Here is a 60,948-nt window from a genome sequence, read left to right as displayed (position 1 = left end):
GAACTTGCTGACCACCAACTTTTTTTCTTTCTTACCTTCCTACTACCTGTTTGTGGCAGACACAATTGGCTGCCAGTCCATCAGCCATCCCTCCCACTTTCTTCAGCCCTACGGGACCATAGTGTATTCCTTCTCTTCTGATGGGAGGCTGGGCTCTTGCACACACTAGGGTTTTAAGCCAATCACAATGGTCTCATTTTCCTCCTGAGTGAATGACACTGCTGAATGATCACAACCTGAAGAAAAGTCGTTTGGAGGTCAGCAACGTAGGTCAGAAGATGACACCTATTTAAGGCTTATGGGTAAGATGATGTAGCCCAGAAAAACAGATCTGATTGGCCAAGAAGTATAGATTTTGTTCAGTGACCGTGAAAAAACATTATTTGAGAGGTTATTTCAGAGGGCTCAAGGGAAGAAGTAGGGTAAGTAGATGAGGAAGGGAGAGAAACCAATGAGATATGTATTAAGTGAGTGGTTTACTGCTGAGGGCAATAGGAGCTCCATCCTGCAGGACCCTCAAGAAACTGAGGAACAGGCTTTAGAACACATCAGTTTGGGATAAGGACACTGAGACATTCACTCCTTGGAGGTGTTCATTTTTCTCAACTTTGGGTCTGCATTGTTTTTAGAACAAGATCCCTTGAAGCTCGAGAAAACTTTCAGGAAGAAAAGAAGGGAGACACAGGATCTTGAAGTGGGAAATTGTCCTGGGAGCCATCCCCATGACTGCAGGTGAACCCAGGGGCCAAGACAATGTGGATCCAGCATCAGTAGCTTCTGCTACGTGCACTAACCCATGGAACATAAGGAACATGTTTGAATAGGTAAGGGACATGCTTGCAAGCTGCTCTGGAAAATATTTTTCTGGAGACAGTGTTTCTATGATGGCTGGGGGTTCACATTTTCATTCAGAAGACAACTCTGCATCCTGTGAAAATATTCCAGGAGGGTAGTAAGGAATAAGTCTCCTGTTCTCAAGAAGGTCATTGTCTGGGAACTGGGGTTGTTTTGTCTAAAAATGAGGAAGCTACGTTAATGGTCAAGTGTAAGATAATAAGGCAGTTAATTAAAGCTGTATCAGGGGAGGGTAGCAAGGAAAAAATGGATGTGAAAGACGCTGCAGGGATAAAATGAAGAGGTCCCAGAAGCTTGTCAGACAAGGGGTTGAGAGTTAAGAGGATTCACAGATGAACAAAGTCGTGGAAATGGCTGTTTGAGAGCATCACGCTGCCAACAAAAAAATCCTGGAGGCAGAGGGAAGAGCCACACTGAAGGATGGCACCAAGGTTGAGAAATGATTGCTATCAAAAAGAGCCAACAGGAGCTGGCACTGTAGCGCACAGGGTTAATCCACCTGCTATGACACTGGCATCTCATATAAGGCTGATTCAAGTCCCAGCTGCTCCACTTCCAATCTAGCTCCCTGCTAATGCAAGTGAGAAAGTGAAAGACGGTAGTTCAAATGCTTGGGGCCCTGCCACCCACACGGGAGATCCAGATGGAGTTCCAGGCTCCTGGCTTCAGCCTGGCCCAGCCCTAGCCATTGCAGTCATTTGGGGAGTGAACCTATGAATTACAGATTCTCTCTTTCTTTCTCTCTCCCTCTCCCTCTTCCTCTCCTTCTCCCTCTCCATCTCCATCCCCATGACTCTGCCTTTTAAATAATAAATAAATACATAAATAAATCTTTTCTAAAGAAAGAAAAGAGGCAACATGTAGCCACATCTGGTTTCCAGTGGCCTCTGACACCAAACATTGTCGGGGAATCTACATGTCCCAGGAACCATGCCAGTTGCTAGTGTACTAAAGTCAGGTACAAAAACTAATGAAAAGTAGTTTGCAACCTCAAGGGGCTTACAGACTCTCTGTGGTGCAGGTTAGGGCCTCATGTAGAATGAGCTACAGAGAGGGATGAGTGTTAGGGAAGGTTTTTTTTTTTTTTTTTTGAAAGATACAACATTTGAGTGGGTTATTTTTGGGGGGTGGTGGTAGACAGCATGTTTTTATTCTAGAAGGCAGCCTATGTATACACAAATACAACCACAGTTTGAATACCTATGGAGGATTTCCTCTTAAAGGGTATTAATGGCTTATAGAGCCTTAAAGTATGTAATGAACTCTTCACATCAAATTTCGAAATTTTCTGGCCCCTAACATAAAGTCTTAAAATCAAAGCCATGTTTTTTATCCTCAAAATATCTGCACATAAAACAATGTAGTATAATTTTAATTTATTCTATTTGATCTAAGGCCAAAATACATATGAAAATTGTGACAATTTCTTAGTTCTCTGAGCTGAGATTTAGTGGATGGATAGGAGTCTTCCAGGCAAAGGAAGGTACATTCCAGATTACGGTTATTGTTATTGGCCAGGCTTAGGTTAATGATTTATCCTACAGATGATAAGGAGCCTTAGATAGGGCTCCGTGTGTGCTTTGCGATGGTCAGTGAGGCAGTAAATGAGGGATGCGAGCGATGTGGTCAGAAAGACGCTCCAGAGTAGCAGTTCTCAAAACGTCTGGGACCCTGGGGGTCCCTGACACCTGACACCTTCCTGCAGGTCTGTGAGGTCGCAGCATTCTCAGAACAATACTAAGATGGTATCTGCTTTTTCATTTTCATTCTCTCAGTGGTGTACAGTGGAGTTTTCCAGAGACGAAATGACATGTGATGACATCATTTCTTTGGTGGCTAGTAAAATGTACCTGCTGGTTCTTGTAGGTTAAACATTCTTTTCTCATTTCTAGTAGATTTCTAAAGTGGTCTATATCCAATGCGGTAATTATTGGCTGGCATCACCCTCATCAACGAAAGCTGTTTGAGATTCTCAAAAATTACCAAAACCGATAGACTTGAGAACTATACACAGCTTTATAGAAATTTACCGATTTCATTTAAAAAAAAAACAAAACACTGTTGAAAGAAGGCAGGCAGAACTGCCCTAATGATTTGAGCGAGGAAACTCCAGCAGAAAATCAGAGAAGGTTTGATAGGTTGGTTAGCTGGTTGGCTGAGCAAACCCAAGGACAGACGGACAAATCAGGAATCCATTTGAAGAAAGCCAGTTTTGCAGGCTGTGGCTGGCAGAACTGGAGACTCATCCAGTAGAACGCGGAAAGCTGGAGAGGAAAGAGGAAGGGGAGATTTCATTTGCTGGGCCCCTGCCCATTCTCTGCCTGGCCACAGACTCCCACTGCTCCTTTGGCATGTTCACAGATTCCAGCTCCGTGAGCTCAACTGAATGCCTTCTTCACCTCCTTCTGCCTTGTGCTTTATCTCATTTCTGTGGGGATCCTTCTGGGCAAGGACTAATGCTGACTCGACTCTGCAGGACTGAGTTGATTTCATCTCAGCAGCCACATAACGTCAGGGTGGTGTTCTCCCCCACTCCGCAAACCCATAAGCCTTCCATCTGCATCCTCACAGAGGCTAAGAACACATATATTAGTGTAGTAAATGTTAAAGCTTGTTTTATGGGGGAAATCCTTAGCTACAATCTGATCCCTGCATGATAATGTGTTGTTAATTACTGGTAAATGTTCTTTTCAGTAATCTTCCTACTGATGGTTGCTCTCAACAAGTGAGTCATTGGTAGAACAGAAAATGACCCTTCATGCTGGGGAATGCTGGGAAAGTCGGAATTTAAATACAAAGGTCCTTGATGAAGTACATTGTGGGGACCTAGTTTGCTAATCCCCACAGAGCAGTCTTCTGTGGGGTCCCTAGGGCTGAGGCTGACAAAGTTGTTCCGTACACCCTCGGCACCCAACCAAGCTGTGCTATCCGGGTGGCCCAGAGCTGCTCTGGGCCCCCACTGTGGCTGCTCATGTGAATCTGCCTCCTGGAAGATCCGACCCTCCTTGCCCTTCTGCTCACTGTTCTTCAAAATATACCAGGTCTTAGACTTCGCAGGGAGGCACTGTTTACTACCAACAGAGAGACACTCAGAGTTGATGCATTAGCAGCTTAATGGACAGACTTCAAATTGTGTTGCATAGAGCTCCCTAGTTCTGGGAGGCTGGGGGTAAATGTGTCACCACAAAATCATTTTTTCAAAGCCTTCCTTGGAGAGTCAGAATAATATTAGTATTTCAAAAACCCTGAAGAGTCCTTCAATAAAGATGCCTTTTAAACTTAAACAAATTTATCAGGTGGCATCTTCTATTTTCTTAAAAATTTACATGTCCTAGGCCTCCCTTGGAGGCCAGATGCAGGCCCAGAGACCTGGCAGCCCTGGGAGAGGACGTCCACACACCAGGAGGGATCTTCTGAATGGTGAGCAGGGTCTTCGGATGCCTGCCTGGTGTCTCCAGGTGGCAGTGGTGCAGTCCTGAGGGTACAACTCTCAAGTGCCATTGTCATAGGAAGGCAGTAGCAGCAGACATGTCACAATGTAGCTGTGCCTGGGCACTGTTTTCTGTCTGTCCTTGTGTCTGGCTGTGCAACACGCAAGTCTGAACTCCCAGGAAATAAGAATTCCCTTGTAACCTCATGGATTAACTTAATCTGCAATCACTTGGTGATGTTTGCAACAGATTGCAACTAAACATTGATTGTCACACCTGCAGAAACTATTTGATACTTAAGACTATCCCACAAAATTAGTAGCATGCTATATATAAGTTGGAATTGTTGTGCTTCAAGTATCGGACTTGGGGAGTGTCCTCCTCTTAGTCCAAGGAAATGCAAGCTCTGAGGGTGGGAATTTCAGACACTGTGCCAGGCTGCGACTGTCATGAGGATGGGAGGCAGTGTCTGCCCATAGGCCATGTCTTTTGCCTTCTCTGGGACACAGTTCTCAGGTGTTTTCTAGACCTACTACTCCATGAGACCATTAGCTGCACTAAACCTCTGTTATTTATCTCACAGCCTCCCAGGTCTTCAGGAGGAAATACAAAAGAGTAAATGTTTTGATTGCCCACTGGGACTCATAAGAGGCTAGAGATTTATACATGAAATGTTAGGAAATGCAAAAGGAGGTGAAATTAAGTGCTACATTTTGAGATTTAATAGATCTAACTTATTAAACGCATAAATCAAAAGCAAGTCTTCCCATTATCTAAGATTTCTTTTTCTAAATTAGTGATTCAGAGGCCAAAGTTGATGGATGGGCACATGTTTGTTTCAAGTGAATTAGTTGAAAGCAATTGCAAAACCAAGAGACTGTACTGTAAAAGTTAAAAGAGCTGACACTTGGGCAGAGATAATTTTGGTATTCTCTGATGTAAAGATTTTTTGGCATTTTATTTTTAATCACCAGAATTACTCCCCACAAGGCATGATGGCTCTCTGGTTAGTTTTTCTAGTTTTTTTACATTTCAAAATTTTGCAATTTTGTCTTTAAAAGAAGTGCATTAGATTAATTGAAGAGGACCAACCTGATGGCTCATAGCTATGGGATGGAAAGAACGAAGAAGGAACAGCAGATGGGGGAAGCCGGAGATGGAGACTGAGAGTTTTCACGTGCTCTTTCTGGGAGTGATGTATCAGTTGGCAAAAGGCAGGTCTGGAAAGAGATATGCAGGTTTTCTGATGCCGTCGGCTTGGCAGTGGTCTGTGACTTTGTCATGCCCCTCTAATGACAGCAGTGAGATACTGCCTAATACACGGAGGGGAGGGGTTATAAGGGTGACAACAGGTCTATGGAAGGGTGAGGCTGCAAGTCCTGAAGCTTTCTCCTTAGCTGGGACTCTGATATGTTGCTGCGTCATAGGGACTCCTTCAATCACATGCCTTATTCTGCTGGCTAACAAGTGGAAGATACCACTTTAAAGAATGGATTGGGGCCAATGCTGTGGCGTAGCAGGTGAAGCCGCTGCCTTTAGTGTCGGCATCCCATATGCGTGCTGGTTCGAGTTCCGGCTGCTCCACTTCTGATCCAGCTCTCTGCTATGGCCTGGGAAAGCAACAGAGGATGGCCCTTGGGCCCCGGCACCCGCATGGGAGACTCAGAAGAAGCTCCTGGCTCCTGGCTTCGGATCAGTGCAGCTCTGGCCATTGTGGCTAATTGGGGAGTAAACCGGCGGATGGAAAACCTCTCTCTCTCTCTCTTTCTCTCTCTCTGTCTCTCCCTCTTTCTCTGTGTAACTCTCTTTCAAGTAAATAAATAAATCTTGAAAAAAATAAAAAAATGGATTATGGAGTGTGAAGGAGGTGTTTGACTTAGTACTTAAGACACTTACATTGCATATTGGAGTGCTTGAGTTTGATACCTGGCTCTGGTTCCTGACTCCAGCTTCCTGTTAGTACAGACGCTGGGGAGGCAGCAGTGAGGCTCAAGTGCTTGAGTCCCTGCCATTCACCTGGGCGACCTGGATCGAGTTCCAGGCTCCCAGTTTCAGCCTGGCTCAGCCCTCACTCTCACAGGCATTTGGTGAGTGGAATATAAGATGGGAGCTGTCTCAAATTCTCTTTCTCTCTCTCTCTCTTTCTCTCTTTCTCTCTCATTTTCTCTCTGCCTCTCAAATATTTTTTAAAGAATGGATTATGTGAATGAATAAACAAACCTCTCTAATGAAGAAATTATTTGCTTAATTGCCACACACAAAAAGTTGGTAGGGTTCTATTACCCTAGTGGTTACAAATTTTGCTGCTTTTAACACCCAAGAATATAAAATAGGTCAAGTCTTTAGGGTGCTCTCACGACTGTGGCAAGCTCTGAAGTATTTATCCCATCTGAAAGGGGGAAGCCAGTTCCCAGCTTCAATTAACAATTGCCAATATATTGGCTCAATGTTGCCCAAGATTCACAATTTTCAAGAGGATGTGGAAATCTCAATTGTTATGTGAATGTCCAGGTTATAAAACAAACAAAATATGTAAGTCATCAATTTTAAAACCCTTACTCAATGAGACTACTTATGAACAAATGGAGAAACAGGGTTTCTGTGTCCCACAATATGGCAAAAAATTACAGCAGACTTCATATCCTAAGAAAAATCTAGTATTTGTAGATAAAATGTTAAAAAAGGCTTAAAGTATACTTAATATCTTCAAAGCACGAGATAAATCCCTAGGGTAGTGAACATATGGAGCTGTGCCTGTCCCGGGTTTGGCGATAAAGGTATTTTCCTGTCTTAGTAACCCAAGAAGCTTGGGTATTAACGACCATGTGGAATAGGAATTGTGATCCTGGACTCACAAGAGGCTCAAATACCTCATAAACAGCCAGGACTCATAATTTGTTGATCCCTTATTAAAAGGCAAACTATCAATAAATCTACCCATCCACCTAAAGATAAGTCAAAGAAACTGGCTATTTAAGTCTAGACTCTGGTTGGAAAAAGTCCACTAAGATCTAAGAGCTCTGAAACCATGACATTGGTTAAAATATAACATTTCCAGTGAGAGCACTGGGAAATCTGTCAATTCAGTGGAAAATCTCTTAGAAGGGCTATATCTATCACCAAGGGGACCACACATCTTTTTCAAAGATAAATCTCAGCTGCAAATAAACTCAAACTCCAACTTCGAGTAAAAAATTCAGACACCAAATGGAACAACCCGCCATGATTAGAAATCAACGGACCAAATGAGTACCTTGATTTGATCCTCCAGGATACGCAGATAAACAACTCCCAGGCAGAAGCTATAAAGTAAGTATTAACTATTGTCTGAGTAACACTATGAAGTCAAAAGAAATTAAACACATAAGAAAAGAGCAAAATGCTTAGGAATTAAAAGATTGAGGTGAAAAGATAGAATTGCTAGAAATGAAAAACATAATCCCTGAAATCAAAAGCTCAATTGACAGCTCAAATAATCACTGAAATAACTTGTGGGTTGAAATGTCACACTGTACCCCATAAATATGTACAATTACTATGTGTCAATCAAATACACACATATATATAAGTACAATTTTTTAAAAGTGGGTTTCTTATTGAAAAAATTAAAAATAACTGAACTGCCACTGCAACAAAGCTAGAGATATTCACTGTATGGAAAGACACGTGATGACGTCACCTAAAATGAAACAGAGAGCAAACAATAGTAACAAAAGCTACTGCCAATAATTATCGTAAACTTTGTGAATAAACAGATAAACACACCAACAACTAGGAGATAACAAAATCTGGAAAAACCTGGTGGAAATTTGACCCTCACTGAGAGCTTCCTGGGGGTCTTAGAGGGAAAACGGGAAACTCAGCATCTATTCAGTGGTACTTTGGTCTGTTTTCTCAGTTCACTTGCTACTTTTCAGTCTGCCAATAGATAGTGCACGTGTTAAGTTGCACTGAATCAGAGACAGGGCGAGTGTGTGTCTTCATTTTATCCAGAACTATACCCATGAGTCAGGTTTTCATCATGTTATGCCTGGCCTGAGGGATATCAAGGTACAAAGACATGTCTGAAACAGTGAGGCAAGCCCAGGGTTAGCAAGGAACATTTCAGGGGCAGGTGTCTGGTGCAGTGGTTGACTGGGATACTCACACCGTATCTCAGAGTGCCTGGTTTGAGTCCTGGCTCAGTCACTTCCGATCCAGCTTCCTTCTGAAGCAACCCTGGGAGGCAGCAAGTCATGGCTCAAGTACCTGGGCTCCTGCCACCCACACAGGAGACCCAGATTGTGTTCCAGGCTTCTGACTTTGGCCTGGCCCAATCCTAGCTATTGTGAGCATTTGGTCAGTGAACCATCGGATGCAAGATTTCTGCCTGTTTCTCTCTCTCTCTCTCTCTCTGTGTGTGAGAATCCTAAGTGGTGGGGCCTATCTGCCTGAGGGTTTTTTAAACAAATCTTTTAATTTGTTATCTGAGAGGGAAGCAGAGGGTGAAAGAGTGAGAATTTCCATACATTGCTTTACTTCCCAGATGCCTGCAATGGCTGGACCGGGCTGGGTCCAAAGTTTGGAGCCAGGAACTCAATCCAGGTCTCTGCTGTGGGTGCCAGGGACCCAACCACCCAAGCCATCCGAGCCAACATCTATGCCTCCCAAGGTCTGCATTTGCAGGAAACTGGAGTGAGGAGCTGGAGCCAGAGAAGGCATGGAACCCAGGCACTCTAATGTAGGATGCTGGCAGTTCAACTACTAAGCTAAACACCTGCTCCTGCCTGAGTTTTGAAGTAGTTTCCCGGAGATTTCTTATCAACACTTTGGAGGATCACTGCCCCAGGTAGGTCTAAGGAGGACAGAAACCCCTGAGCCTGCCCCAGCACAAAGAGAAGTTGCTGAACAAGGGCACTGGTAAGAGAAAATGGAGAGATTCCCAAAGCTTAGAAATGGTGTGGAAGGGCGGGGAGGGGAAGGGTGGAAGGAGGAGAGGAGGAAGGGGGACAGGGAGGAGGAGGAGAAGGAACAGGGGTAGGAGGAGGACCAATCCGTTGTTCTCACTAATTCATACCAGCAGAGGCAGACACACCTGGAGCAGCTGAGCTGGGCTCACCTAGCAGGAGCCCGCAGGCTGCAGGCTGGCGGAGGGGCTAGAGCAGAGGGTAAGCGCTACCGCTGCAGCTGTGCTGAACCGGATGCTGAACACCGTGTAGAATGAGCAGCTGGGGCTGGCACGCCTCTTCTTGACGCAACATCCAGAAGAGAGTCCTGTTGCTTTCGTGTGACTCCATCGCCGTCGGTTAATTGGTACATCCTATGCCAGCACAGGAGTCCTGTTTTAGGCTGCGCTGTTCCTGCCAGCCCACGGCTGATTGAATGGGGAATGAACTTGCTGAGATGCAAGGCTACACACAGCCTCTTCTCTCCCCATGCCCTCCTACGAAGCAGTAAATTTCAGAAGTTCTTTGAAAAACTCCAAAAACTCATGTCAAGTAAAAACCACACTGGATGAAATGGGAGTTCCTAGAGAAAAAGCACTTCGATGCCTTTGGAACCTCCTAATAATCAATGCAGTGCAACTTCCTTGGCTGCTGCATCATTTCTTCCCAGCCTTGATTTTGTCCTGTGAATCCCTCGGCACTCACCATTTGCAGTGCCTCCTGCGTATCCATAACCCCAGACCCTAGCAATGGCGAGGGGTTCAATATTTTCATTAAACTACACTTTATTTTTTTAGATTTATTTATTTATTTGAAAGTCCAAGTTACACACAGAGAGGAGAGGCAGAGAGAGAGGAGTCTTCCATCTGCTGGTTCACTCCTCAAATGGCCACAATGGCTGGAGCTGTGCTGACCCGAAGCCAGGAGCCAGGAGCTTCTTCCAGGTCTCCCACGTGGGTGCAGGGGCCCAAGGACTTGGGCCATCTTCTAAAGCTTTCCCAGGCCATAGCAGAGAGCTGGATTCGAAGTGGAGCAGCCGGGACTTGAACCAGCACCTATATGGGATGCTGGCACTGCAGGCGGCAGCTTTACCTGCTAAACTACAGCGCTGGCCCCAACTATACTTAATTTTGATTCTAGCATCAACTTGACAGATATTTCTTAGTGCCATCTGCGTTTTTTTTAAAGATTTATTTATTTATTTGAAAGAGTTACACAGAGAGAGGAGAGAGAGAGAGAGAGGTCTTCCATCCGATGGTTCACTCCCGAACTGGTTGCAATGGCAGGAGTGGCACCAATCCAAAGCCAGGAGCCAGGAGCTTCTTCTGGGTCTCCCACGAAGGTGCAGGGGCCCAAGGACTTGGGCCATCTTCTACTGCTTTCCCAGGCCACAGCAGAAAGCTGAATTGGAAGTGGAGCAGCCAGGACACCAACTGGCTCCCATACAGGATGCCGGTGCTTCAGGCCAGGGCGTTAACCCGCTGCATCACAGCGCTGGCCCCTGCATTTCTTTTTTTAGAGATTATTTATTCAAAAGGCAGAGTGACAGAAGGAGAGGGAGAGACAGACAGATGTGAGGGAAGAGAGACAGAGAGATGGATCTTTCATCCACTGGTTCACTCATCCAATGCCTGCAACAGTTGGGGCTAGTCTGCGTCTGTGTTAGGCACCAGGAACTCCATCCAGGTCTCTCACATGGGTGCAGGGACCCAACCACTTGGGCAGTCATCTACTGCTTCCCAGGGACATCACAGGAAGCTGGATCAGAAGCAGAGGTGGGACTGCACCCCAGACACTCTGAAATGGGGAAGCGTAACTCACGGTGCCACAACACCCACCCCCACTTTTTTCCCCTCCTTCAGATTTCTCCCAATCAACTTTTTAGTCTCTGCTTGTTTCATCTTATTTGCTGTTTCTGCATTTTCTCTTTTCTTCCCCAGTGCCTAATTATTTCCCAAAGAAGACAAAATTGGGAACTCTAGTGTGAAGAAACAAATTCCTCCAGTCTCTTCTAACCCCCTGCTCTCCCTCTGTTCTCTCTCCCTGCCCCTGCCGTCTGTTCTCGTCTTCTCCCAAATCTCCTCTTTCCATTTTCCTTCCCTTCCTGCCCTCTTCAGGATTCCCAGCCAAAGTTCTCCAAGTGGAAGCGCCTTACGAAAGTGGAGGATGTGGTGCTATTCAAATCGCTGGGATAAAAGCTATTTCTTATTTCCTAGTAATTACCACCTTTAATGATTCTTAGTTTTGGATGAAATGCTCTTCAACAGCATAAAACACAACTTCATTATAAAGTGCAGCATGATCCACCTGTTATACTAATTTCTTCAGTATTCTTAGTGAGTACTCCAACTTTACAAAGAACTCTGTCTCCATTGGCATTTGATTTACTATCTAATGTATTGAGCAAAAAAAAAAAAAAAAAAAAAAAAAAAGGATTTGACCAAAGTTCCCTCAACAGCTACATGAGAGTAACACATTGTACCCATTTCATTTCCAAGACAATCCATTGTGTTAATTTGCCAGACCTTCCATGAACAAAGAGCTAATGCTTACGAATAGCACCTGTACCAGAAATTACTGAGATTATGGGATTAAGGACACATGTTTCACTCACACTTAAAGTATTTGATTTATTTGAGTCCGTTATTCCTTTGACTCACTGCACTCCAGCTGGAGATTGCACTGCTTGACAGCACTCCTGGCACGAGAAGGGACAGAATGAAACATCAGGACACCATGTTCTTTTATGAAAGCAGCTCTCAGAAAAACTGAACTTCTGCGGCAAGGTTGTTACTGGTAGCTTTGGGATCCGCAAGGAGGGAAGGCCTACACTTCCGGGAATGGAGAGGACTACTTCCGGGGAAGAAAGTCCTTGTCAAGGTCCCTGCGGGTGCCTAAAGGTCAACTAATGAGGATCAGACCCGCTTCAACCTTTAACCCCCACGCCCTGAATCTATAAAAGGAGCTCTCCCAATCTCTGACGCGCGACTTCCCCGGCCCCCGCTCTGTTGCTCTGTTGGGATCGGGGAACCTCGCCCGGGAGCGGAACCCCAATAAAAGCCTGTGAATTAATTGATTCGTCTGCCTGGGAAGATCTGTTACACGCTGGACACCTTATCTTTCAGGAAGAAAGAACACAGGAGAGGAAGAAATACCAACGTCGTTGAACTCTGACTTCTGAGTGTTCACTCAATTCTCAGAAAACACTGTAAGAGGGGGGCCATTATCTTCACATCACAGATGAAGGAAGGGGGCTCAGACAGGTGAGGTGACTTGCTCAGGTTCACAGAAATAGAAGGTGGTAAAACCAAGATTCGAACTCTGGCTTGGCCAAGTCCGAAGCCCATGTGTTTCCTAGCACACTGTGGGCTCAGACCGTGGCCGCCTCCTCTGTCTTCCTCTTTACTATCTTCCCCTATTTGGCTTCATCAGAAACATCTCACATTTACCTGGTGTGCTACAGACATTTATCAGGCATTTTCACAGAGCGGGTCTCGCCTAACCCTCCCAGCAACCCTGCAAAGCAGTATTATTATTGTTTACAATTCATGGATGTAAAACTTGGGATCTGGTTTGGCTCATTGTCAAACAGGAAGTCGGTGACTGCATTGATTCCAGAAGGGAGAAGAGCTATGGACCAGGTCCCTGGGAAACCTGTGCGGCAGGTCCAGGATCCATGATTGGTGAAACGCAGGTCAGAAGGGGCAAGAGTCGGCACCGAAGCTCAATAGGCTAATCCTCTGCCTGCAGAGCCGGCACACCTGGTTCTAGTTCCTGTCGGGGTGCCGGATTCTGTCCCGGTTGTCCCTCTTCCAGGCCAGCTCTCTGCTATGGCCAGGGAGTGCAGTGGAGGACAGCCCAAGTCCTTGGGCCCTGCACCCCATGGGAGACCAGGAGAAGCACCTGGCTCCTGGCTTCGGATCAGCGCGATGCGCTGGCTGCAGCGTGCCGGCCACGGTGGCCATTAGAGGGTGAACCAACGGCAAAGGAAGACCTTTCTCTCTGTCTCTCTCTCTCACTGTCTACTTGCCTGTCGAAAAAAAAAAAAAAAAAAAGAAAGAAGGGGCAAGAAAGAGGGGCAACCCAGTTGGCTGGTTCAATCTGTTTTCAGAGACAGAGTTGTTTGCTGGGAACTGCAGAATTTTCTGATAGCTCCATTTCCTATTTTGCTAATTAGGGCACACAAATGATCCTCTAGTTCCTGACTCTGAAAATTCTGACTTATTCCAGAGAATCACTTTCTATGTTTGTCTCCTAAAAACATGATTCACTTTATTCTCCCATTTTCTTTCATTTGCATACGCGTAATTTCTGGTGCAGGTCCTCGCTGTGTGTCATTCGAATAGCTGCAGCAGCCTTCTGATACAGCTTCCTGTTTGCAGCCAGCTCCCCCTACCCAGCTCTTCACACCAGACTGATTTTCCTAAAATGCAAATTCTATCTTTTTTTTTTTAATGTAACATTTGCTAGTGGCTTCCAATCCCTTTGGTAACTAAATCCAGCTCTCCTTATTACAGCTGGCTCTCTATCAGCAAGGATTCCATAGTCTAAGATTCAGCCAGTCATGGGTCCTGTGGTGCATCCAGAATCCCTGCATGGCACGCAAAACTCACGCATGCAGGGAGGGCAGGCAGTATAAATAATCCAGAGATGATTTAAAGTATACGGGAGGATGTGCAGAGATTATATGCAAATATTTCAACATCTTATGTAAGGGATTTTGGTTTTCAGTGAGGGTCCTGGAACTCATTTCCCACTGATACTGCAAGACGATTGTACGATATAATGTATGGTGTCCTTCATCCCTCCCCCCACCCTGCACCTGCTGCAGCCACGGGGACCAGCTGCCTGACCACACCATACTCCCCTGTATCTTTACCCATCATCGCCCTTTTTCCTGTCATTGGTGCTCTCTCCCACTCTTCTTCTCAAAATAATGGCCAGGTAGATGGCTTCTTGGCTCATCTCTCCTGTGCTGTCTTCTTTCCTAAAGACTCAGGCAGATTTATGGTCCCCATCCCCATGCTCCCACTACATGTGTCCCTGCTGGTTTGCAGACGTCTCTCTCCCTGCCCGAGACACACTTGTGGGAGCAACTCAACCTTTTCCTCTCTGATCTTTCCCAGGGGAAGGATACTTTTTGTAACGCTGAGGAGCAACTGATGCATTTCTTCTTCCCTTTTTGGAAAGCACAATAAGGAACAGGAGATTAAGTCCACAATGTAATTTTTTTGGTTGTTGTTGCTGTAGGTATTTATCTATTCTGTGGGATGCCCAAGGGCCTGGGAGGTTTCCATTCTTCTTTTCCCTTTAACCTCCACCTTCAAGATACATAAACCTGCTTTTTCCTCTATTCATAAAAGCTACAAAAAAATGCAAGTATCCATCAAGCTCAATGATATATGATTCAGATGAAAAAGGTGTTTACCTATCTTAAGTGTCAAAGAGTTAAAAAGTCCAAACCCGTGAGATGGATTGTGCCCCATTCTGTGAGCACAAAAGGGATATGAACTATCTAGGTTTTGAGGGTAATGAGTCTGTTGGTTTTTGTTTGTTTGTTTGTTTGTTTTTAAAAGCTCCAGGTATAGTCATGAATTAATTCTGTAAACATCCTACATAAAATCTTGGCTTGTGATATCTCAGGTAGTGATTCTCAAATACTTGGTATTGCAATGTCAGAAACTGTGGGAAGACACAGAACTAGATGTTTTCCTGTTAACCATCTCTATTTGATACATTTGCTTTTGTCATGTTTATGAGACATTGCCTGTTAGAATAACAGGTCAGCTTTAAAATGCCCACTTCAGCGGTGTAATTGAATAACTGATTTAGACTTGTGGTTTTGGTTAAAAGCATAATGTACTGAAGAAGGTCTGGGTTCATCAGCTATTCCACATGCTCCCCTGTATTCCAGCAACTCCCTTGAAGTTACATTGGTGTCAGTGACTTGTTTTGGGGCAATGGAAAATGAGGGGAAATATCTTGTACTACTTCCAGCTGGAAGCAGTCAGGAGTAGGGATATCTCCTCCCTTCTACCTTTCCTTGGAAAGGTGACCTTGGGAGTATGTGGCCTGGCTGGTTTAGGAACTAGACTGAGGAGGCTTTGTGAACCACACTGCACCCATCTGCACTATAAATAGACCTGTGTAATGTCAGAGATCATGAAAGACTGGCCATGAATTTTGTACTGTTGCTCTCACGTGTCTGTGCCCCAGTAGCTATGTCCCCCTTCACTCCCCTTCTACTTCTTGCACAAGACTTTAGTCCTTAACTGCTCCTCTTCACCCTTCTTGATAATATCCAAATTGTCCAAACCAGAACCATTAACTGCTAAAAGCAATTCCTCTTCTGAGAACTCTCCTTGATCAAGTATTGCTGGCCCTGTCTCGAAGTCTTGCTAAAGCCCCATGAAACATTCTGTCCTCTCTACTCATGTTAGAACCCCCCTTTGCAGCCTTCTCATGCCTGGATTTTATTTTTAAATTAATTTCACCTATTTCTTTTGACACTTTATTTTCTATTTTCTTTCTCTCTTTCTCTTTCTCTCTTTTTCTCTCTCTCTCTCTTTCTCTCTCTCTCTTTTCCTTCCTTCCTTCCTTTCCCTTCCTTCCTTCCTTCCTTCCTTCCTTCCTTCCTTCCTTCCTTCCTTCCTTCCTTCCTTCCTTCCTTTCTCTCTCTCTCTCTCTCTCTCTCTCTCTCTTTCTTTCTTTCTTTCTTTCATCAAGAGAAAGAAAAATAGAGAGCTCCCACCCATTGGCTCACTCCCCAAATGTCCAAAATGCCTGCAACTGGGTCGCTCCGAAGCTGGGAGTCAGGAATTCAACCTAGGTCTACTACATGGGTATCAAGGACCCAATTACTTGAGCCATTACCTGCTGCCCACCAGGGTGTGCATTAGCAAGAAGCTGGAAATGGGAACAGATTTGGAAGTGAACTTGTGTCTTGACTACCAAGCCAAACACTCACCCCATGCTGAACAGGTTTTAAATAAATGCAAATACCAATTGTGCTCCAGTTGATTTTCTTTAGCTTGCTAAGACATCAAGACTTCCCACTTGTTATTACCCCACTGCCTTCACTATACTAACATATTTACTAAATTTGTAAACAACATTGCAATATTTTCTTGAATCTAAGATTCATCCCCTCCATATGCAGAAATATGAAGACGCCTACACCTTACATAAAAATCCACTAAAAATGGATCAAAGACCTAAATCTAAGACCCAATACCAACAAATTATTAGAGAACATTGGAGAAATCCTGCAAGACATTGGCATAGTCCAAGAGTTATTGTAAAAGACCAAGAAGCCAGGCAATCTAAGGCAAAATTGACAAATGGGATTACATCAAATTGAGAAGCATCTATACTGCAAAAGAAACACTCAGCAAAGTGAAGAGGCATCTCACAGAATGGTAAAAAATATTTGCAAACTATGAAATGATAAAGGATTAATGTCCAGAATACATAAAGAGCTCAAGAAACTCAACAACAAAATAAACAATCCAATTAAGAAATGGGAAAAAGACTTTTTTAAAAGAGGAAATCCAAATGGTCAACAGACACATGAAAAATTGCTCAGGATCACTAGCAGTCAGGGAAATGCAAATCAAAATCACAATGAGGTTTTACCTCACCCCAGTTAGAATGGCTCTCATTTAGAAATCAACAAACAATTGCCAAGGATGTGAGGGAAAGGATGGCGGGGGGGGGGGGGGTACCCTAATCCACTGTTGGTATGAATGTAAACTGGTGCAGCCACTGTGGAAGACAGTATGGAGATACCTCAGAAATCTGAATATAGACCTAGTATATGACCCAGCCATCCCACTCCTGGGAATTTACCCAAAGGGAATGAAATCAGCATATGAAAGAGTTATCTGTACCCCCATGTTTATTGCAGCTCAGTTCACAATAGCTGAGATATGGAATCAACCCAAATGTCCTACAACTGAAGACTGCATAAAAATATTATGGGATATGTACACCATGGAATACTACACAGTGGTAAAAAAAAAGAAATCCTGTCATTTGCAACAAAATGGATGCAACTTGGAAACATTATATTTAGTGAAATAAGCCATTCCCAAAAGACAAATAACATATGTTCTTCCTGATCTGTGGTAACTAATAGCATACTTAAAAGGTAATCTATAGAACTGAAATCGACACTTTGAGATGCAATAACTTTGAACAGCCCTTGTCTCAGCTGTTGAGGAACAGTTTTGCTTTTCATGCCATTTGTTGAACTCTTTACTTAGTGTAGGTTTAATCTTATGTGTATAAAGTTAATTGAAAATATATCTTAGTTAAAAAATAAGAATGGAATAGGAGAAGGAGGAAGAAGAGGGGTGGGAGTGTGGATGAGAGGGAGTAAGGTGGGAAGAATCACTATGTTCCCAAATTTGTATATATAAAATTCATGAAGTTTGTATACATTAAATAAAAGGTTTGTAGGTAAAAAATAAAATAACATTAGGTACAAGTAGAAAAAAAAAGATTCATCACATTTAGAAATTTACTTAAGTTCACAGGAAATATTTGAATGCATGGGAAGCATTGTCATTTAGACAATTAAAATACTTACAAATACTGACATTCATAAATGTAATTCAAAATATTCAAAGGGGTTTAATTAATTGGCTTCTGAAATGAGACCAAATATTATTACACAGAACCTTAATTGGGATTGTTAAAATTTACTAGCAACTCCTATCACAAATAAAATGATATGCTATATAAGATAAAGCCCAAAGCTTAAGGATGAATTGTAGTTTTAATATTTGACCTTAATCAATCTAACATTACTTTTTAAAAACCAGATAAAATCCCTGAAAAATCTTTTCTGTACATAAAGTACATACACAAGGGTATTCAAAAAGCTTACTGCTTGGTAATTGGCTGCGGAGCCAGGTGGAGCTGATGCTGACGGACAGCCCACACTGCCCAAGAACACCGGGCTCTCAGAGAGGGGTCTAGGAAGTAAGCCTCCGCTGTGTGAAAGCAGCCAGGGGAACAGGAATGGAGCCCAGGGCGAGTCACCTAGGCTGGAAGCCCCGAGTCCCCAGCACAGGGCGAATTCATTTGAGTTACACTAATATGTCCCTCACCCTCAAGCAAGTGTCTTCACTGTGAGGGGTGGAGGCAGGTCCCTTTCGCCCACCTCTCAGTCCCTGACTGAGGCTGGTGTTTCTTGCTGTGAAAATAGGAACCTAAGAGAGGGACACCTGAGACCAGCGAGCTCTCTGAATAGTTAGCCTTTGCTCACAACTGTTCATGCAACCCTGGCCCCTTCAAGATAGGTGCCAAATAAGAGTAAGCCCTTCCATATACACAGCACTTTATAGTGTACAAAATGCTTCATAAAATCCCCAAGCTCATCCATTTAAATTTCATTTTAGTCCCCTCAAGTCCTTATTGCTGTCACACAAGTCATTCTGTCACACTTACACGCACATGGAATCAGCCCCACGTGGGCTTGTAAAGCTGTAAGAGACCTGAGAGATCACCAGATTCAAACCATTATTTCAGCAGATGAAGGAGCTGAGCCCCCTCGAGCCACACAGCTGGGTGGGATCAAATCAGTCAGATTGTTCATTTCATTTTTACTTCCTGATCTCTCTATACGCAGCCAACTGCTGGGTTTTAAGCAGAAGGTACATGAATGGGGGTCAGTGGGAGAGAGGCGAAGGGGTCGGGGAACAAATTGGCCCTTGTATAGGAGCAGGTGCTTACACACTGATCAAGCTCTGCTCAAACATTTCCTTTGCAAGTTTGTTCAGGACTGCTTACAGCTTCCTGTTACTGCGTGATTCTCAGCAGACAAGCTGAAGACCTTCTCCCTCATGGATTATGCATCAGAATATTCAGAAACCGGAAGGGGAGTGCGTGCCACACAGACAACAGTGGGGAGACTTGGGACGTCCAGGGCTCTGAGTCCACACATCGGTGCTGGAAGGGGAGCGGACCTGCGTGGAGAGCATGGGAGCCCACAGTTCAGGACACCAGCGGCAGACTCAACACACCAGCGCTGGAACGCGAGGTGAGCCAAACTTCAATAGCCCGAGACACCGGCAGGCAAGTGGAGAGAGGAGACTAGAGGGAACGACCCCCGGGGCGGGGGGGGGGGGGGAACTTCACCAGGCTAACTGGGAGAGAGGGAGGAAAAAAAAAAAAAGGTGACTGGTGCGGACACGGGTTTCTCTCTCTCTGCTCACCTCTCAAGGGCGAGCAAGACAAAGAGCAGGCGCCATCTTGGACATACGTCATAAGCAGAGCGACCTCAGGTCTGCACCGGCCCTGAGCCTAGCAGAAAAACCTGACTCTGGGCGGGGCGAATTAACAGGACATTAGGACCTTGTAAATTTGTGGTGCTACTGAACTGAGACTGTGAAAAAAGAGACGGTGGGGGAGAGAACTCACGGAATTCACGTGAGCACTCTCCAGAGACGCTACAATTCCGTAACTTTGGCAACCCAGTGGGAGACTGAAGGAGAATTTGAGCCCACTCTGAGGGCCGAACAGATTCCCTGTGTGGTCCTTGGGAAAGAGCTTCTGATCTCTGGCTCCTGTGGGTATATCATTTGCCTGCTAACTACCTCCAACTTCATTCAGCTGTGCAGAATAACTTCCCTTTTGAATCAAAAAAAAAGAAAGAGAGAGAGAGAGAGAGGTTTACCACACCTAACCTGGGAGTGTCACCTTTGGCACACCAAACAGAGTTCTCAGGCCACACCCATCTCAAGCCCTAAGGCTCCATCAAAAACAGATAGTCCACTTAATCTAGAGTCATAGTATAACAAGAAAAAGCACCACAGTGAAGAAACCAAATATCTCCAATATGCCAAATAACAAATGCAAAAACCAAGGTAATAAAAACAAGGAAGTCACCATGAAGCCCTCAAATGAAAAAGACACCCCAATTCAAGATTATGAAGATGATGAAATAGAAGAAATGCAAGAAGCAGATCTCAAAAAATTGATAAGAACATTAAGAAGTTCTCAAAAACAAATTCTTGAACTACAGAAATCCTTAATGGACAAGATAGAAAATCTCTCTCGTGAAAATGAAATATTAAGGAGGAATCAAAATGAAACGAAACAACTAGTACAACAGGAAACTGGGATAGTGACTGAAGTGAAGAATTCAATAGATCAAATGAAAAACGCAATAGAGAGCCTTACAAACAAAATGGGTGAAGCAGAAGAGAGAATATCGGACTTAGAAGACAGAGAACAGGAAAGGATACAGTCAGACCAAAGAAAAGAAGAGGAAATTAGGAATCTAAAACATATTGTCGGGAATCTTCAGGATACTATTAAAAAACCCAACATTCGGGTTCTAGGAGTTCCTGAAGGCATGGAGAGGGAGAAAGGATTAGAAGGCCTTTTTAGTGAGATATTAGCAGAAAATTTCCCAGGTTTGGAGAAGGACAGAGACATCCTAGTTCAGGAAGCCCACAGAACCCCTAATAAACACGACCAAAAGAGATCCTCACCACGACACGTTGTAATTAAACTCTCCACAGTGAAACATAAAGAAAAGATCCTAAAATGTGCAAGAGAGAAACGTCAGATTACTCTCAGAGGATCTCCAATCAGACTCACAGCTGACTTCTCATCAGAAACTCTACAAGCTAGGAGGGAATGGCGAGATATAGCCCAGGTACTAAGAGAGAAAAACTGCCAGCCCAGAATATTATATCCTATAAGCTATCATTTGTGAATGAAGGTGAAATAAAGACTTTTCATAGCAAACAGAAATTGAAAGAATTTGTTGCCACTCGTCCAGCCCTGCAAAAGATGCTTAAAGATGTGTTACACACAGAAACAAAGAAACATCAATATGAAAGAAGGTAAAGGAAGGAAACCAAGGAAGGAAAGCTAACAGCAAAAGATCACAGGGAATTCAAAGCATATATTAGAACTTATCTTTGGCAAATGGCAGGGCAAAGTTACCACTTATCATTAGTCACATTGAACGTGAATGGCCTGAACTGTCCAATTAAAAGACACCGATTGGCTGATTGGGTTAAGGAACAAAACCCATCTATTTGCTGCTTACAAGAAACACATCTTTCCAACAAAGATCCATACAGACTGAAAGTGAAAGGCTGGAAAAAGATATACCATGCCAACAGAAATGAAAAAAGAGCGGGCGTAGCCATCTTAATTTCAGACAACATAAACTTTACCACAAAAACCGTTAAGAGAGACAAAGAGGGACACTACATAATGATTAAGGGATCAATTCAACAGGAAGATATAACAATTATCAATGTATATGCACCTAACTACAGGGCACCGGTTTATCTAAAAGATTTGTTAACGGACTTAAAGGGAGACTTAGACCCCAATACAATAGTACTGGGGGACTTCAATACTCCACTCTCAGAAATAGACAGATCAATAGGACAGAAGATCAACAAGGATACAGTAGATTTAAACGACACTATAGCCCAAATGGATCTAACAGATATATACAGAACTTTCAATCCTACAGCTAAAGATTTTACATTCTTCTCAGCAGTACATGGAACCTTCTCTAGGATTGACCACATACTAGGCCATAAAGCAAGTCTCAGCAAATTCAAAAGAATTAGAATCATACCATGCAGCTTCTCAGACCATAAAGGAATGAAGTTGGAAATTAGCAACTCAGGAATCCCTAGAGCATACGCAAACACATGGAGATTGAACAACATGCTCCTGAATGAACAATGGGTCATAGAAGAAATCAAAAGAGAAATCAAAAACTTTCTGGAAGTAAATGAGGATAACAGCACAACATACCAAAACTTATGGGACGCAGCAAAACAGTGTTAAGAGGAAAGTTTATATCAATAGGTGCCTACATCAAGAAATTGGAAAGGCACCAAATAGATGAGCTTTCAATTCACCTCAAGGATCTAGAAAACCTACAGCAAACCAGACCCAAATCTAGTAGGAGAAGAGAAATAATTAAAATCAGAGAAGAAATCAACAGGATTGAATCAAGAAAAACATTACAAAAAATCAGCCAAACGAGGAGCTGGTTTTTTGAAAAAATAAACAAAATTGACACCCCATTGGCCCAACTAACTAAAAAAAGAAGAGAAAAGACCCAAATCAATAAAATCAGAGATGAAAAAGGAAACGTAACAACAGACACCACAGAAATAAAAAGAATCATCAGAAATTACTACAAGGACTTGTATGCCAGCAAACAGGGAAACCTATCAGAAATGGATAGATTCCTGGACACATGCAACCTGCCTAAATTGAACCAGGAAGACATCGAAAACCTAAACAGACCCATAACTGAGACAGAAATTGAAACAGTAATAAAGGCCCTCCCAACAAAGAAAAGCCCAGGACCAGATGGATTCACTGCTGAATTCTACCAGACATTTAAAGAAGAACTAACTCCAATTCTTCTCAAACTATTCAGAACAATCGAAGAAGAGGGAATCCTCCCAAATTCTTTCTATGAAGCCAGCATCACCTTAATTCCTAAGCCGGAAAAAGATGCAGCACTGAAAGAGAATTACAGACCAATATCCCTGATGAACATAGATGCAAAAATCCTCAATAAAATTCTCGCCAATAGAATGCAACAACACATCAGAAAGATCATCCACCCAGACCAAGTGGGATTTATCCCTGGTATGCAGGGATGGTTTAATGTGCACAAGACAATCAATGTGATACACCACATTAACAGACTGCAGAAGAAAAACCATATGATTATCTCAATAGATGCCGAGAAAGCATTTGATAAAATACAACACCCGTTCATGATGAAAACTCTAAGCAAATTGGGTATAGAAGGAACATTCCTCAATATAATCAAAGCAATCTATGAAAAACCCACAGCCAACATCCTACTGAATGGGGAAAAGTTGGAAGCATTTCCACTGAGATCTGGGACCAGACAGGGATGTCCACTCTCACCACTGCTATTCAATATACTTCTGGAGGTTCTAGCCAGAGCTATTAGGCAAGAAAAAGAAATTAAAGGGATACAAATTGGGAAGGAAGAACTCAAACTATCCCTCTTTGCAGATGACATGACTATTTAGGGGACCCAAAGAACTCTACTAAGAGACTATTGGAACTCATAGAAGATTTTGGCAAAGTAGCAGGGTATAAAATCAATGCACAAAAATCAACAGCCTTTGTATACACAGACAATGCCATGGCTGAGGAAGAACTTCTAAGATCAATCCCATTCACAATAGCTACAAAAACAAATACCTTGGAATAAACTTAACCAAGGACGTTAAAGATCTCTACGATGAAAATTACAAAACCTTAAAGAAAGAAATAGAAGAGGATACCAAGAAATGGAAAAATCTTCCATGCTCATGGATTGGAAGAATCAATATCATCAAAATGTCCATTCTCCCAAAAGCAATTTATAAATTCAATGCAATACCAATCAAGATACCGAAGACCTTCTTCTCAGATCTGGAAAAATTGGTGCTGAAATTTATATGGAGGCACAAGAGACCCCGAATAGCTAAAGCAATCTTGCACAACAAAAACAAAGCTGGAGGCATCACAATACCAGATTTCAGGACATACTACAGGGCAGCTGTAATCAAAACAGCATGGTACTGGTACAGAAACAGATGGATAGACCAATGGAACAGAATTGAAACACCAGAAATCAACCCAAACATCTACAGCCAACTTATATTTGATCAAGGATCTAAAACCAATTCCTGGAGCAAGGACAGTCTATTCAATAAATGGTGCTGGGAAAACTGGATTTCCACGTGCAGAAGCATGAAGCAAGACCCCTACCTTACACCTTACACAAAAATCCACTCAACATGGATTAAAGACCTAAATCTATGACCTGACACCATCAAGTTACTAGAGAACACTGGAGAAACCCTTCAAGATATTGGCACAGGCAAAGAATTTCTGGAAAAGACCCGGGAGGCACAGGCAGTCAAAGCCAAAATTAACTATTGGGATTGCATCAAATTGAGAAGTTTCTGTACTGCAAAAGAAACAGTCAGGAGAGTGAAGAGACAACCGACAGAATGGGAAAAAATATTTGCAAACTATGCAACAGATAAAGGGTTAATAACCAGAATCTACAAAGAGATCAAGAAACTCCACAAAAACAAAACCAACAACCCAATTAAGAGATGGGCCAAGGACCTCAATAGACATTTTTCAGAAGAGGAAATCCAAATGGCCAACAGGCACATGAAAAAATGTTCAAGGTCATTAGCAATCAGGGAAATGCAAATCAAAACCACAATGAGGTTTCACCTCACCCCAGTTAGAATGGCTCACATTCAGAAATCTACCAACAACAGATGCTGGCGAGGATGTGGGGAAAAAGGGACACTAACCCACTGTTGGTGGGAATGCAAACTGGTCAAGCCACTATGGAAGTCAGTCTGGAGATTCCTCAGAAACCTGAAGATAACCCTACCATTCGACCCAGCCATCCCACTCCTTGGAATTTACCCAAAGGAATTTAAATTGGCAAACAAAAAAGCGGTCTGCAGCCTAATGTTTATTGCAGCTCAATTCACAATAGCTAAGACCTGGAACCAACCTAAATGCCCATCAACGGTAGACTGGATAAAGAAATTATGGGACATGTACTCTTTAGAATACTATACCGCAGTAAGAAACAACGAAATCCAGTCATTTGCAACAAAATGGAGGAATCTGGAACACATCATGCTGAGTGAAATAAGCCAATCACAAAGGGACAATTACCATATGTTCTCCCTGATCGGTGACAACTGACTGAACACCAAAAAGGAAACCTCCTGAAGTGAAATGGACACTATGGGAAACGGTGACTTGATCAGCATAGCCCTGACTGTTAATGAACAACTTAATACATTATCCCTCTTAGTAGTTTTTTTGTCTGTTCTACTTAATATGACTGGTTTAATTCTGTAATTAATACACAGTTATTCTTAAGTGTTAAAAATTAACTGAAATGTGATCCCTGTTAAACATAAGAGTGGGAATAAGAGAGGGAAGAGATGTATAATTTGGGACATGCTCAAGCTGACTTGCCCCAAATGGTAGAGTTAAAAACATACCAGGGGATTCCAATTCAATCCCATCAAGGTGGCATGTACCAATGCCATCTCACTAGTCAAAGTGATCAATTTCAGTTCACAATTGATCATAATGAAAGGACTAAGAGTCAAAGGGAGCACATAAACAAGTCTAGTACCTGCTAACACTAACCGATGGAATAAATAAAGGGAAGAGTGATCCAACATGGGAAGTGAGATACTCAGCAGACTCATAGAATGGCAGATGTCCTAAATAGCACTCTGGCCTCAGAATCAGCCCTAAAGGCATTCGGATCTGGCTGAAAAGCCCATGAGAGTATTTCAGGCATGGAAAGCCAAGACACTCTGGCAAAAGATCTCTGCGAGTGAGATCCCAGTGGAAAGAACAGGTCTTCAAAGAAGGAGGTACCTTTCTCTGAAGGGAGGAGAGAACCTCCACTTTGACTATGACCTTGTCTAAACAAGATAAGAATCGGAGAACTCAGAGGGCTTCCATAGCCTTGGAAACTCATGACTGGAGCATAGGGAGATTACTGATGCCATAGACAGGAGTGTCAATTGGTAAAGTCAACAACAGGAGTCACTGTGCACTTACTCCTCATGTAGGATCTCTGTCCTTAATGTGCTGTATATTGAGATTTAATGCTATAATGAGTACTCAAACAATATATTTCACTTTGTGTTTCTATGGGGGTGCAAACTGTTGAAATCTTTACTTAATGTATACTAAACTGATCCTCTGTAAAAAAAAAAAAAAAAAAGAAATTATCAACTCCCAACTTGACTCTCACTGGGATTAAACATGACAATAGGTCTGATCTGATTTCATCATCATTTAAAAAAAATCATCTATTATTTTTCACTTTATGTTTCTGTGTGGGAGCAAACTGTTGAAATCCTTACTTAATGTATACTAAGCTGATCTTCTGTATATTAAGATAATCGAAAATGAATCTTGATGTGAATGGAAGGGGAGAGGGAGTGGGAAAGGGGAGGGTAGTAGGTGGGAGGGACAGTATGTGGGGGAAGCCATTGTAATCCATAAATCGTACTTTGGAAATTTATATTCATTAAATAAAAGTTAAAAAAAAAAAGAATATTCAGAAACCGAAACTGTAGGAAGCACCCTGTAAGATGGTCTCCAATTATCCTTCCTTCTGGGCAATCTCTTTTCCTTGAGTGTTGACTGGGCTTGCAACTCACAAAGAAGAGAAATCAATGGAAGTAATGGAGGGTTTCTTCTGAGATTAAATTATTGAAAGACTACAGCTCCTGTCTTGAGCATCTCTCTCCACGCATTCTGGAAGAAGCTATGTTTACGGTTAGTCCTATGGAGAGGTCCATGTGGCAAGAAACTGAGGGATGCCTTCAGCCAACAGTCAGTAGAGAACAGGGGCCCTGAGTACAAGCACACGTGAGCAAGCAAGGCCTGACCGTGACCAGGTACGTGGTCGAGGGACTGGGTCTTCTCTAGTGTTCAGACGAGCCTGCAGCCCCAGCTGACTGTGTGGGCAGCAGCTTTAGGAAAGCCCCGAGCCAGAGTCACCCTGCTAAGCGATCCTGGGATTCCTGACCCACAGATGTGGCACATTATAAATGTTGTTTTAAGCTCTTTGGGGGCAGTCTGTTATACAGCAATCCATAACATAAAAGTAGCATAAGGACAAAAGAAATCTTAGTCAACTGAGTATTTTCTCACTTTGATCAATGTGAATTGCAGCATGAAGATACAACTTGGAATGTTTTCAACTTTTCTTCAGTACTGCCTACAGTAAGATTCCAAACTACAAACTGCTTTTCCCATTCAGCACATTGCTTCTCCCCAGGTGTGATGAAGAATACAGTCTGGTGACCAAGAAGAACTCTCGGGGACCAAGTTAGCCATACAGTATTTTGGACTTACCGCATTTGCACGTCAGATTTGGGGTCACTGAAGACATGGCAGAGCTGGTACCTCCCAGTGTGAGTCCCTCTCTAGGTCTCAGGGCTTCTCTTCCCCCTGCATGCCTCTCCCTTACACTGGTCAGCCCTGGAAGGCACCCAGGGAGTCCTGAACATTTGCTGACATGGTGTGCCGTATTTGCAGAGTTGGAGACACGGCTGCAAAAGGCATGACAAATTCTCATTTTATAATCCCATTTACAAAGAGAAATAGCTCATCTCTCTTTTTGCTCCCTTTATTCTTTCTCTCCCTCCCACCTCTCCCTACCCCAGCCATGTCTGTTTCTGTTCCTCCTTCTCTCTCCCTCACTCTCCATTTTCCTCTTCAACAATACACACCAGCCACTTACACGAGCCTTCTGTTCTGTAATGGGAAAGCACACAGTCCCCCCAGAAAGTGAGTGGGAGCCTGAGGCAGGACTGTCCCAAGGAGACGCTGCATCTCCTGTGAATCTTTCCACCCTGAGCTGCACTAACAGCCACAGTCATACTGCTTTTCCCCCCAGATTTATTTATTTATTTGAAAGGCAGAGATACAGAGAGGCAAGGAGAGAGATTAATCTTCCATCTGCTTGATCACTCCCCAAACGGCTGCAACAGCCAGAGCTGGGCCAGGCTAACGCCAGGGTGTGGAGCTCCTTCTGGGTCTCCCACATGGGTACAGGAGCATTTGGGCCATCTTCTGCAGCTTTCCTGGGCATACTGGTAGGGAGCTGGATTAGAAGTCGAGCAGTGGGAACTGGACCAGCATCCGGACCAGCACCCATACAGGATGCAGGCACTGCAGGTGGCAGCTTAACCCGTTATACCACAGCGCCAACCCCAATACACTGTTTTTTAAATTCAGAAGCTCATTGATTCTAGACAAGGACCTCTCAAAGTTTATTCTCTCTAGTAGCATGGAGCCACTAACTGCAAAACCTTCATTATCAAGGAAGAGAATACTTATATTTTTCATCAAGGAAGAGAACACTTAATTTTTAAGAGTATAATTTACTAATGACCCAAAGTGGTTTTTAAATACAAAAGTGTTATTGGGGCCCCATCCCGTGAAAGGAGCAGTCAAGACCCCTGTCCTGGGCAGCTAAGAAGCCCTTGAGTGATTCCTGGGAAAACCTATACAAAAAAGAAGAACGAGTTAAAAGAGACTATGTAAGTAAAGGAATAAATTGAACACACATGTGCAATCATTATTCATATGAGTGTTCTCTGTATTACTTCATAACACAGCTGTATACACAAAAAGCAGTCTTCTTTGCATCTTCCTATTAAGAGTCTTATTAATTTATGTTTAATGAAACACAAATGTTTGTGTGCTTCACTCAGAGGGGCACAGTCTAGCTGGGAGTTTGCTGAGCACTAGCCGGCATGGCTGTGCCAACCTAATACAAATGTCTGCAAGCCTTTCAAAGCCCCTGACAGGGCATCTTTTGAGCATGCCAGTTGCCATGGTCACCAGTGTGACTATTTGCAAGGAAAATTGGAAGCTATGCTCATTACGTCAAAAACTACATGGGCGGATAAAGAGAGCATGTTTGCTTGGCAAGTTGGCAATTGGCTGCTTTTCATCCTCCCCGCCCACACACTTCCATCAAACAATGTCTCATTCAACTGAATAAGTCAAAGTTTACAGCTCCTATCTCTCCAGCTGGAATAGGCTGGGGGAGTGTGCATGCACAATTATCACTCAGGCTCACAGGCCGATTGATTCCAGTGACTTTGCAAGGACAATAGAGGGGGCTGGATGGACGACGGGGTGGGAAGCAGTGACAACTGGTGTTCCATGACTGTCCAGCACCAACTAGAGGTCTCACCTGGGCTGTGACATTTAGGGCCTCTCCACTTAAGAAATGAGATGGGTCAGAGAGACATCTGTAGGATCCTTTCTTCCAGCTTCAGTGATGCTAAAACACACACTGTCTGTGTTGATTAATTCATGGTATGTTCACGCATGTGTACGTACATATTCACACAGCATCTCTTTTTGCTTTTTAAAACATTTTTTTAAAAGCTAGAGAGACAGAGAGGGAAAGACAGCTCGCATTCCCTGGTTCACTCACCAAACGGCTGCAATGGCTAGTGCTGGACAGAAGCCAGGAGCCTACAGCTCCATGTATGTCTCTCACATGGGTTGCAGGGACCCAAGGATCTGGATCATTACCTACTTCCTTCCCAGGCACATCAGCAGAAAGCTGGACCGGAAGTGGAGCAGTCAGAACTTTAATTGGCACTCTGACAGGAGATGCTGACACCACCAGTGGCGGCTTACTTCAAGACACCACCAATGCTGGCACCTCCCTTCTCTTTTTTTAATATTTATTGGTTTGAGAGCAAAACTGACAAGCCTTACATTTTACAAGAGTGAGTGTACAAACCTGTGCACGGATCACACACCTACATAACTTGAGAATTAACCTCAGAAAGCACCAATTCAGGCCGGCGCCGTGGCTCACTTGGTTAATCCTCTGCCTGGGGCGCTGGCATCCCATATGGGCGCTGGGTTCTAGTCCTGGCTGCTCTTCTTCCAGTCCAGCTCTCTGCTGTGGCCCGGGAAGGCAGTGGAGGATGGCCCAAGTGCTTGGGCCCTGCACCCGCATGGGAGACCAGGAAGAAGCACCTGGCTCCTGGCTTTGGATCGGTGCAGCACTGGCCGTAGCGGCCATTTGGGGACTGAACCAAGGGAAGGAAGACCTTTCTCTCTGTCTCTCTCTCTGTCTATAACTCTACCTGTCAAATAAATTTTTTTTTTAAAAAAAGCACCAATTCAATCATCTCTGATTTTTCTTCTTAAGAACAATTACAATGCCCTGTGAAATAATCAAAATGCTACCTGTTACACACTCTGATCCTCATTTCCATTGGTTGTAGTACATGAAAATCGACAACTGTGAGTCATCTGAGCTTGTTTCCCAGACGTGTGTGTCTATGAATTATCTACTCATATCCCTGGAGCTCTGTCACTGATGCTTTCTCATGCTTTGTTTCACTATGACAAGCAGGTATGGCTTTGAATAGAAACCTTTTGACATCATCCTCCTGTCTTTTTCATGTAGAAGCTCGTGGAAAACAGTGTGGATGCAACAAGTTTTGCTGTAAAGGAATAAATCCAGCAAATATTTGGTGGATCAACATGGAATTTTTTTCAGAAAAAGTAAAATTATGCTGATGGAAGGTGTGTGTTTGTGTCTAACACTGAAAAGTGACTAATTTCTAGAGGGGAAGGTGTTAGTCAAAAAAAAATTCAAATTTCCTGTCTTTACTGAGTAAGCTAATTATATGAACGTTACAAAATCTTTAAAACTTACATACTGTATCAGGAAACTGCATGCATCCACTGACACCTGTGATGGAGGAATACCTGTCTTAGCTACTTTGAAAGTAAAATAAGGCTCAGAGAGGGTGAAATTATACTGCTTCAGCTACCTGGGTGACTTATTAATTTGGGGGGTTAGTTCCCTTTCAACGTAGAATTAAGAGTCAAAAGAGGGGACCAGCGTTGGAACTGCGGCACAGAGGTAACCTGCAATGCCTGCATTCTGTATGAGCACTGATCTGAGTCACGGCTGCTTCATTTCCCATCCAGCTTCCTGCTGGGAAAGCAGTGGAAGATGGCCCAAGTACTCGGGCCCCTGCTATGGCGCGACCCAAGTGGAGTTCACGGAGTTCGCAGTTCCTGGTTTAGCCCTCGCTCAGCCCCAGCTTTCATGAACATTTGGGATTGGAAGATTTGTCTCTCTCCCACCTACCCCCTCGTAATTATTTCAAATAAATAAATATTTTAAAAAAGATCAAAAGAGTTAATGGGTATGAAACTGGGTTGTAAGACAAAACATCTCACCAGTATTCATTGCTATTAAACAGGTAACTGTGTTTCTTCTAAGGAGGTCTATGTAGAACTTCTCGTGTGCCACTCTTAGAGCTGGATTCTTCTAAGGCTCTTAAGCAGCACTGAGTGCTATGATCTGTTTTATGCACAGGAAACTGAAGCCCAGGGATCAGGAATAACTGATGGCACATTGCCCTCCATGACCCTGGTACAGGAGAGAGTTATCAGGTATTACAGGCCCCTAACCACTCATTCAATGTGTCTTCATTCTGGCTTTCAAACTGTTTATCAAGTTGTTTCCATTTTATTCTATCTGAAAACTTTGCCTTGCTGTGACTACAGTTAAAATTTTAGTTTTCTTTCCCTTATTCCATTTTTCCTCCCTCATTCTAGTTCCCAGATGCTGTCTTTTCCGTGAATAAGATTGACAGAACGGAAAAACCCACTGCCATCCTGAGAGCACCAACCAGACTCATACATGGTCTCCTAAAGACAATGGGAAAAGGTCCCAGGTGCAGTCACTGGGTTTCATTTGGGGGGCCACAGCTTCTTTCAGCATTTTTAAGCTGACGCCTACATATTTCACAATATGGTGAATTGATGCTACCAAGGGCATTACAGGGATAACAGCCAGAAATGTGTGTTTGTGTGTGTATTTTATAGACGGTCATTATTACCACCCATCTCCAGAAGTACTTTCCCCCTCCAAAGCAGATACTCTATCTTCCCTGCCTCCAGCCCCCACTCAGCTCCTGGCAAGCACCATTCTACTCCTCTCTCTATGAATTTGACCATCTTTTACTGCACTTTCTGGCTCTTTGCGGACCTTTGGAGAAATGTCTGTTCAAGTATGTTGTCCATTTAAAAGCTGAGTTGTCTGTTTTTGTTGCTTTGCTGCTAAGTTGTTGCTCTATACAAGTAAGAACATTAGCATCAGATATATAACTTAGATTTTTTTTTCTCATTTCATGGACTGCCTTTTTACTATTTGTGATTGTCTTTGAAGTGGCTTTTTCTTTCTATAGTGTTGTATCTTAAAAAGATTTCCTTCCTCATCTTGGGTTTTCATCAACAAAAAGGTTATGTGTACCAAGCCTATTCCTCACGACACACAGCATATGCGAAACTGCTAAGAGATGTTTGTGAATTAAGTTGAATCACACACAATCAGAGCCCGGTATGTCCAGTAAAAGAAACCACGCCAAGAGCTTTAACAGAGTGAATGTAGTATAAGGAACCATAAGGCAGATGTCAGAGAGCTGAAAAGACAAATGGAGGAAACACAGATGGCAACTGCGGGAAGTAGTATCATCCCTTGGGCTGGAAGAGTACAGGACAGAGGTGGGGATTAGTAACATTTCTAGTGGGGGAGAGGGGCTTGTGGGATGGACCCAGATCTTTGCAGGTAATTCTGAGCAAGGTTAGGACTAGGGTGTGGCAATACTGCATGTGAATTACTGGTGCCAGGGGAAGAAGCCTTGTGGTGTTGACGCTGACAAGACATGAAGCAAATGCTAACCAATGCACAGATCCCCTGTCTTTCCGCTAGCCTTCCAGCCTTCCCCTGGCATCCTCATGGGGAAAGTCTGATATGGAGCAGCTGGCTAGGAGAACACAGGTTTTCTGCGTATTCGCCCCTCCCCTCGCCCCTCCCCTCGCCCCAGCGTCACTAAGCAGATTATTTCATGTGCTTGAGAAACATTTGCTGAATGGAACAAGAAGGGAACCTGGAAAACAGACTTCGAGAAAGAAATACAATGTCGAGTTCGCATGAATTTTCTGTTTTGTTCTTCACTCTTCTAAGACCCTAGACATATTTTATTTTAGTTTTAAAGATTTGTTAATGTATTTGAAAGGCAGAGTTATAGAGAGGGGGAGAGGGGGAGGGAAGGAGGGTGAAAGAATGTGGGGAATCCCACAGGAGTCCCAAAAGAGTTGCAGAGCACCGCTAACCCAGAAAGAGAAAGAGCAAAACCAAAATGGAGTTACTTAAGCTAAGCAAAGCCAAAACGGAGTTACTTGAGCTAAGGCCACGAAGCACCAGGAACTGCCTAGACCATCTGTCAGGACAGACTCAGGTGCAGAGGCCTGGTAAGGACTGGGGGACACTACATCATAAGAAGCCAACCAGCTGGCTACTGCATTACTTCACCCACACTACTGCACCACCATTGGTCACACCTAGACACCAACATCTGGTTGGTGACACCCAAAAGATGAGCTTGTGACTGGTGACACCTCAGGGCACCTTCACCGCCCACCTACCCCAGAGTGGGGATAGAAAGGCAAGCCTCACACCTGATCTTCATCCCTTCAGGGACCATGGCTCAGTGCAAGTGCAACTCTGCCCGAGTCTCCACTGACTGAAGCCCTGCTCACCACCCCACTGGAGCCACCTCGCCTGGACCTCTTATCAGTCTGCTGCCAGACCCAACACTGGAGCCGGACCAGACCTCTCATCAGGGGCTGCCAGACCTGACATCAAAGCAGGACCAGGCCTCTCATCAGGGGACCTCTCTCCAACTCCTCGCCTTGCCGTCCGTCTGGGAACTTTGAGCCTACTACCCAGAGTACCAGTCATCCCATGACTCCTGCCCGTAAGTGACTGTTCTGAGATCCGTCTCTCCGAGAGGTAACGGAGACTTTGGACTCTAGACTTTGACTTTTTCGTGACCATGATACGAACCTTGAGAACATAGCATTCATATTACATCCTTAGCCGTGAGTGTTTAGACTGGTTATGCTTTTATGCTTTTTATGCTTTATATTTATTACCATTGCTGGATACTTCTGGAAATCGCCTTACTCCTAGATGTGTGTTATGACCTGTGGACTAATGACATATTGAGTGATACTGACCTTTAGATGTGTGCCTTGAATATATATATATATGTATATTGAGTTATATTGATCATTGAATAATAAATTATATTTGAAAATAATATCACAATTTTGTGTGATTCTTCCCCATGCTCTGGCATGTCCCATTAGCCTTGTCAAGCTGCATGACAAGTGGCGTTCACGATAGTGAGACAGACAGAAACAGAGAGACAGAGAGAGACTGAGAGATCCCATCTGCTAGTTCACTCCCCAGATAGCCAGAGCTGGACTAGGCTGAAGCCAGGATCGTGGCACTCCATCCGGGTCTCCCACACGGGCGACAGGGGTCTCAGCACTCAGGTCATCTTCTGGCTGCTTCCCCAGGCACATTAGCAGGGAGCTGTACCGGAAGTCAGGCAGCCAGGATTTGAGTGGTGCTCACACGTGATGCAGGTATTGCAGGTAGCAGCTTAACCAGCTTTGCCACACGGCATCCCCCTGAGCATCTTTTAACTTTGAGTTGCTTTCCATATGAATTTCCTATTCAAAACCTCAGTTATTACCACGCTTTCTATTACTAGGCACTTACATTGTGTTAAAGGTTCAACATACTTTCTATTCCCTTTAGACACTCTGCAAGATCAGGTATCCACACTCCCATTTTACAGAGGAGAAACGTGAGGCTTGAAGCGGAGGTAGCATGCTGAAGATCAGCCGGCTAGCAAACAAGTAACAAAGCCAAAATTTAAAGCTTAGTTCTTCTGGAGCTAACTCTGTTAGCCACTGAACTCACACGCACACAGTCCTTCACACTGCTGACCACCCTTGTGAAGACGCTCATGGGCCACCCTGGAGCCTTCTGTCCCGTCTTAGCTAGCCTGTGAAGGAGTCCATACAGCACTAGGGCCCCACAGGGCCGTGCACCTGGGGCCTGGCCACCACAGCCATTGGTGACCCCATTCCCTCCCCCTTCCTGTGCTCTCGCTCGCTCTCCCTTTCTCTTGTTCTCTCTCTACACCCCCTCCCCCCCCCACACTGATTAATTGTTCAGTCATGAGAATGTTTTAAGGGGAGGAAGAATAAAAAAGAAAATAAGTGATAGAACTGGTCACTCTGTAGCTCTTTAAGGAGACTCCTTTTGCCACCTATGGAGACTGACTCCAACATGGAGGGGTGCAGCCTGGACTGTCCAGAACCTTCCTATACGAGTTTCCCAGTGCTGGGGTTTTGGGTCCCCGGATGATCAAGGGTCTGTAGTCTACACAGGAGGTCAGCAAACTTCCACCTGTGGGTCACTTATTTTCCACAAGTGACATTTTAGTGGGACCCAACTTCACTCATTCTTCTGTAGAACGTCTATGGCTGCTTTCACACATCACAGCTGACAAACTGCTACAGAGCCTGCCTGACCCACAAAGACCAACATATTTCCTAACTGCCCTTCGCAGAGAGTTTCCTGGGCCCAGCTGATGTCCCACCCACCTCATCAGCGTTTGCAACAGCTTCACGTCAGTGTTTTGGGATTGAGAGGTTCTTTTCAGTCATGACCTACATATGGAAAACACGGCTTCCAAGCACACTAAGTACAAGCCATGAACCTCGACTCCTGAGTGTGGCTTCCTGTGTTAGCTGCAAAATGGTGTTCCTCTCTTCCAAGAGATAAATGCCCCTGGGCAAGTGGAAGGTGTTGCCTGATATTTGAAGGATCTGTGTTGATTATTTAAGTCATTTTAGACTTTTTAAACATAAAAAAGAAAAACAGTGAGGGCCAAAGTCATCAATTTCAAAGAGGATCTTTTGCATGAGAACAATAAACTCTCCACCAAATGCTCTTACAAAAAAAGGGGCAAATAATTTCTAATCCTGCTCTTTTATCAGTTCATTGACCCCATTTCTTTTTTTCCAGAGGATCTAAAAACAACAATCCATTTGTATACTACTATTCTTGTTCCTAAACCTTAAAAAGTTCTGTACCCAAACTTCTTTGCCAATTCTACACACAGACAAGACATTTTAAGCAATGTGAAATAAATTTATTTGAATATCTTAAGGTAAAGTAAATACTGCATAAATTCACTTAATGGAGTACATGTACTCATGGAATTATGTGGAAAGCAAAGATGTATATGTGAGATCATGATTTCCAATTTTGAAGGAAAAAACTGTGGCTCTGACATATAATAAAATCACAATAATGCACCAGAGAGCTTACTATGTTTGACGATCTGCATGCACTGTGCTCTTGGCCCTCTCATGCAAACACTAGAAGAAAAGTTGAGAAAATGGACAAAGGACAAAGAGTTACCATGTTTTTCCATTCTTGTTTAATTCTCATGTAATCTAAACATCTGATTAATGCCCACATCATTGAGTTATCATGCTCTCTACTGAGATAATGCAATTCCTTTTATGACATTCATTGGGAGAGCACTATCCAAATATAAAATTATTAACAATTTAAGATAAGAGGCACTATGGGAAATTATTAGAAGTAGGAGATACAGTCTTTGCTCTTAGTTTATAAACTTGCTGGGAAACAACAGTAAAATAGGAAATGTGTAAGTGCTGGTGTAATTAGATTTGCTGAGCCTTTGCTCTGAAAAAATGGTCCTCAAACTTATTTGTACATAAGCATCCCCTTGTAGGGGTAGGGGAACTGGACTGCATGTTTCTAGGGCTCATCCTAAGAGACTGTGATGTTTAGTGGCACTCAAATATCTGCATATTTACCATATACCCATGGCTTCCTGACTCAGGTGGTTCATAAGCCGTGTCTTTAAAATAGACACTCCAGATGTAGGGGGGAGTAAAGGTGGCATCTGAGAGGATCAGGGAGGCACCTATCGCAGGGGATAATTTAGGGAAACAGAAGACCTCTGTCTTTTGCTGCCTCTCCCAAGTAACTTTTCAACTCTTCTAATTGGAAAAATGTAATAATTCTCCAACTAGAAATGGATTCATTTGGCTTGAAGTAGTGTCCCTACTCAAGTGCAAATATGTTTTGAAGGAGATCATTTGGACCTTAACCTTCCTGTCTACCCCAGTCTGGCTGACTTTATCGTATCTCCCAGAGAGAGAGATGTTGCTGACGGGGAGCAGCTGGTGGTGGGAACCCCATTGCCCAGAGTGCAGAGAGAAGGACCTAAAGTGGATAAGGCTGTTTCAAGTGTTCCCACAACTCCAGGCAAAACTGAAGACTTGGGAAAACACGTGGGAAAGAAGCGTGGTGTTCAGAAGGCTTCCACGTACAAGCAGGGAAGGTCTCAGAAGGTGGGAGGTGCACACACATAGACCGAAGTGATACTATAAACATTCTCAATGGAATTAACACACTTTAGCTTTGGTTCTTTTGTTTGTATCTATGCAACTTCCTAAGCGGAAAGCTTAAACATCTGATGTGCTTCGTGTTTGGAACTATGGCCTTGGACAGCCTGACTTAGTAGCACAGATTTCAGAGACCAGCTATAAGAAGCCTTAGGCACCTCCTTGATCCAGGACAGTGAATGGATTTCAACCCATGTGCAATCTCAAGTTGACTGGTAGTGACTGCCTGCTGTACTCTGTCAAAAGGTCTCTGTAAGTGATTAGCAATGTCTGTTCTAGCTGTCATGGGGATAAGACAACCCCATTACTCTAATATCCTAATTTTACACACACCAGGAAATTGAAATTCAGATTTAGTCACAGAGAAACCTCAGAAAAGATGGAGAACAGTAAGTTTATGGTTTGTAAATCTTTGTGTGGACATGGATTTAAAATGACTGGATTTCCTCTATTAAGAGAGCTGCCTACAGGATCACAGATGTTGAGAGAATGGTTTGCTTTTACATTATTAGAGTTCAGGGTTGTTGTGTGTACTTTTTTAACTTCTACCCTCTTTGCGTTTGCGTATCATTAAAATGGAATGTACCAAGGGATCAATAAATGGAAGCCTAAATATTGCAGAAAAAAATGTGTGAGTACATTTTTGGAATAAAAAACTCTTCATACATTTTCAAGTACTTTTAGGAATAATTAAATTGTTGACTTTACCTCCAAGTTCCTGTTAGGACTAAGGAAACAGAACAGGAATCAATGAACAAGTATGACATGCCAATATCAAGACAGGGTTCACCTCTTTCTACATCACATTATTAACCAGTTGCTGATTTAATGAAAAATTCTAGGCATCCAGAATCATTTCTTTGGGAAGCTTCAAATGTCCTGAAGAGGGAGTCTGGTATTACTCTATTTCTAAGCCTTTGAACAAAATAGACCTGGTAGGATTGGAGTGTACTAATGAAAAGGCTAGAATTCTAGCAAACCTAACCATATTCCAGTATTGGTCTCTTTGGAGTTTTGGGATGTAGCAGAAAAAAAATGTATATATTCCTTAGAAACTCTAATTACAAACACAGCTGGTAGAGAATTTTTTCAGCTTTCTCTAAATTTCTCTAATCCACCCGCTTCTTACAAAATGTGATTCATGTCTGGTCTCTACCAGGACATGGACAAGATCCCTTTGAGACTTTATTTTAAAAATTTCATTTAAGGGGCTGGCACTGCAGCACAGTAGGTTAATCCTCCACCTGTGGTTCTGGCATCCCATATGTGCGCCTGTTCTAGTCCTGGCTGCTCCTCTTCCAGTCCAGCTCTCTGCTACGGCCTGGGAAAGCAGTGGAAGAAGGCCCAGGCACTTGGGCCACTGTACTTGTGTGGGAGACCCAGAAGAAGCTCCCAGCTCCTTGCTTCTGATCAACTCAGCTCCAGCCATCGTGGCCATTTGGGGAGTGAACCAGCGGATGGAAGACCTTTCTATCTCTCCCACTTTTCTGTCTGTAACTCTACCTGTCAAATAAATAAAAAATTAAATCTTTTTTTGAGTTTTTTTTTATTTAGTAAATATAAATTTCCAAAGTACAGTTTATGGATTACAATGGCTCCCCCCCCCCCATAATTTCCCTCCCACTCACACCCCTCCCATCTCCCGCTCCCTCTCCCATTCCATTCACATCAAGATTCATTTTCAATTATCTTTATACACAGAAGATCGATTTAGTATATATTAAGTAAAGATTTCATCAGTTTGCACCCACACAGAAACACAAAGTGTAAAATACTGTTTCAGTACTAGTTATAGCATTACTTCACATTGGACAACACACTAAGGAGAGATCCCACATGAGAAGTAAGTACATAGTGACTCCTGTTGTTGACTTAACAATTTGACACTCTTGTTTATGGCGTCAGTAATCTCCCTAGGCTCTAGTCATGAGTTGCCAAGGCTATGGAAGCCTTTTGAGTTTGCCAACTTCGATCTTATTCCGACAGGGTCATAGTCAAAGTGGAAGTTCTCTCCTCCCTTCAGAGAAAGGTACCTCCTTCTTTGATGGCCCCGTTGTTTCCACTGGGATCTCACTCACAGAGATCTTTCATTTAGGTTTTTTTTTTTTTCCCAGAGTGTCTTGGCTTTCCATGCCTATAATACTCTCTTGGGCTCTTCAGCCATATCCGAAACTCTTAAGGGCTGATTCTGAGGCCAGAGTGCTATTTAGGACATCTGCCATTCTATGAGTCTGCTGTGTATCCTGCTTCCCATGAGGGATCGTTCTCTCCCTTTTTGATTTTATCAGTTAGTATTAGCAGACACTAATCTTAAATCTTTTTAAAAAAATTCCATTTAAAACAAAAAAATTCTGTCCCAGAAACTATCCAACCCCCATGTCTTTTCAGCTCTTCTCATCCCTCCTTGCCCTGAGCTCTGGCTCAAGTTTTTGTCTCTCTGGAGCATAGTCTCCTTCATCTCCATTCCACTTTATAGCTGGGTGTTCAAGTCTGGCCCTTTGTTTCTTCACAGAGTTAGCTACTGAGTCATTCGACTCTGTTTACTCAACAATTATTTATGGAACATTTACTGGGTACTGTAGGAAATAAGTCAAATGAGGTTCCAGATCACATAGATCTTGTAATTTAGACCACAACCAGATTCACGCGAGAAATGGCCTAAGCACAATTGTGTCCTGTGTCCCAAAAAAGAAAAGATGGGAGGCTGCCCAGCCTGAGAAGTAAAGAGAGTAACTTCTTGAGAAAGTAGCCTCTTCTCTGAGCCCTGAAATTGGAGCAGTGCTGGGTTGGGTTTAGGAGGGAATGGAAGATGGGGAGAAATGAGGGAAGAGTACCCCAGAAGAAAGGTAAAGCCTAGATAAGGCCAAGAGGCAGGAAGCAACATAAAGACAGACAGGAAACCAATGTGGCCAGTGTGTGTGTGTGTGTGTGTGTGTGTGTGTGCGTGTGTGAAAGAGAGCGAGACAGAGACTGAGACTTTGACTTCTGGCAGAGTATTTGAAGAGAGATGCCTGATACAGCTTGAACATTGTTCCTTCCAACACTCACGTTCAATTTTAACAGCCAGTGTGACATTATTAAGAGACAGGTCCTAGCCGGCGCCATGGCTCAATAGGCTAATCCTCCACCTGAGACGCTGGCACACCTGTTTCTAGTCCCGGTCGGGGCGCCGGATTCTGTCCCGGTTGCACCTCTTCCAGGCCAGCTCTCCGCTGTGGCCCGGGAGTGCAGTGGAGGATGGCCCAAGTGCTTGGGCCCTGCACCCCATGGGAGACCAGGAGAAGCACCTGGCTCCTGCCTTCAGATCAGCGTGGTGCGCCGGCCGCAGCGCGCCGGCCGCGGCAGCCGTTGGAGGGTGAACCAACGGCAAAGGAAGACCTTTCTCTCTGTCTCTCTCTCACTGTCCACTCTGCCTGTCAAAAAAAAAAAAAAAAAAAAAAAAAGAGAGAGAGAGAGAAAGAGAGAGAGAGAGACAGGTCCTTTCAGATTAGGCCACGAGGGCTCTGCTGTCAGCGCTGGATTAATGCTGTGATCACGGGAGTGGGGTCTTTTGAAAGCACAGGCCCTTTTCTCCATGTCTCTCACACACGTTCCTCTCACCTCTGCCATGAGATGGTGCAGCACATAGGTACTTGCCAGATGTGGCCCCTTGATCTGGGACTGCCCAACCTCCAGAAGGGTGAGAAATAAGTCTCTTTCCCTTCTCCAATATATTATCCAGTCTGTGGCAATCTGTTATAGCAGCAAAAAACAGTCTAAGACAATGTTAGCAATGAGGACAGAGAAAGGGACAGGATCATATGGGATTCTGAGGACCACGTTAAAGACTTTGGTCTTGAGCTTGTGAATAATGGAAACCCCCACAGGGTTTAAGCAGGGAGCAGAGGGCACAGCATCCCTCAGATGCCACCTCTAAGGGGTACTCCTGCCTTTCCCCAGCATGGTCTGAGAATGTAGCGTACCACCTCGTAACAGAAACAAACAGGGGCAACTCTTCCTCTACTTGACCACAATCTCCTCGTAGGTAAGAGTTGTTTTTTTTTTTTTTTTTCATCTTTATATAATTTGCAGTGAAGCTAGCGGGAAAATGTGGAAAGAGTTTATTGGCATGGAAAGAGCCGTAGCCTCGGGCAGATCTGGCTTTGATTCCTGTCACTATGCTTTTCCAATTCCATGACACTAACCATGTACCAAGAGCAGCATCGAAGGAGGGCCCACCCTGGGTGCAGGCAATAAGGGTGTGCATCACTATTGAGAATTTGAAACAATAATAAACTCGACCGAAAGTCGATCTGCTTTTTATTATCGCCATGTGCTGGCAATTCTAAACAATGTCCACGATAAAATACTCCTGCACAGAACAATCTTTTGTGGGTCTAAGTTCTAAATAACTGCAGTGGTTACTGTTGAGATATCTTTCAACACTTTATTTGAAAATTTTGAGATATATACAAAAATGGAAACAGTTTTAGAGGGAAAATTTGCCATCTAGATTCTACCATTTTGGCACATTATATTGCTTCATCTAAATCTGCAACTGTCCATCTATCAATTTTAGGATACCTTTGAAGATGCCTTCATGAGTACACTGTCTCTAAATATTTCAGTATGCCTATTATTAACTGGTTATTACTTATTGATGGGTGTTTAATGCTTGTTTAAGGCTAATTTTTTTCCTTTTCTAGTAAAATTGGCATAACATGAGATGCATAAATTCAAAAGGGACCATTTTGTAAGTTCTGAGAGATATACACCTGTGTGACCCAAACCACCATCAAGATTCTGAAAATTGCCATGACATCAACAAGTTATCTCATTTCTAAACAGCCCCCTTCAGTCCAGAGGAAACCCCTGTTCCATTTTTTTTTTCACAAAAGATTAGTTGTGTCTATCCAGAACTTCACATAAATGGAATCATATAACATGTACTATTTTAGGCTTCGCTCTCTCTCCTAATAATGCCTCAGATTCAACTACATTGCTGTTAGTGTCTATAGTTTTTCTTCCTTTAAAAGTGTTTTTTAAAAATTTATTCATCTGAGAGACAGACACACAGAGACAGATAGACAGATAAACCTATCTGCTGGTGACGCCCCTAATGCCAATAACAGCCACGGCTGGGCTGGGGCTGGGCCAGGCCAAGGCTGGGTCAGGACTGGGCTAGGGCCAAAACCAGGGGCTGGAAATGCAATCCGGTCTCCCATGTGGGCGGCAGGAACCCATCACTTGCGCCATCACTGCTGCCCCCTGCTATCTGCATTGGCAGGAAGCTGGAGTGAGGAGCTGGAGCCAGGAATCAAATCCATGCACCCTCATTATGGATGCAGGCATCTTAACTGCTGGGCTGAACACTGACTCCTAGTTTTCCTTTCTTAGTTCCTCAGTAGAGTAGTTCTTCCCTCTGTGTGAACACACCACGGTTGGTTTACCCATTCTCCTGTTGACGGATACCTAGGTTGTGTCATCAGTTTGGCTGTTTAGGAAAAAAGTCGTGATCGATTTTCATGTTACAAGGTATTTTGTGAGTTTCTGCTTTCATTTCTCTTGGGAACATGCCTGTAAGTAGAATTGCAAATTGTAGGGTAGGTGTTTGTTTTAGTTTATCAGAAAACCTTTTTCAAAGTGTTTCTACTTTTTACAGTCTCATCAACAATGTATGAGAATACTGGCTGCTCCATACCCTTGCTAACAATTGCTATTTTCACTCTTTCATTAAAGTTTAGCCATTATGACTTTGTAGCAGTAATGTATGCTTTTCCCCCAAAAGATGTATTTTAATTATTTACTTCTTTCAACAATATTTTTATAAAAACATTTTAACATACATAAAAGAATTATACATATTTATGAGGTATCGTGCTATTTCCATACATGGATACATTGTGTAATGTTCAATCAGAGGAAATGTGTCCATCTTCTCACACATTGAATATTTCTTTATGGTGAAAACTCCCCAAATCCTATCTTCCTAGGTCTTTCAATTTTTCTAGAGAAACATACAGTATGTTAACATTCCCACAGTCACCCTACTGTACACCAGAACCCCAGAACTTACTATCTAGCTTACTAGATATCTAGAGCTTCCTCTTCTCTGGCTATAACTGCATAATAATTAATCAAACTTCCCCATCCTCCTGCCCTTTCTTCCCTCTTCTGCCTCTGCTAACAGCCATTATCTTTTAACTTCTAGAAGATCACTTTTTTTTTTCCAGATTTCACCTCTGAGTGAGATCATGTAACTGTTACCTTTCTTGGCTTCGCTTATTTCATTTAATATAATCACCTGTTCAATCCATGTTATTGCAAACTACGCTCTTCATCCTTTCTATGGTGTAGCAGTACTTCATTGTGTATCTGTACCACATTTTCTTTACACATTCGTCAGTGCATAGACAGGTTCTTTCCATTCCCTGGCTTTTGCGAATCATGCTGCAATAAACATGCGAAGGCAGACGTCTCTTGACAGAATGATTTCATTTCTCTCGGATGTATACTAAGGAGTGGGATTGCTGACTCATATGGCAGCTCTACTTTTAGTTTTTGAGGAACCGCTACAGTGTTTTCTATAATGACTGTCCTGTTTCACATTCCTACCAAGTATGCAAGGGTTCCCTTTTCTCCACATCCTCTCCAACACTTCTTCTCTTTCTTCTCTTTCTTCTCCTTCTTCTCCTTCTTCTTCTTCTTTCATTTTTTGACAGGCAGAGTGGACAGTGAGAGAGAGAGAGAGAGAGAGAAAGGTCTTCTTTCTGCCGTTGGTTCACTCTCCAATGGCCCCCACGGCCGGTGTGCTGTGGCCAGCGCACCACGCTGATCCGAAGGCAGGAGCCAGGTGCTTCTCCTGGTCTCCCATTGGGTGCAGGGCCCAAACACTTGGGCCATCCTCCACTGCCTTCCCGGGCCACAGCAGAGAGCTGGCCTGGAAGAGGTGCAACCGGGACAGAATCCGGTGCCCCGACTGGGACTAGAACCCGGTGTGCTGGCGCCACAGGCGGAGGATTAGCCTATTGAGCCGTGGCGCCGGCCTGTTTCTTCTTTTTGATGATAGCCAGTCTAAGTGGAGTGAAGCAGTATCTCACTGTGGTTTTTTGATTTGCAGTTCCCTGATGATTAGTGATGTTGAGCATTTTTTCACGTACCTGATGACAATTTGTATTTGTATGCCTTCCTTTGAGAAATGTCTGTTTAGATTTATGGCCCATTTTAAAAACTGGATTGCTTGTTTGCTTTTGTTATTGAGTTGTTTGAGTCCCTTACATATTCTAGTTATTAACCCCTTGTCCTATGTATAGCTTACAAATATTTTCTCCCATTCTGTGGTTGTCTCTTCACTCTGAGGATTGTGTCCTTTGTTTTGTAGAAGCTCTTTAGTTTGATGAAATTTTATTGGTCTATTTTTGCTTTTGTTTCCTGTGTTTGCGGGGTGGTATTGTGCTTTTTATTTGAATTTCTAATGACTTATGATGCTGAGTGCTTTTTTGTGTACTTACTGAATCTTCATATAGCTTCCTTTATGTGGTATCTGTTCAAATCCTTACCCATTTTTATTGGGCTTTCTTTTTTATTACTGTATTAAGGGGGATAGGTATATATCCTGGATATGAGTCCTTTGTCACATATACCTTTGAAAATATTTTCTGCCAGTTTGTGTATTGCCTATTTGCTTTTTAAATCGTGTCTTTTGGTGAACATAAATTTTAATTTTTATGAAGTCTGATTAGTTTTTCTTTAATAGTTATGGCTTCGTCTTATCTGAGAAATCCTTGGGGCAGGCACGGTGGTACAGCAGGTTAAGCTGCCACCTGTGAGGCCAGCACACCATACTGGAGTGCCAGTTCAAGTTCTGGCCTCTCTGCTTTTATCCTGCTCCATGCTGATGCACCTGGGAAAGCAGAAGATGGTCCAAGTCCTGGGGCCCCTGCCACCCACATGGGAGCCCTGGATGGAGTTCCAGGCTCCCGGATTCAGCCTGATCCAGCCCTGGCTGTTATAGACATCTGGGGAGTGATGCAGCAGCTGGCAGATCTCTCTTTCTCTCTCCTACCTAGTCTTCCCTCTGTATTCTCTCTCTCTCTTCCTTCCCCTTTTCCCTCCCCTACCCCATCTCTCCTTTTCTCTGTTACTCTGCCTTTCAAATACATGAAATAACTCTTTAAAAAAGTGATTTTCATCTACTCTTTAATCATGAAGAAATTTCCCCTGTTTCTCCTTGTTGCTTCAAATACTTTGCATTTTTTACCTTTACGTTGAAGTCTATGACTATCTCAAGTTAATTCCCATGTATAAACTGAGGTAGGGATGGAGGTTCTTCCTGCTTCCCCTTGTAAGTTTTCAGTTTTTCCAGTTCTGCTTTGCCACTTTAATGAAAAAAATTTTAAAAAGGCCATTTGTAATCCTGTTCTATTGATACATTTGCCAATTCTTATTCCAGCTCCACAGTAGCTTTTGATAATCTTGAAGTCAAGAACTATAAGTCCTTTAGCTTTGTCCTTTTTAAAAACTGTTTTGGACATTCTAGTACTTTTATTTTCACATAAATTTTGGGTATAATTGCTTATATTTTTATAACAGCATCCCCTGGTTATGATTGAAGCTCTATGAGATCTATAGATAACTGTAGAAAATTAACAATTTAAAATCCAGTTTCTCAATATACGAGCCTGGTATATTTCTTTATTTAGGCCTTACTAATCACTTTTTAAAATTTATTTATTTGAGAATGGGAGAAGGGGAGAAAAAGTTTTCCCATCTGACTTTTTAATCCCAAAATGTCTGCAGTGGGGGCCGGTGCTGTGGCACAGTGGGTTAAAGCCCTGGCCTGAAGTGCTTCTCATATGGGTACCGGTTCTAGTCCCAGCTGCTCCTCTTCTGGTCCAACTCTCTGCTGTGGCCTGGGAAAGCAGGAGAAGATGGCCCAAGCCAAAACTGAGAGCTGGGAACTTAATCCAGGTCTTCCATGTGGGTGGCAGGAACCCAACACTTGAGCCATCACGACTGCCTCCCTGGGTCTGCATCAGCAGGAAGCTGGAGTCAGGAGTGGAACTGAGTATTGAACTTGGGCATTTCAACATGAGACAATGTGCATCTCAGCTGGCATCTTAACTGCCAGGCCAAATACCCTCCCCAGGCTTATAATTACTCATAGAAATAAAAATGGTCTTCAAAACATTAATGGAAAATGCATTTTATGAAAAAACTATGCATATATTTGGTAAGAAACTTTTTTGAGAAGTATACAGATATTGAAAGTTACAATTGGCCGGCGCCACAGCTCAATAGGCTAATCCTCTACCTAGCGGCGCTGGCACACCGGGTTCTAGTCCTGGTCGGGGCACTGGATTCTGTCCTGGTTGTCCCTCTTCCAGGCCAGCTCTCTGCTGTGGCCCGGGAAGGCAGTGGAGGATGGCCCAAGTGCTTGGGCCCTGCACCCCATGGGAGACCAGGAGAAGCACCTGGCTCCTGGCTGCAGATCAGCGCGGTGTGCCGGCTGTAGCGCGCCAGCCACAGTGGCCATTGGAGGGTGAACCAACGGTAAAGGAAGACCTTTCTCTCTCTCTCTCTCTCACTGTCCACTCTCCCTGTCAAAAAAAAAAAAAAAAAAAAGAAAGTTACAATTCCCTGGTTCACTCCCCAAATGCCTGGAGTGACCAGGGCTATACCAGGCCAAATCCAGACTACAGGACTTCAATACAGGTCTCCCACATGACTGGCAGGGAATCAGCTACTTGAGCCATCACTTGCTGCCTCCCAGGGTCTGTATTAACAGAAAGCAGGAATCAGGAGTGGAGCCCAGACTTGAAGTCAGACACTTCCACATGAGATGTCAGCATTCCACGTGGCATTAACTTTTAATTCCATTTTCCATGAAGTGTTAAAGTATACTCATACCAACCTGTTGAATTGAAATGGACACTATGAGAAACAGTGACTTGATCAGCCCTTGTCCTAACTGTTGATGTACAACTTAATACTTTATCCCTTTTCATATTTTTTTTTTTTTGGTTTTACTTAATACTATTGGTTGAACTCTGTAATTAACACACAATTATTCTTCGGTGTTTATTTAACAGAAAAGTTATCTCTGTTAAATATAAGAGTGGGAATAAGAGGGGGAGAAGATGTACAATTTGGGACATGCTCAAGCTGACTTGCCCCAAATGGTAGAGTTAGAAACATGCCAGGGAATTCCAATTCAATCCCATTAAGGTGACATGTACCAATGCCATCTCACTAGTCAAAGTGATCAGTTTCAGTTCACAACTGATCATAATGATAGGTCTAAGAGTCAAAGAGATCATATAAACAAGACTAGTGTCTGCTAATACTAACTGATAGAATCAAAAAGGGAGAGAACGATCCAACATGGGAAGCGGGATACACAGCAGACTCATAGAATGGCAGATGTCCTAAATAGCACTCTGGCCTCAGAATCAGCCCTTAAGGCATTTGGATATGGCTGAAGAGCCCAAGAGAGTATTTTAGGCATGGAAAGCCAAGACACTTTGGGAAAAAAAAAAGAAGACCTAAATGAAAGATCTCTGTGAGTGAGATCCTAGTGGAAAGAACAGGCTATCAAAGAAGGAAGTACCTTTCTCTGAAGGGAGGAGAGAACTTCCACTTTGACTATGACCTTGTCTAAATAAGATCGGAATCAGCAAACTCAAAAGGCTTCCATAGCCTTGGCAACTCATGACAAGAGCCTAGGGTGATTACTGACACCATAAACAAGAGTGTCAAATTGTTAAGTCAACAACAGGAGTCACTGTGTACTTACTTCTCATGTAGGATCTTTGTCTTTAATGTGCTGGTCAATGTGAATTAATGCTATAACTAGTACTGAAACAGTATTTTACACTTTATGTTTCTGTGTGGGTGCAAATTGTTGAAATCTTTACTTAATATATACTAAATTGATCTTCTGTATATAAAGATAATTGAAAATGAATCTTGATGTGAATGGAATGGGAGAGGGAGCAGGAGATGGGAGGCTTGTGGGTGGGAGGGAAGTTATGGGGGAGGAAAAGCCATTGTAATCCATAAACTGTTCTTTGGAAATTTATATTTGATAAATAAAAGTTAAAAAAATAAAGTATACTCATACCTAAAATTTTTAAATCATTAAATTATTTAACAATATCAAATATCCTACTAGGGGACGGAAATTCAGCCTATTGGTTAAGACACTGGTTACAATGCCCACATCGCATATCAGAGTACCTGGGTTACATAGCAGGCTCCAGCTCCTGATTCCAGATTTTTGCTAATGCAGACCCTTGAAGGCAGTGGTGATGGCTCAGGTAATTATTCTTGTCACCCACATGGGACATGGGAGAACTGGATTGAGTTCTCAGCTTACAGCTTTGGCCTCAGACTAGCCCTGGCCATTGCAGGCATCTGGAGAATAAACAAGAGGATGGGAACTCTATCTATCACTAGTAAATATATATATATATATATATATATACACACACACACACACACACACATATGTATATATATATATATGTGTGTGTGTGTGTATATATGTATTAGTGTTTAGAAGATTTTTGTTTTGAGATTAATTAAGGTCTATACTTTGGTTGACATGCTTCTTTAATATAAAGGTTCTCATCTTCCCTCCTACTCCTTTCCATTTTTGCTATTGTTGAGAATTCTACAGAGTCACACAACATTTTTAGGCTTCATGTTAGCATGATATGTGTTTTTTTCTATCCATGTACTTTCAACCAACCTGTGCCTTTATAGTCAGAGCTTCTCTCTTGTTGATATAAGTGTGACATTCTTTATATTTATCCCACTTGAACTGTGTTTCTTTATTTGTAAAAGTATTTCTTCCAACAAATTTTAGACAATTTTTTGCACATTATTTATTCAAATATTTTTTCTACTCCATTCCCTGCTGTCCTTCTAGGATTCCAGCCACATGTGGATTAAACCCTTTGATATTGATCACTTGTCCCTGGGCCCATGCCATTGTTACTTCTCCTCCTCCCCTTTTTCTGCCTCCTCTTCTTGTTCATCCTTTTCTTCTTCTTTCTCTCTGTGTTCTTCAGGTTGTGTCATTTTAATCTAGCTTTAAGTTTGCAGATTATTTAAAAATATTAATACTCCTTTTTTATAAATGATCACAATGTGAGTGTTCTCTGGTTCCCAAAGGAAATGCAATGACTGGCTTTTGAGTGGGAGTGGTGATGACGATGGCTGGGGGTGGGATTAAGTACAGAATGGAAATAATGGAAAACTAGGTTATTAAGTTGTTTTTAAAATTATTTTTGAGGGCCAACATGAGTAAAATCCAGTTAGTTAGAGGATGATAAAATGGAGAGAAACCTTAATGAAGATTTTGAATATTTTCTGGAACTTTAAAGATTAATAGCACCAGTTATTTAGCAGGTGTAATTTCACATGAAATCACATGGTTTGTTTTGTTTCCCTAAATATACTTCTTCTATTACCAATGGCCATTTTTTTTATTCTTAAAGGATATTGAGTGACTGGCCTTTATTTATTTTCGATAAAGTGAAGGAACAGCACTACCTACCTAATTTGTGGGACACCGTACAAAACGAAAATGTGGAGCTCAGAGCCTCTTATCAGAATCATTAGACATTGAATCCCACACCTATTTATTTGGGATCTTGGGAAATTACTTTTTCTCTCCAGTCTTTAGTGTCCATATCTGAGTAGTAAGTATAGTGAGTGTCTCCTAGATATGTCGTATTTCTAAAATCATAGTTCTGTTAAGCGTCCAGCATAATGAATGGAGCCGACTGTGGCCAGAGAGGAAATTTTTCTATTATTTTGCTATGTGGGATTTCTGAGAAGAAAAAATTGTGTAAGGAAAGATATTTCATCTGAAAGAGAACGTCCGCAGTGTAGTCAACCAAGGGCTGAGACAAGGACGTGGGAAAGGTAGATGTAGGTGAGAGCAGGCAAGGGGCAGAGGAAGAGAGGGAGACAGTGAACAGTAAGTTCTTTGTGCCAGTCTCCAGGGGGCACTGCTAGTTCAAGAGAACATGGTTATGTGAGTGGGTGCTCCAAAGGGTGGGGCAAAACTGGGATGAAGCACAGAGGGGAAAAACCATGTGCCACCAGGCACTGGTATAAATAGAACCCTGGAAACCCACTGAATACTGCAATATATCCCAACTTCCTAGCTAAAGATGTCAGGATATTGGCTTTATGTAAGTAGAGACATTAGGATGTTCAGTGTATAGTTAATAACCTCAAACATTGGTTCTCAATCTGGCTATAAATTAGCATCACCTTGGGACTTTCAAAATATTGATTCCCTGGCTCCATCAGAAGCACATTTCTATTTATTCCTTCTGAGGGGAGGCTTTGCCATCTGAGGGTTTTTTTAAAGCTGCTCAGACGACCTTAATGTGCAGACATCAACACAGGGATACAGGAAACATGAAGAAGCAAGGAAGCATGACACCTTCAACAGAACACAATAGTTCTCCAGAAATAGGTCCTGATCTGAAGGAAATCTATGAAATGCCAGAAAAAGAGTTCAAAAAATAATAATCCCAAGGAAATTCAATGAAATGCAAGAGAATACAGACAGTTCAAAGCACTGAGAAAAGCAACGGATGATTGGAATGAGAAACTCAATAAAGAAACAGAAATCATGAAAAAGACCAAACTCAACCACCTGGCTCTTGAGTTTCGCATTTTGTATGAGTCCTATGCACACTTGAAATTGCGTTGCCCTTTCTCCTGTTTGTCTATTGTCAGTTTATTTCAGCACATTCAATTATCAAACCTTCGGGGGAAACATTTTGGACTCCCCTACAACATAAATGATAAATAATGCAATGAAACCTGTCTTAATGTAATAAAAATGGGAATGGGTACTTATGACCTGGGATAAAATTTCCTAGAATAATATTACATCTAGATTTTTAAATGACTGTGTTGTAGAAACTTGGGTGGCAGAGAAGAAGGTGTGCTTCGGAAAATTATTTAAAAATCAAAAAGGGCTTTTAGTGAAGGCAGTTACTGAAGCCAAGGTGCATATGCCACATGAATCAGTTTCATAAAGTCAAAAAATAGAATAAAGCAGTATTTCCAAGTCAAAAACTATCTATAATTTTCATTTTTATGTAATATATAAATCAACAAATTAAGTAGTATAAGTAGATTTTTAATTGCTTCATTTACAGGCCTAAAGTTTACATGTTCAAAACAAGTTTTGTTTCTTAATTTTCTGTTTCAGAAAGTGGGTATAGGCTTTATAACTGGGAAGGCTTTGTAATCAGATATGTAGATAATTAAGGAAAATGTATTAAATAGGAAGGAAAGATAAATACAGAACCCTCATTTCCCCCTATATATACTTCTGTGTAATTATCAAGGCAGCATTTAGAAAACCAAAGAGCTGAAGACTTGGAAGATGGCTGAATACAGAGGATCCACATCCACCACAGCCAGAGATTAAAAAAAAAAAAAGTTTCAGAGCAAGGAGGGAAGAACAGCATTTCCAGAAGACTGAGAAAGCTTATTACAAACAGAAAGTTATTAAAAACAAAAAGTCACTGAAACGGCAAACAGCTTGGAGACTCCGAAAACCAGCAGAGAGAAACAAAGCACACAGCTGATGTCACTTCTGTAGCTACCGCTCCTACCTCAGCAGCCTGGCTAGGGACGCCATGTCACTGGGGAAAGCGCTCTATATATAAAGTATTAGAACTGAGGAAACTGACAGAGGGAAAAACTTTAGCGAGGAAGAGAAGAGACCTGAAACAGAACAGAGACTGAAGGCCAACAGACAGGAAGAAAGTCATGCTCTGCTCCTTTCCCAGCTCCCCCTGTCGGGGGTCACCATCTTGCTGGACAGAGATAAGCAAAAAGCTCCCCGACCCCTGACACGTTCGCAGACAGGCAGCCATAACTACAGAATTCCATAGTCCCTACTGACTTCCAATCAAGTCTGGAGGCTGATTGGGGTTTGAGCAACTACAAGGGTCCAGCGGAAGAACCCACACTACCGTCCCCTGCCCCTAAAGCACCGGACCCAAGTTGCTGCTAAAAAAACTGCTGAACTCCATCTGTCACAGGAGGCAGCAAGCAGAAGGCCCCAGACTCAGCAAGGGCACTTTCCAGGGCACCGTGTAGACCCCTGTGAATCACCCAGTTACAGCAGTGCTGGGCACAAATCCTAGGGCTGCATTTGCTTGCTCTGTAAAATCTAGGCAGATTCCTCATGCGTTTGGGGTTAGTCACCAGTAGCAACTCATACATAGTCCCAGAACACAAGACCAGAGGAATTCCCTTCTTCAGCTCTTGCCACTCATTGCTGGGGGGCCAGAGAACATGCCCCAGTGTCACCCTTGCTTGCCTTGCAACTCTGTGACTATTGCTGCTGGGGTGCAGCTCTGGAGTAGGTTATACACAACTGTGGGATCTAGAGGACCTTTCCTACACTCCTCTGCTTCAGGCTGGTGACTCCAGTCCACAATCCCCGGCATAACTGGCACTCATCCCATGAGACCTGGGTATGGATGCCACTGTATCCTGAAGTTCCAGGACCATGACTATACAGGAACATGCCCTGTGGGACCCAAAGAAGAGCGTACGTGCATTCCAGTGCTCTGGACCCACATCTGCCAGTGTGCAATCCTCAACCTAGCCTGTGTTCACTGTATGGAACTGAGACAAGTTCCCCTTAATATCTCCTAGAGCTGGGGCTTGGGCTCTTGGTGCCATAAGCCCCGGCATTAGTCATACCCACACAGCAGGAACTGGGGAAGATCCTATCCATATCATCCATTCTTAGGGCCACAACTACTGGTGCCACAGCATTAGAATCACTCAGGCTTGCCAGGCAGGACAAAGGGACAGACTCCTCCATGTCCCACAGCACCAGAAACATGGCTACTGTAATCAAAATGCCAAGCATGATTGACAGTCCAACCTGTGGAGACTAAAGACACACACCTTTGGAAGTTTACATCCACATGGCCTACAGCACTAGAAATATGGCTACAGTAATCAAAATGCCTAGTATGATTGATAGTCCAACTTGTGGAGACTAAAGACACACACCTTTGGAAGTTTATATCCACATCAAAGTCATACTACAACCTCTACAAACTGCTGTGGACTAGATGATTGTGGCACTTGTAGACACTGCTGACACTGACTCCTGCTGAAGAAATCACTCAGAGGTTACATTTTTGGGCTCACCTAGAATCAAAGTAAAATCAACAACCCAAGTGACTTCCCACAGTCATCTAAACAAGAAAGTATTTTACAAAGAGACCTATTCCATAAAAAGGAACTACTATGCCAGATGCAGACATCAGTACAGGGACACAGGAAACATGAAGAAGCCAGGAAACATGGCACCTCCAAAACAGCACAATAGTTGTCCAGAAATAGATCCTGATCTAAAGGAAATCAATGTAATGCCTGAAAAGTAATCCAAAATAATGATCCTAAGGAAACTCAATAAAAAGCAGAGAACACAGCTTAAAGAAATGAGAAAAACAATGGATAATGTAAATGAGAAGTTCAATAAAGAAATTGAAATCATTAAGATCAGCCAAAAAGGATCTTTAGAACTGAAAACTTCAATCAATGAAGTAAAAAATAAAATTGTGCACTTCAGCAGCAAAATAGACCAAATAGAAGAATTTCTGAAAGAAAAGACTTTTGAAATAATCCAGTTAGATAAAAAGTAAAGAAAAAAGAATTACATAGGATGAAGAAAGCCTATGTGATATATGAGATAAACAAATATTCATAGTACAGGGATACCTGGAGAAGAGAAGGAAAGTGGCATTAAGAACTTACTAAATGAAATAATAGTTGAAAACGTCCCAAGTCTTTAAAGAGATATGAGCTTCCAGAAACAGGAAGCTCAAAGGACTCCAACCAGACTCCACTGAAAAAAGATCTTCTCCAAGGTGTATTATAGTACAAATGTCAAAAACTAAGGACAAGGGTAAAATCAAAGTTTAAAGACAGCAAGGGGAAAATGTTAAGTTTCATATAAAGGAAAACAACTAGACTAACAGCAGACTTCTCAGCAGAAATACTACAGGCCAAAAGAGAGTGGGATGATGTATTTAAAGTTTGAACAAGAAAAAAATTCCAGTGAAGAATATTATATCCAGTGAAGCTATCCTTTAGAAGTAACAGAAAAATAAAGTATTTCCCAAACAAAAACTGAGAGCTCAGACCAGCCTTATGAGAAATCCTGAAGGGAGTCCTACATTAGAAGTAAATATCATGAAAACACATAATTCACTGACAGAGCAGATACAAGCAGGACCCAATCAACACAACGACAGCAGTTAGCTTTTACCTATTAATATTAACCTTGAATGCTAGTGGATTAAATTCCCTAGTCAAAAGACATAGCTTGGTTGATTGGATAAAAAAAAATACAAGATCCAGCTATATGCTGCCTACAAGAAACTTAATTCACAACTAAAAATCAAAAGTTAAGGGCTGGAAAAAGACATACCATGCAAATGGAGACCAAAAATGAGTGGGTATAGCTATACTCATATCAGGTAAAACAGACTTTAAATAAAAAACTATACAAAGAAAGACATTTTATACTGAGAAGAGGAGTTATTCAGCAAGAAGATATAATATAACAATCATAAAAATATATGCACACGGCCGGTGCCGCGGCTCAGTAGGCTAATCCTCCGCCTGCGGCGCTGGCACACTGGGTTCTAGTCCCGGTCAGGGTGCCAGATTCTGTCCTGGTTGCCCCTCTTCCAGGCCAGCTCTCTGCTGTGGCCAGGGAGTGCAGTGGAGGATGGCCCCAGTGCTTGGGCCCTGCACCCCATGGGAAACCAGGGTAAGTACCTGGATCCTGCTTTCAGATCAGTGCGGTGCGCCGGCCACGGCAGCCATTGGAGGGTGAACCAACGGCAAAGGAAGACCTTTCTCTCTGTCCCTCTCTCTCATTGTCCACTCTGCCTGTCAAAAAAAAAAAAAATATATATATATATATATATATGCACCCACCACAAGACTGCTCTGATATATATACAGCACATGTTAATAGACAGAAAGGGATAAACAGACTCCAATACAATAACAGTAGGGAACTTCAACATGCCATTGTTATTAATGGACAGATCATCCAGACAGAACATCAACAAGGATACATTGAAGTTGAACCATACTACTGAGCAAATGGATCTAACAGACATATGTTTACAGAACATTTCACCCAACAGCTACAGAATACACATTCTTATCAGCATATAAAAGGTTTTCTAGACCGTATGTTAGCCCACAAATCAACTGTCAGTAAATCTAAAAAGACTGCAGTCATACCATGTATCTTATCAGACCACAAAGGAATAAAATGAGAAATCAACAGCAAGAGAATATATATAAATACATGGAAATTAAATAACATGCTACTGAATGACCAATAGATCATCGAGAAGATTGAAAAGGAAATGAGAAAATGTCTTGAAACAAATTAAAATACAACATATCAAAATCTGTGGGATACAGAAAAATCAGCATTAAGAGAAAAGTTTATAGCAACAAATGCTTACATTAAAAACAAGAACAGTCTCAAACAAACAATCTAATAATGCATCTCAAGGACTTAGAAAACCAAGAACAAGCCAAACCCCAAAAGGGTTTAGCAAAGGTAAGAACAATCTAATAATGCATCTTTTATCTTTTTTTTTTTTTTTTTTTTGGACAGGCAGAGTGGACAGTGAGAGAGAGAGACAGAGAGAAAGGTCTTCCTTTTTCCGTTGGTTCACCCTCCAATGGCCGCTGTGGCTGGCGCACTGCGCTGATCCGAAGCCAGGAGCCAGGTGCTTCTCCTGGTCTCTCATGGGGTTCAGGGCCAAAGGACTTGGGCCATCCTCCACTGCACTCCTGGGCCACAGCAGAGAGCTGGCCTGGAAGAGGGGCAACGGGGACAGAATGCGGCGCCCTAGAACCCGGTGTGCTGGCGCTGCAGGTGGAGGATTAGCCTGTTGAGCCATGGCGCCGGCCTAATAATGCATCTTAATTACTTAGAAAAGCAAGAACAAGCCAAACTCCAAAAGAGTTTAGCACAAGGCAAGAATCAGAGAAAAAATAAATGAAACTGATACTAAAAAGAAATTCAAAACATAAACAAAATGAAAAGCTTGCTTTTGAAAAGATAAATAATACAAACTTTAGCCAGACTAACAGAAAAAAAGAGAAAAAAAACTCAAATCCATAAAATTTGAGATGAAAAATGAAACACTGCAACCAATACCATAGAAATGCAAGAACAACTATCTGCTTATAAACTGGAAAATCTGAAAGAAATTGATAAATTCCTGGCTAAATATTACCTACCAAGATTAAATCAGGAAATATAGAAAATGGAATTATATTAAAGTCAGAAAGCTTCTGTACAGCACAAGAAACAATCAATAGATGAAGAGACATCTGACAGAATGGGAGAAAATATTTGCAAGCAACCTATTCAACAAAGGATTAATATCCAGAACATATCAGCAACTAAATGTTCAACAGCAACAAAAAACCAACCTCTATAGTTAAGAGATAGACAAAGGACCTGGCTAGGCAGTTCTTAAAAGAAGAAGTACAAATGGTCAACAAATATATGAAATATATGAAAAAAGTTCTCAACATCAAAGCCACAATGAGGTATTATCTCACCTTTGTAGGAATAGCTATTATCAAAAAGACAGAGAGCGACAAATACTGGCAAGGATATGAAGAAAAGGGAACTCATAATACTGTTGGTGTCAATTTAAATGAATGTAGTCACTGTCAATAACAGTTTAAAAAACCTTAAAAAACTAGAAATAGAACTGCCTTATGATCTAACAATCCCACTAACTGGGTATAAACCCAGAAGACATGAACTCATTGTATCATTGTACCTGCTACACCATGTTTATAGCAGCATTGTTCACAACAGTCAAAACATGCAGTCAATCAAGGTGTCCATCAACAGATGAATGGATAAAGAAACTGGTATATGTACATAATGGAACACCATTCAGCTATTGAAAAAGAATAAAATCCTGTCATTTGCAGCAACATGGATGGAACTGGAGGACATCAGGTTGAAATAAATATCATATGTTCTCCCTTATATGTAGGAACTAAATTTAAAAAAAAATCTAAACACAGAATGTTGATTGCTAGAGTCTGGGAAAGGTGGGAAGTATCAGAGGAGTTTCAATTAAAAAAATAGAGGAGGGGCTGACTCTGTTTACTCCCCCAGTGACCTCAACGGCCAGAGCTGAGCTGATTGGAAGCCAGGAGCCAGGAGCCTCTTCTGGGTCTCACACGTGGGTACAGAGGCCCAAGGACTTGGGCCATCCTCCACTGCTTTCCTATGCCATAGCAGAGAGCTCAGTTGGAAGAAGAGTAGCCCAGACTCCAACCGGCACTCATATGGGATGCTGGCACTGTAGGCCAGGGCTTTAACCCACTGCACCACAGAAAACCTTTCTCTGGCTCTACCTCTCTCTGTAACTCTTTCAAATAAATAGAATACATCTTTAAAATAATAGAGGAAACTCGATGTGTTTAATTAATTGTGACAAAAATACTAATATGAAATTTTAATGGGGCATAAATAGGAACTTTTGTATTACTACCTCATAGTGCTTGTTGAATAAATTTAACAATAAAAATATTTCTTAAAAATATGAAGGTGCTCATAAGCCACTTAATTATAGGGTTGCTTGGGCTTGTTCTGGAGCCAATGAGGTTTTTAAAAGAAAATTCACTTTCTGCAGTAGCCATAGTAACCTCAACAATATCAGTCTAAACTTTGAGTTCTGATCTGGCCAAACAATTCTGGGGCTGCGTGGGGAGGAGAGGGAGGAATGATTTCTCACTTTGACCATTTTGAAACACGGCATGTATTGTAACTCAATTCATAAATCCACCCGTCTCCAATGCCAGCTCCCTACTATCGCAGAAACACAGATGCCCCTGCATTTGTGCACTCTGACTCTCCCAAAGATCACTAATAGAATTTTGGTTGAGAAGATCTTGCTACTGAGTACACTGGAAGCTTCCACTCTGCATAGGAGTTTGAGGTTGTGACTCAAACCTCTCCCTTCCTGCCTGAGACGGCCACAGGAGTTCCAGTTGCTTGCCTCACTCTGCGTTTGACCAGAGGACTCCCCAGAGAGCTTGTGCAAAGACTTCCTCACCAGGATGCAGATTCCTCAGCAGAACCTGGAGGAAGCCTTGCTCCCAGGCCCACCCATCCTCTTATTTTGCCTGCTGTCTACCCAGGCACACTCTTAAATCACAAAGGGAAACCCTCTGGCTTAATCAAACATCTCTAACCAAATCAGTCTCCTGGGCTTTTCTAATTGCAAGTGATATGGAATGAGAGAAATGTGTTTCTTTCATCATTTTAATTCTATTTATTTATTTTCACTTTAATTGGAAAGGCAAAAAGACAGAGAGAGGCCTTCCATCCACTGGTTTACTCTCCAAATACCTGCAAGAGCCAAGACTAAAAGGCCAAAGCCAGAAGCCTGGTTCCATCCACGTCTCCCATGTCAGTGCCGGGACCCAAAAATGTGAGCCACCATCTGATGGCTCTCAGAATGTACACAAGCAGGAAGTAGGATCAGAAGCAGAGGAGTGGAGACTTGAACCAGCCACTCAGATACAGGATGTGAACTTTCCAAGGGGTGCCTTAGCCACTGTACCAAACGCCTGCTCCCCCTTCTTCATGTTTAATACTTCTCCTTCTACTCTCTTCTATTTTCACCACAGCCTTTTACCTGTACAGTTAGGAGGGGGCAGTGGGGAAGGAATACTTCCAGGCTTGATATGATGTGGAGATGAAAGATAACCTGATGACCTGGCTTCTTCTTATTAATATTATCCCAGGCTTAGCATTAGAGAGCAAGGTGGGATATTTGATTTAAAAATAATAATTATTATCTATGGCCCGGTGTTTGTGGATTCACATGATTCACATTCTTTTAAAATGCCTAAGTTATCGGAAAGGAACACGTTCTTCCACTTTGCAGTCTTTGGGGCAGGCAAAGGAAGAGCTGAGGCGGTCGCTGGAGTCGACTGTGTTTGTGTGCTCACGTTATCCCTGCCTAACAAATGTTCCATGGAGCTTTAATCCTATTAATCTCTCAGAAAACAAATAGGAATTACCTTGGAAAATACATTTGGGCAACATTACATGCTTTATGTCCTTCTTGGAGGGCTATAATGTGTATTAGCTTATGAAAGCCTCTGAAAAGAATCCTATTAAACTTTGTTTAACCTGCTGTCTAGATGCCAGATTCTAGAACTCATTTGAGTATAGAAATCTCCTTTGTATACACCTCCTATTACCATCCCACAGGACCAATATTTCCTAGAATATTCCTGGGGAGCTACAATCGTAGTCTACGACATTTCTCATTCGCCTTTAAAATAACTCGTTGCTTTTCTGTAATTGGAAAAAGCTGCGGTTCCCGCCCCAGCCCGCCTAAGCCTAACCATTAGGTTCCCTTTCAAGCAAGGAATGAGTTGCCTCACCTCTCCTAAGAGGTGCTCCTGGAGTGGGGCTACACCTAGAGGCAGCGGGCGGGCCCTGTACTCCCGAGCCACTGCAGCCCGGGGGCACCTCGGGTCCCGTTTTCAAAGTGTGACCTGTAGGTTTCTCACCTGGGAGTTTGTTAAACCTGCCGGCCTCCAGGCCCCATCCCAGCTACTGAAGGAGACTCTGCATTTTAGCGAGATTCCCCGGGTGACTTACGTGTAGTGGGCCAGAGCCCCAAGGCTCAGAGCAAGGAGAAGATGCCTGGTCTGAAGAGAAGGTGGAGGGCCGGCTGGCCATCGGCCTGGCTTTGACACTGCGCCTGCGTACCGAAGAACCAGACCAGGCCCGCGAGCGGCTCCGGGCACTCTAAGGGCCTGTTCGGGGCAAGCGTGGAGTCAAGAAAACCCAGGAAGATCACTTCAGGTCTCTTCTGGGAAGCGAAAAGGGACGGGCCCAGGGCGGAAAGTCGCAGGAGCCTGGGGGTGTGGCCTCGGGCGCAGGACATAACTTCCTGTGCCGGGGCAGGCAAGCATGGTGGAAGCCCTTCCCAGCTGTGTGTAGGGAATCCGCACTCCCAGATGAACAGCCCGGCACAAGCAGGCCCCATCCTGAGTTACCTTCAAGTTGACTACACAAATTAGCATTTAGTTGAAGCTTTTGTTAATTCAACTGTCATGCACATGAATACTCTCACATTCAGTCATACTTATTACAAAAAAGGAGAGAAAAAAATACCTACACCTCATGCTTGTGCATATTACAAAATTATTTATCAATCTTCCCATCTTCATACAATCACTAACCCTCTCCCACGATGCTTACACACACACACACACACACACAAGCTTCGTAATCTTTGAGCAACATTTAATACATATGAGTATGATGAACATATTACAGGCAAAAATTACCCCAGAACTCCTTGGGTTATCATCCCTGGCACAGCAATAGCTCCTGCCCTTCTTTCTTAGCCAAGAGAAAGTCGCTCTTGGTTCCACTGCATGCTTTGAATGCTGTCCCACATTGCTGGGCACCTGCATCAGAGATCCAGGATGTACACTACCCACAACACTGCCTTGCAAAAACACAATCCCGTGGCAGAATTTGCCTATGAAATGAAGAACATAAATAAGTCCACCTCCCTCACCTCTCTGTGGATAGACAAAGATTCACTGCATGGGCATATGAGACTATCGATAAACCTGAGATAAGAATTCACCTGGTTCTATTACGAATGGTGCCATTCGTGTTGAGACAGGGAGTTAGGAGA

General features: G+C 42.8%; 2 long non-coding RNA genes across 2 annotated transcripts; one reads left to right on the top strand and one right to left on the bottom strand.

Moving 5' to 3' along the window:
* Positions 1 to 1,972: 1,972 nt before the first annotated feature.
* LOC149124602 (uncharacterized) lies at positions 1,973 to 60,393 on the bottom strand. The gene is made up of 3 exons (XR_016213303.1): positions 59,895 to 60,393; positions 5,379 to 5,506; positions 1,973 to 3,119 (listed from the first exon to the last, which is right to left on the bottom strand). It is a non-coding gene; the product is annotated as an uncharacterized LOC149124602 (long non-coding RNA).
* Positions 26,354 to 30,946, top strand: LOC149124603 (uncharacterized). Its single transcript, XR_016213304.1, has 3 exons — positions 26,354 to 26,697; positions 27,081 to 27,216; positions 30,779 to 30,946. It is a non-coding gene; the product is annotated as an uncharacterized LOC149124603 (long non-coding RNA).
* Positions 60,394 to 60,948: the final 555 nt, after the last annotated feature.

This window comes from Oryctolagus cuniculus, chromosome 9 (genome assembly GCF_051225735.1).
Source record: "Oryctolagus cuniculus isolate XC-2025 breed Fujian yellow rabbit chromosome 9, ASM5122573v1, whole genome shotgun sequence".
NCBI lineage: Eukaryota > Metazoa > Chordata > Mammalia > Lagomorpha > Leporidae > Oryctolagus > Oryctolagus cuniculus.
Note: the sequence above shows the minus strand (reverse complement) of the source record. Positions and strands in the feature narration are given on the sequence as shown.